This window comes from Nicotiana sylvestris, chromosome 8, assembly GCF_000393655.2.
Source record: "Nicotiana sylvestris chromosome 8, ASM39365v2, whole genome shotgun sequence".
Classification (NCBI taxonomy): domain Eukaryota; kingdom Viridiplantae; phylum Streptophyta; class Magnoliopsida; order Solanales; family Solanaceae; genus Nicotiana; species Nicotiana sylvestris.
The window spans coordinates 192,867,710-192,939,798 of NC_091064.1; the positions used below are offsets into that span (position 1 = coordinate 192,867,710).

At 38.6% G+C, this 72,089-nt stretch overlaps 1 protein-coding gene across 1 annotated transcript; it reads left to right on the forward strand.

The window, feature by feature from the left end:
• Window positions 1-18,205: 18,205 nt before the first annotated feature.
• LOC104227656 (agamous-like MADS-box protein AGL27) lies at window positions 18,206-48,798 on the forward strand. Its single transcript, XM_070155386.1, has 7 exons — window positions 18,206-18,687; window positions 45,836-45,914; window positions 46,467-46,522; window positions 46,592-46,691; window positions 47,131-47,172; window positions 48,145-48,186; window positions 48,302-48,798. The coding sequence occupies exons 1-7, from the start codon at window positions 18,503-18,505 to the stop codon at window positions 48,413-48,415; spliced, it is 618 nt and encodes a 205-aa protein (XP_070011487.1). The 5' UTR covers window positions 18,206-18,502; the 3' UTR covers window positions 48,416-48,798.
• The last annotated feature ends 23,291 nt before the right edge of the window (window positions 48,799-72,089 follow it).

Genomic DNA, 72,089 nt, shown 5'->3' on the forward strand with positions numbered 1-72,089 from the left:
CCAAAAAAAAGAAAGGAATACTTTTAAAACTTGTGATCTTAAACATGTCATAATATCTCTGTAGCTATACAATTATGTCATAAAGGAAAAATGAAATTTTATAGTTGAATTGCTTTATATAAAAATTCTTCTTTTTAGAATAGATTGAAAAGGAAAGAGTGTCACAAAAATAAAGCAAATAGAGTATAATGCTCTTGTAAAATGATGCGGTTAGGATTAAGGTGTCAAGTCTTAACATCGATACTTTTTCAACAAAGATGAGTTCATAGTTGTATGGAACATGCATAATAGCACGGATTAAGGTGGTTAGTTAACTGGTTCTCGAGCTGCAAGTCAAAGTTTTATCAGGTAAAAATACGATAAAGTATTGGCTTTACTCAATTAAAATGAAAATATCGATGCTAATGCATCTTTTAAGTTCACTTTAGTGCATGTAGTGTTAGATAGCTTATGTTTTGTGTCCCACTTTGAAGTAGTTGTATATGCATTGTATAGAGTATAGATAATTAGGGCTCATGTATTATAGTAGTGAATACATATCAATGATATATTTTTTTGGTGCTATTTCTCACATGATATCGGAGCAGTAGTGAGAAAAAGGTCGTTGTGCATTATTCTACTGACATCCGAGAATAAAACAGCCTCATTGTGCAATTTACCAGTCAGTTTTTGTGACGCAAACTCCAACATCACCACAAGGTTCCCGTATCACCTGCAATCAAACCCCAACAAGGTGTTAGGTAGAAGACCCAACATGCGCTGTTGGCGGTTACGGTTTTGACGAGAGTGACACATCAACGGCCACGCGTGAGATCTTCTTTCGACGTCTTTCAAGTTTGATTTTTCTTTTGCGTTGGTCGCCTATCTTTTCCGATCGGACCCATACGAATTTCTTGAGGCATCGGTCACCGAAACAATGTTTTCTGGCAAAAGCAGTGCCTTTCCAGCCTTTATTCACTATTTCAGTATTGCTTTTCGCAATATTTTGGATTAGTCACAATCATACGAGCTCGGTCCCAACCCACCGGCAGCCTTGAAAAAAGAATTCTTTCTCTCTGGAGGGCCTCATGTTATATGTACTATAACGTATTTCCAACATCATGATTTAATCAGAATTTTTGGGTTTTATACAAAATACAAAGTCAATCGTTTGTTTATTAACAAATAATTTTGCTTTGGTCCACAATTGAGAAGTTTAGGCGTCCCACTGAGATTGCTGGAGCTTCCCCGGACAGGGTTCCTTTGTTTTTGCTTCGTATCTAGCAAAACAAAGAACAAAAGAAAAGAGCAATATCATATAAGATATTATAAACAAAGAAATGAAAGAAAAACATAATTTAAAGAACAAGATATGTTTTGAAAAAGCCCGTAGTGCTTAGTGCTTCTATGACAACGGATCATGTTTTAGTTTATGCTATCTTCGTACGATAAACCGGGGGGGGGGGGATTTTTTTCATTGCGTTTGTGTCTTGCTGAGCTTTGTAAGTGATCATTTGCTTGCTCTTGCTTACCTTTTCATTTTCTCTTTCTCGTCTTTTCCTCTTTGGGGAGGCCCAAGAAGTATTGGGGCGAGGTGATCAGGCAGGACATGGCGCGACTTCAGATTTTCGAGGACATGGCTCTTGATATGAAGGTGTGACGGTCGAGCATTAGGGTTGTAGGGTAGGGGGTAGTCGAGCGTTTTTCCTCTTTGTACCGGCTAATCTGATAGGAGAGGCTGTCTTATAATACGTTGCTACAACCCAAATTTTGTTATTTGTAGTTCATATTTAGTGGTCTTGCATACCGGTAATAATATGTTTTCAGATTGGTCCTAGGACTTTGATTATAATGAAACATAACTATGCATCTTTTTAAATGAGAATACATTAGACTCAATGGCCTAATCATAATTATGACATATAAGCCTCATACATGGTATGAAAATTATGATGAAACTATAAAAAATATCATAAAGGACTCATGTATGTAGCTAAACATCCCGCGGGTATATCATGGAACTTCTATGAATGAACGAATGAAATACAATTTGCACAAGACATGACTCACTTATGCAAAAGAATAGACAAACACGGCTAGCACCCGCTGATAATAGTGGTAGCTCTCACAAAAAATAAACTAGAGAAGAGTCACGATATAACTATTCTCACCACCTTTGTGTGAAACATAGTGCCCTATAACAACGTGACTATAACTTGTTATACTTACTCAGTGTTATTGACTCCATACGATGAGGATGGGTCAGGGCTCTAGAAAAATTATGCATGGGACAAGACTTTAGAAAAACTATGCATGCATAATTAGCAAATCATCAAGAATAATTCACATAAATATTAACGAAAACCATGTACTATTTTGATAAGTATTTCATAATTTGAAACTGCATCAATAGGCTTTTATCGTGTAATAACATAAATTTACTTTATTGAGGAGTTTCACTGACATAAATCAGAGTTATCATGCGTACATCATGACGTTCAAACACTTGTCTCGACTAGTTGGGGTGTCTCATTTTTATTCAAAAGTGGACGACTATGATCCTTAACCTGCATATGTGGATTCTAGGTAAGCGTTAATTCCTCTTGGGAACGAGTATCCTCTCAGTTACTGAAGTTCTCCCAAAACATTTAAGTTTAAATATGTGATGTTTTTTGGTCCTTATGACCATTTTGAAATTTTGCACTCATTGACTCATGAATTATTCTTTAATATATATCAGGGTTGTAAATAGCGCTCCCCTTAAAGCTAATAGTGTGATGTGATGCGAGCCTCTAGTGCTATTTATCTCTATTGTGTTGCGATTTCAAAAAGGCGAGCGCCTCTGCCTGTGTCGCGAGAGGCGTCTGTAGCGTCGCTTTTTGGAAGAAAAAAAAACGTACTAGACCAGCGATTAGGGCTTTCAGCAATTTCTTCTTCTAGTCGACCCAACCATAATAGATCAACGATTCTTCTTTCTTCTTCATCAGGTATGTTTCTCTTCTTCTCCTTTATTCTTCTTCTTCTCACGCACTCCACGTCTCCTATGTGGTGTCTTTCGTAGGGCTTTCAACAATTTCTTCTTCTTTCTTCTTCAAGTCGACCCAGCCATACTAGATCAACGATTCTTCTTTCTTCTTCAAGCTTCTTCATCAGGTATGTTTCTCTTCTTCTCCTTTATTCTTCTTCTTCTCACGCACTCCCCGTCTCCAAGGTGGTGTCTTCCAGACACGATTGGGGAAATATTCTAGAAATGTCAAAAGGTATTTCGTTACAACTTTGGGGAGGGTGCCAAATATGTATTTAAGTCTAATACATTCATAGTTCTATTTTTAAATCTCAAGGCAAAAATCTTTCCAAAACAAAGAAAAAACACATACATGTAATTCATGTGATAGCTCAAAGTAAAGTTTCATAAAGTAGGGAGAGTATGCTCGCTCGCTTGTACGAACTCACATTTATATTCTAAACATTTTTTTAAAGCATTTAGACATGAATATTGAGGAAAGTGCCTCAAGGGAAGCTAAATCTCAACTTACCTTTACCTTGTCTTCCAAATTGTCAAAAACCACGCCCAATATATCCAACAACAAATCAATCTACATAAATATTCACACTCTATCAAATTTCGTTTATATGATTCTAATAACACCCATTTAAGGTTCGTACATTGGAGACGAGCCATCCAAATCTCATCCTTTGATTTATACTATAAATCATGCCATAAATCCAATACCATATTAAGCTATTAGAGTTATTAGAGTGATCATTCCGCTCAATCTTTAACCCCATTTTATTATTCATCATCTCCTTCACAAGACTCATTTTTGGGTTACTTCAATATCATGCTCAAAAGAAATTTTACCCACAAACATACTCAACAAACTTATCTAAACATCATAATCAATTGCAGAATTACCTTTTTTTTTTGCCTCAAACCCTAGCTTCCAAAGTTTTGGTGCTCTTTAAGATTTCTTCAAAATTTGTGGCATCCACGACTTTAGGATGTAATTACAAGCATTAGTAAAATATACTCCAAAACCACCCTCTTTAATAGCTCTCTATGATTTCTCTAAAATTCCCAATCCTTTTTTGGCTTACGAGAGCCCTAGAGCGATAGCCTCCTGATGCAAGACCCTTTATTTCCCCAAACCCCAGCTTTCTCGCGTTGAGCCTCTCATTGGACTTATCTTTTCGTAATGTGCTATGATCCAAAGAAAAACTGGAGCGACTTCAAAGGAATTTTCCTTGGGATGCGGCTGATGGAACTAGAAAGTTTCATCTAGTGAATTGGCAGACAGTCACTTTCCCAAAGAAGTGGGGTGGACTTGGAGTAAAAGATCTTAGGGTATTCAACAGAGCTTTGTTAGGGAAGTGACTATGGAGATTCGGGGTAGAAGAGCATGCTCTATGGAGGGAGGTCATAGTAGAAAAGTACGATTCCACAGGAGGGGGTTGGAGGACCAAGGCGATCACAACACCTTTTGGGTGTGGCATGTGGAGGAGCATCATGAAGAATTGGGAAGCCTTCAATGACAACATCACTTAAAGTGGGGTAGAAGGAAGGAGAATTAGTTTTTGGAATCATAGGTGGTGTGGAGAGGATACTCTGAGGGTCTCTTTTCCCCACGTCTTCAGAGTTTCAAACCAAAAGGAATTGATGGTTCAACAGATTCGCAAGGAGCATGAAGAGGTAGTATGGGACCTCTCATTTTGAAGGAACATGCAAGCTTGGGAGATTGCGGAGCTCCAAGATTTGTTGGCACTGCTATATGGGCAAGACAGGCCTAACCATCTTGTGATTCTTGGAGATGGGGTTGTGTGCCTTGATCTGGATTCCTAAGGCGCCCACGAAGGTGTGCTTTTTTGCATGGCTAGCGGCAAGGGGAGTGATCTTGACTGAAAATCTGCGAAAGAGAGGAATTACACTTGTTAGTTGGTGCTACATCTGTAAAAGCTCAGGGGAAGAAGTTGACCGTCTTTTGTTGCATTGCCTTGTGTCCTCAGGTTTGTGGAGGGCAATCCTGAATCTTTTTGGTATTCGATGGGTGATGCCAAGCACTGTAAAGGATATGTTATATAGCTGGGCCGGTTGCCGTAGAAAAAGAAAGCAAAAGGCGTGGAAGTTCGCCTCGTTGGCTCTCATGTGGATAGTTTGGGGGGAGAGAAATAGCAGAGCTTTTGAGGGGATTGAGTCTTCTTTTTCACATCTTAAGAATAGTCTTTTATCTTTGATCGCTTTTTGGTGCACTCATATAGCCCCTACTTGTATAGAAGATTGGGTGTCATTTGTAGAGAATCATGTTTTGATGTAAATTCTCTACTTTTTGGTATACTTCTTGTATATGAGAGTTTTCTCCCTTTTGATTAATACAATTTACCTTACCAAAAAAAAGTGCTATGATCCAACTTTTGGTTCCTCGTGCCTTACTTGCGGCCTAAGTTGCTCGAACTCTTTACTTTCAGTGCCGCACCCGTGTCGACACAACGTGTGTGTGTGTGGGGGGGGGGCTAGATTTGGTCAACCGATTTTGGGTACTTTGATCAAAATCGACAGAAAAAATTCAGGACAGATACTATGAATTCGGAAATCTAAACAAAAGTTAGAGTGAAATTGTTGCCTCGTAAATTTTTCACATAATGTCTCATAATTTAGACATTTTTTATACTCTATTTTTAGATATTTGAATTACTTATAGTCGAGTCCCAACACTCGTACCCGTACCTGGATCAATACTCCCGAATCTTAAAATTTAGATTATGAAGGATCCGATCTCTAGATTCGCACCCGTATCGGACACCCGCACCCGAGTCCGAGCAACTTACCTTGCGGTAACCTCACAAATAGAAAAGGTTGGACTTGCCATGTTTGAGCTATTGTGATGCACCTTGCGATGGAAAGGGTTTATTGCATCACGTTCTTGGTTGGAACACCCTAGGCAATCGCTCGAGGTTGCCTTGTAAGAACTTGATTTTCAATTCATTTTGATCTCTTTGGACTATTTTACCCATTATAAACCACTTCTAACTCATACCGCACAAATAAATTATATCTTACTTACCTCATGTGAAGGTCCGTGCATGCTTCGGGTAGCCTTAATCACATCATTAGTTGCTTTAACGCCTTGGTACTTTCATTATATTTCCCTATGGGCGATCTTTGTCATGATTTCATCTTTAGGAAATCACTAACGAAGTAAAGGTTGTATTCTTGGCCTTCTCTCATCATATCGCATAACTCGTGTTCGTAGGGCATGGTTTTCTAGAAGATATCGAACTTCTTTTTCTTTGATTTCTTGAGTTGGTGCAAGGGCAACGTATTCTTGGCCTTCTCTGATCATATCGCATAACTCGTGTTCGTAGGGCATGGTTTTCTAGAAGATATCGAACTTCTTTTTCTTTGATTTCTTGAGTTTGGTGCAAGGGAAACTTTCTTTTTCTTTGATCTCTTAAGTTGGTGTCAAGCTCTTGCTTTTGTTGTAGTTGGTAGTATATAATTGTTCTTGGTGAATTTGTTGTTATTATGAGGGCGTAGTTGTTGCGCCTGCAGTCCTATCTATTGTCTCCTCTGCAACGTTTTAGTAGATGATAACAATTGTTTCTTAATATAGTCTTCCAAAAGAGGTCCTATTGCACCTTTTTAATAAGGAATTTGGCTTTTAGACATTTCTTTCACAAGCTCAAGTACATAAAGAACGATGATACCGGTTGTTTCTTTAAAGAGGTCCTATTATGTCTTTTTAATAAGGAATTTGGCTTTTTGATAGAATTTTTTTTCACGAGATTAAGGACACGGAGGAATGATGGTTATTTTAACCATAAAAAGATTGAACTACACTGAGGAAACAACTTGGAAAGGTGTTGTGGTCTAATAGGGTACTCCTAAAGAGATTTAATTCAATAAGCTAATGAATAAAGGTGTGTTGAAAATGTGGAGAAGACAAATGTCATGGAGTCTCCATAGAAAGAACAACTTTTTGGTGGAGAAGACAAATGTCGTGGTATAGTTAGTAATGCGATGGTTCTATCAGTCTATCAATAAAGTTTCTATCTTCACTAAAAATATTTGTACCAAAAGTTCCTCGACCATATACAATTCGTGGAGTTATGTATTGCTATAGAGAGGTAGCTTGTTCATCAATCTCCTAAATCGTATTGAGAAATAGTCATGACAGGTGATCCTACGTATTGTTACATGACGAGCATGTGCAAAAATAAGTTATTAGAGATACAAAAACATTTGCAGAAGAAAATTAGTGTGTATTTACGGAGCATGGAAGATGTGTTGCCATGCTTTGCATGTCAATTATAAACGGTTTGAACATCGGGAACTCTTGAACTGAAATGGATGAGAAGAGATCGATGAACCGGTTCATCAATGTATATTCAGCAGGGCGTAATGACTCGATCATTCAGTCTTGTTCTTAAGTCAATTTACCCTTCCATTGTGGTGCAATATCCTGATTGGCAAGCTTTGGCCTCTGCTAGAGTGGAGCGGATTCGATGGGAACAAGCACCTTACCTCAGACTGGTGTAGTGGATCATTGCACAGTGCTAGCTGATGTTTCTATGCCAGTGTTTTTAAAAGTGAAAAGCAAAAAAATAAGAGGTTCCATGCGCTTGAAGCGAAAAATGAGAAGTGAGTGCATTTTTCTTTGAAGTGATGAAGCGTACAAGTTATTAAATTTGAAAAATACCAAATACATATTAAGCGCACATTTCTCTTGAAGCAAATGGCTTCACCCGTGAACCTCTTGTTTCGTATCGCTTCATTGCTTTAAGTGACTACGTAACTACTATTAATAACATTATTCTATAAGTAAAGCTAGTAAGCTTTTGTCCTAGGAAGTCATACCTTCTAGATGAGACATATTTCCATTCTGTTCATCTTAATACATCCATTATACCTTCGTTATGAAGTCATCCCACTTTGTCATTCTTGTCTTGTTATGTGGGAAATACGTGTTGATGAAGACCCCAAGGTTTCACTTCCAAGTTGGCCTTGCCATTTCTTTTAGATATGTGTAACTTTGGGTGTATGTTATTTGCTGAAGATATAGTTCTGATTGATGAGATGCGGGGTGGTGTTAACGAGAGGCTGGATTGGAGGCAGACCCTAGAGTCTAAAGGTTTCAAGTTGAGCAGGACCAAGATGGAATACTTGGAGCGCAAGTTCAACGACGTTACCCAAGAAGTGGGCATGAAGGTGAGGCTTCAAACACAAGTCATTCCAAATAGAGGAAGTTTCAGGAGACTGATGAGGATGTCACACATTGTATCGGAGTAGGATGGATGAAATGAAGGCTAGCTTCTAGTGTCTTGTGTGATAAGAATGTGCCACTACTTAAAGATATGTTCTATAAAGTGGTGGTTAGACTGACTATGTTGTATGGGGCAAAGTGTTGGTCAGTCAAGAACTCTCATTTCCAGAAGATAAAAGTAGTTGAAATGAAAATGTTGAGACGGATGTGCGGACATATTTGATAAGATTAGGAATGATTTTTTTCGCGAGAAGGTGGGGTGGCTCTCGTGGAGGATAAGCTACGGGAGGCGAGACTCAGATTTAAAGAGGAGAAGCACTGATGCCTAGTTAGGAGGTTTGAGAGGTTGGCCATATTGGGTAGTAAGAGGGGTAGAGGTAGGCCAAAGAAGTATTGGGGAGAGGTGATTAGATAGGACATGGCGCTGCTGAAGCTTACCGAGGACATGTCCCTTGATATGAGGGTGTGGAGGTCGAAAATTAGATTAGAAGGATAGTAGGTACCTTTCGCTTTGGTTTCTTTCTCAGATCGGTAGCATTAGTGTTAGTTTGGTGTTCCTTTTACTCGTAAATTGATATCTTTACCTACTGTTTTATTGATATCTTTCACTTTGGTCTCTTAATATTTTGTTGTTGTTACTATTTGTGGCCAATGCTTCTTTTCATCTACTCTCTAGTCGAGGGTCTATCGAAAACTAGGGTAGGGGTAGAGTCGGCATACAAATTACCCTCCCTAGATCCCACTTGTGGGAACTCACTGATTTTTTTTTTGTTTTTTGTTGTTGTTGTTGTTACTCGAAAGGGGTAGATATAACATCTTGAACCATATTACATCTAAGTTGGACATGCATGCAAGAATCAAGATGTTAGTATGAATTTGCAGCTATCGCTCAAATAGGATAGTAGTATAAATGCCTCTTTGGAATGAGTTTTTAGTTATTATCCGACTTTATTTAAGGACACACTATCTATTCCTTCTTCGATGTGGCTTGTTGATCCATGTCAAAGCGGTTCTCCTTAGTCCGAGGAATATTTGGCTTCTTAATGTTGAACATATTTTGTATCACTCATGGAGGCATAAAGTCTCTACGCCAAGCTTGTCACGCCCCAACCTCGGGGAGCATGACCGGCGCTCCACCAAGGTAACCCGGTCGAGCAAGCATGTACAATACCTCCTACCCGAACTCCCTCATGATCAAGGAGAAGATCTATTTCATTGAGGCATAAAGTCTCTGCACCAAGCTTGTCACGTCCCAACCTCGGGGAGCGTGACCGGTGCTCCACCAAGGTAACCCGGCCGAGCAAGCACGTACAATACCTCCTACCCGAACTCCCTCATGATCAAGGAGAAGATCTATTTCATTAGTTAGACAATGAGGAGGATCATGTGAACAACATCAATTCATTATCATTAGTTACATCATTTTAAGTCTCAAAACACATACACTTTCATAGTTCGAAGTGGTACATGTGGTACAAATATAACATTACTAGTTTGACCTTCCCAACACCAACATACTACCCATACTATGTCTACGGAGCCTCTAATATATACCAAGGATTACAATGATAGTGCCGACAACAAGGCTCCGGCTATACCTCAAAACTAAATGTATAAGGAGCAAAAGATATACGGCCCCGAAATGAAGTGGGCTCACCAAGACAGTTGGGAAGAGGGTGTGCTGCTATCACTGATCTAGCCACCTGTTGTGGAACCACCTGCATCCATTAAAGATGCAGCGCCCCCCGACAAAAGGGGCATTAATACATGTCGAATAGTACTAGTATGAAAACCAAACACCCCCTTTAAGGATTGGAAGTGCAACATGAATGTGACGAATCATGGAAGCAATAAAAGATCTTAAATAGCCATTAAAAACCATAGCCAATTTAATTTAAAACTCTCAATAACATTTATAAATTTCAAGTTGGGAATACTCTATATGACCTCTACCACAATGCCACAGTCTCTACACAAAGCGGCCCTGCCGCCTCACCCCAATGTGTGCGGGTGGAGGTGTAATCACAATCATAATCTCTACACAAAGCGGCCCCACCGGCTCACCTCAATGTGTGCGGGTAGGGGTGTATTCACAATCACAACCTCTACACAAAGCGGCCCCGTCGCCTCACCCCAATGTGTGCGGGTGGGGATGTATTCACAATCACAATCTCTACACAAAGCGACGCCGCCACCTCATCCCAATGTGTGCGGGTGGAGGTGTATTCACAATGCCACACTTCGGATTCCCAAAACGATAATAGTTTGTACAAAAGATTTCTTTTTGAATCAACCATTTGGCACCTTTGGCCTTAACAAGTATAAGTTCATAAGATTTCATTATATGTGAAATAAGAATTTGATCACATTGATTTCGTACTAAGCTTTCTTCCCCAAATGGGTATAACATAATTAAGTCAAAGAGGGAATCATTAACACATGAGGTTTCTGACACGTTATGCTATTTGAGAGTCAATTTACTAGCTTGAATATCCCACCTCAATAGTGTTTCAAGTTCGAACTACACGCGATGGAGTTTTGTAAGAATTCCTGGATTCCGATACTAGAAGAAGAGTTGAGCATTCATACCTCGAAAGAGCCTTCCATGGTGTAACAACGTCTCGACACTCCTAACGATGCCAATCTATAAAAGAGAGGAGAATAACAAGCACGATTAGAGGAATTCGTATGGCAAGAGCTGCTACAATGACAACCCAACCTTTCCTCAACCAATTCAACAACAAAACCACCCAAGGTTGTTCAACAATTTCCCCACAATCCCTATTAGCTCATGCATGTGATGTGTCTACTCTCGTCACTCATAACCAACCCAAAATTCGAAATTGGAGAACTGGGGGAAGAAATTCTTACCTTTTAGTAACCCTAGCAAGTTCCTTTTGATGAAATTCCAAGGCTTGATTTAAGTTGAGTAGTGAAATCCTTGAATCCTCCCTTCTCTCTCTAAAATAGCTTTCTCCTCTCTCTAAAATATCAGCTAACCCCTCAAAATGACCTCTATGGCTAATTAAAACGAAATGGGATCGGGTTATAAAATTAGAAAAATGAAGCCCGATGCAGATCTGTAGTCGCATAACACTTCTGCGGTTCGCAAAGTGGACCGCATAATGATCCTATGGGTCTGGGCACTTCTGTGCAGGTATGCGACAGGTCTGCGGTCTGCAGGCCAATTCTGCGGTTGCATAATGAACCGCAGAACCTCCCTCCGAAATTCCTCATGCTGGTTCTGCTACGGATGTGCGGCCCATGAAACGATTATGCGGTCGCATAATTGACAGCAAAACAACCTCCAAAATTGGCCCATTTCTCTGCTTCACTCTGCGGCGGATCTGCGGTCCGCAAATCAGTTCTGCGGTCGCATAATGGATCGCAAAAACGCCCTGTTCTGCAACAATTTTTCTTCACTCCCCAACTCTCTGTTCAACCCAAAAAAGTCTGTACCATCAGCCTACCTCGGCACCATTGCAATCGTCCCTTGCATCCTTCCGGGGTAATTCAGACACTTATTTTTCAATTTTTTTGTTTTTGATAATAAGGATAGCGATAAGGGTTGATGTTGGATGGTTTTGAGTTAGAAATTGGATAATGGAGTGGGAGTGTGGGTGAAAAGATGGTAAGGAATTGGGGTTTTCAAGAATTGGTTCAAAACAATCTCCAAGAGCATGGTTAGGAAGTGCAACAGATCATTCTGTTTTTTATCGGCATGATGGTCCAGATGAATGTATCTACCTGTTAGCCTATGTGGATGACATCGTCATAGCAGGTAATGACCAGGAAGGAATTCTTCAGCTAAAGCAACATCTATCCAACAACTTTCAAACCACAAATTTGGGAAAGCTAAAGTACTTTTTGGGGATTGATGTAGCACAATCCAAGACATGCATTGCAATCTTACAAAGGAAGTACGCTTTGGATATATTAGAGGAGACATGTATGACAAATTGTAAACCTGTTGATACTTCTATAGATCCGAATGTAAAACTTGTTCCGGGGGCGGGGGGGGGGGGAGGTTCCTAGATGACCCGGGCAAATATCGAAGACTAGTTGGGAAATTGAATTATCTCACGATTAAACGACCATATATTTCGTTCGCAGCGAGTGTAGGTAGCCAGTTTCTCCAAGCCCCGTGTAAAGGTTGGGATGTAGTCATCCCTATCCCCAGATACATAAAAAGAGCTCCAGGACAAGGATTGATATATGAAGTTAAGGGTCACCTCGATCTTGTTGGATATTCTGATGCATATTGGGCAAGTTCTCCATCAGACAGACGTTCTACTTTTGAATAATGTGTCATGCTTGGAAGGAACTTAAATTCTTGGAAGAGCAAAAAGCAAGACGTTGTCTTAGGATTAGATTAAATCATTGCAGTAATTAAAATAATATTACTACCAAAAATACTAATATCCTTTGAAAAAGATATGTAATGAGGTAAAAAAATAAAGTGAAACTATATTTTGTGTTTTCGAATTTTATGTTCTACTATTAGATTAAAAGTGAAAAATAGGCTAAATCCTATCAAAAATAAAAAAAAAAGTAAACATTTTAAAAATATTACTTTTAAAAGTTGCGCTGGTCAAAAATTACGTGCTTACACAATCTGAATGCATCTGCTCCATATCTCTCTCTAGTACAAGTTTCATCGATGAAACCTATTTTGTTCTTCACCAAAAGTGACATTTTCATAGAGTGACTCTACTGTTCTGATCAACAATTGAGGAACCAATGCAACTCTCGGCATGTCTGAAGGATGAACAAACAACGGCTCATCGCAATCAAGCAATTGAGTGCTTGCATGTGACGTTCCGACTCCAATTTTGGGGAGAATCACTCGTCATCCTAGTTGAATTCGTCATTGGTCAGAAATTTAGGGAAATGATGAAAATCGAAGAAAGAGACTGAATTTAGAGAAATCGAGAGTAGCTAGAAGCTTCAGATTCCCATCGAAGTGGACCTGCTCTGATACCATGTCAAAACTAACCTAGATCTGCCATGGAAATGGAGGCAAGGTCTAGTGAGAGAAAGAGAGAGAACACATAGTGGGAAATAATAAATCGTAAAGAGAGAAAAGTGTAATCTGTATTTCTTCAATTATGTTTCCAAAATACAATGTGTAACTAATATATACAAAGTCATTATTATGCTAACTAGCTAACTAACTAATAGATATATCTAGAAGTATACACATTAAATACACACCATGTACAAGATGCCTCAACTACAATTTATATCTCTACAATTTGATGTCGCAATTTTTTTTAATAACAGTGTTGTTCAGCTTTTGTGCACATCCACTATATCATGTGTCCTTAACTACCTTCTACCAAACTATATACATGGCAACTTAGTATACCAAAGCTTGATGTTGCGAGGATCTAAGCACATTTTCACCATACGAGCAATCTAGTTTCTTAATTGACATGGAGCAATACAGAGTCTCAGACAGAGGCAGATCCAGAATTTTATGGGTTCAAATTCGCAATTCTATTCCATCTCATCTAATTTAATAAGTTCAAATTTTATTATTTGTACATATTTAATAATTTTTTTTGGCCAAAATACAAAGTATAAGCGAAAGCTATGTGTTCAGTTGAAACCACAGCTTCATACACTGGATACACATTTCGAATCAGAGACAAAGTTTTATGTTCAGTTGTCATGGATTATTAGTTACAGCCTTAAATTATTCGTGGTCTTAATTACCCCCCTCAACTAGGCCTTTTGAGAGCCATTACCCCCTGGACGCTGATGTGGTAAATTGTGTGGGTGCACTCGCCTGCCACGTAGATTTTTCTGTATATGTGGCATTTTTTAAAAAATAAAATATATTTTTACCTTTTTAAGTATGTTACTTTTTTAGATATTTTTTTCGAATACAATTTATAATAAAACTTGGATAGAACTATATTATTTAGGCTGATTTTTTTTATTTGGATAAAAATAATAAAGTTTTAGTTAATCTTTTTTTGAATTTGACCTAAAAATAAAGATTTATACAATTGAAATAAATAGTCAATTCATTTAAAAAGTTATAAAAATACATAGTTTGAATTTAATTATTTTGGTTATAATTTTTTATATAGCTCTAAATTATGGTGCTCTAAATTTTTTTTTTTTTTTTATAGATTTTACCTGAAAAAGTAAAAATACACAGTTAAAATAAATAGTCATTGTATCAAAAGAAGAAACAAACAGTGTACAATTACAAAAAAATAATTTACTCTATGGATACATCTTTAGAGCAATAAAAAAGGGCAGCTCGGTGCACTAAACTCCTGCTATGCGCGGGGTCCGGAGAAGGGCCGGACCACAAGGGTCTATCGTACGCAGTCTTACCCTGCATTTCTGCATTCAGTTTTTTTAGAGCAATAAGTATGTTAGAAATAATAAGTTATTTCTTGCAATTGTTCACTCTCTTTATTTCTTCTTTTGATGCAATGACTATTTATTTCAACTGTGTATTTTTACTTTTTCAGTTAAAATATGTAAAAAGTATATTTTTAGAGCACCATAATTTGGAGCTATATAAAAAATTATAGCCAAAATAATTAATTTCAAACTATGTATTTTTACAACTGTTTAAATGCCTTGACTATTTATTTTAATTGTATAAATCTTTATTTTCAGGTCAAATTCAAAAAAAGATTAACTAAAACTTTATTATTTTTAGCCAAATAATTTTTTTAGCCTAAATAATGTAGTTCTATCCAAGTTTTATTATAAATTGTATTCGAAAAAAATTATATAAAAAGGTAACATACTTAAAAAGGTAAAAACATATTTTATTTTTCAAAAAAATTCCACATATATAGAAAAATCAAAGTGGCAGGCGAGTGCACCCACACAATTTGCCATATCAGTGTCCAAGGGGGTAATATCTCTCAAAAGGCGTAGTTGGGGGGGGGGTAATTAAGACCACAAATAGTTTAAGGTTGTAACTAATAATCCGTGACAAGGTTAGGGGGGGGGGGGGATAAGGCATTTCTCCAATAAAAGTTATCGTAGCATGGATGGATACAGATATGGGTGGGCATATTTCGGTCGAAACCGAATAAACCGACCGAACCGATTTTTTTTTTATTTCGGTTTAAAATTTTAAAATTTCGGTTTTTCGGTTCGGTTTTCGGTTATTAAGTTTTTTAGTTCGGTTAACCGAAAAACCGAATTATTAGCATATATGTTCTTTAAGTTATATATAGGCTAAGCCCATAGGTAATAAATTAATGGAATTTTTACCTCCTATAGCAAAGGTTAACACCTTATTTATTTTAAATAAATACCATTTAAAAAAGTTATATTCTATAGATACCTTTTAAGGTTTATATCAAAATATTTAATTTTGGTTACCTCCTAGCCCTAAGCCACTAAATACGCTAATCAGTTACACTATTTTCTTTCTCTCTCTACTTTGATATATCTCATTCTCTTCCCCCACCTCATTAAAATTTTCGATCTCCTCCTCTTTCCACCGGATGTGTTTCTGCATTAAAATGGCTTTTCCAATTTATCCAGGGAGAGACGTTCCTTATGCGAAGTCAAGGACCAGTTTCAATCGAGATTTACAAATGTCAAGAAGCCATAGTCACGAACATACTCGAACTGCTGCTGAGAATGGACCTCCCTTGCTTACTTGACGAAACAAGAGTGCTAGATGCAATGCTACCGAAGATTGTTTTTGTGACTGGAAAGATGTGAATATAGTTTTTATTGCCAAACAACTCAGAGTGAAATTTCCACGAAGGCGGCGCGTTTTCACTACCGGCTTCCGGTGAACGGCAGATTCGCCAGAAATTAGGGTTTGTTTTTGAACAAAGACGATAGAGTTTGGGGCTGAGCAACTTGATTTCCTGTTAATATATTTCAATGTATTTTCATGTATTTCATTGTCTTTTTTTTCATTGTAATTCAATGTATCTCGTTGTATTCCATGTATTTTATTTTATTCACTGTCTTTTTTTCTCATTGTATTTCAATGTATCCCCACGTATTCTATGTATTTCATTGTATTCACTGTCTCTCTATATGCCATGAATGTATTCATAAGTTTTTTTTAATTAATATAATTTATGTATTCAGATGTATTATATAATTTCTCTGAAGATTGCTATGTTTCTGGGGTATTTTTCGGTTGAGAATCTTTTTTATAACTGAAAATACAAAATTTGTGTGTTATAATTGAGTTTGTTGAGTTATATTAGGAGTCTATTGTGATAATTGATTCACTTTCCGTTTTAAAAACAGTGTAATCCCCTATTTCACGCCGTGAATACAGTCGAATACAATAATCTGTCCAACTATAATCACATGTTTCACTCCATGAATACAGTCGAATACAACAACTGATTAGCTGGACTTCCCTGATTCACGCCTATTTTTGCTACTGTATTCATGAATACAATAGCTTAAATACATCTTATAACCACATAAAAGGTATCTATAATCCGTAATATAGCAAATGGTATCTATAGATGACTAATTACTACTAAAAGATAATGCTTTATGAAAATTTCTCTAAATTAATACTATTAGGTCCAATCTATCAAAGACTCAACCCAATTGAGTAAGTCCATCAACTTTCCAATCTTAAAGACTTTCAGTCTATTAAAACTTCCATAGCATATATGATAGATACCGGGAGAATTTTACACAGAGTTGTAATTTACACTATGTTTGAATTTTATGATCCATAATAGTATGCAAAGTTTAGTCTATTTTTTTTCTTCTATAAACACAATATTTCCAACAATTTCGAAGTTTTGGGAAAAATCAACTAATTCACCGGTCGTATTATTACATAGAAGGAGTCCAATATGATAATGTTCAAATCGAAAATCGAACCGAAATTAGAAAAATCGAACTGAACCGAAGTTATTTCAGTTCGGTTTCGGTTACTACTTTTACAAAACCGAAAATCGAACCGAATTTCTTCAAACCGAATCGAACCGACCGAATGCCCACCCCTAGATATAGACTAAAACGGATAAAATAGTTTCATTCTCTACAAGTAGAGTAAAAATGATGCAAATAAAAAACTACGGAATGATAATACTTCTGCTGCCTGTTGGATTTATGGCAATTTTTAACGATCATATATACGGTGGATACCTATATTCCAACAAATTAAAATTTCATATCAAAACATATATGATACTAGGAGCGACGGGGAAGATGTTTTAGACGTTTATAATTTAGTGTATATCTAACACATATTTAAAAAGATAGATCCTTACCTAATAACTTATCACTAATGAAATGTTTTGTGAATTAAAATTTAAAATTTATTTAAAGTGGCAATTATTTTTTTGTATTAAGAGCATTGAATATACACTTACAAAATTTCTCTCTCTTTTTTATTCTAAGTTGGGCAAATAGATTTTTGAATTTTAATTGCTATTAATAAATTAATTATTGATATGAATAAATTATTTTTACATTTATTTCATTATTAAATATCTTAACTTATATATTTCATTTTTATTTTTTGCTCTTTTTTATTCCAAAAGTAGGTATTTATTTATTCTATAGATAGGTTCCTAATATAGATTTAAAAAATCATAATATTAAAAAATAAAAATAAAAAACTGATAATATACAGGATAAATAAAACATTTTAAAAAATAGGGAAATATCTATTGTACAAAATTGTAGGGGGTCTAATTTTTTAAAAAATTTAAAGCAAAGTTGAGTTATATACTTAAACGATTTTCAATAGAAAGTAAAAGAAGCGAGTCAAAGGAGCTATCACCCGGTAATTTAATGATTCCAAAGTTCAATTGTAAAATAGGGAAGTATTTCTACTTCTTCCAATTTTCCATTTCCAGCCAATCAGCTGAAAATACGGGACTACGCGGCCAACGCAGCAGTGTCAGTCAGTCCTGCAGCCACGAAATTCGCATAATTGGGCGGGTTTTTGGTGCCTTCCTATTAAGTCGAAAGTGTGAATACATCTCGACAGTTTAATAAATTTGCCATTTACTGCTCTAGCAGTGTTAAAACGTAAGCAGAAAAAGATGGTGGAAGTGAATACTGGAGAGAGTGGTTGGGCGGGGGAGAACAGTGAAACATCTTTTCTCTGTGAATAGTGAAAGATTAAGAGGAAAAAGAAGTTGTCAACGTTATAAAACCCCAAGATATGATGATAGTGATACGAAGCAATACATAGAAACGGAAATCTCCACAAAAAAAATTTCCAATTTGGGGCTTGGCTTGGTTGGTAGAGTAGTTCAGATTTTGAGGGGAATTAAATAAGAATGGGGCGGAAGAAGGTGGAAATAAAGCCAATCAAAGACAAGAACAGCAGACAAGTGACGTTTTCAAAACGGAGGAAAGGGCTTCTAAAGAAAGCCAAACATCTCTCCATTCTTTGCGACGTCGATGTTGCTGTTGTCGTCTTCTCCAACCGTCGCAGACTCTACGACTTCTCCAGCACTAACAGGTTCTTCCTTAAAACTCTTCATATCATTAGATCTTCCTTCTTAATTAACAGTCGTTCCTATTTTCGCTACTCTTTCTGTATTTTCTGTTTGTTTGTACTTATCCTGAAGCTGCACTCGATTATTAGATCATATATTAACTCTGCAACCCTAGAAATTCGAGAAGCATTACCGTGATACGTGCTAAATCTCTAGGATGACACCTAGCGATAAATGCTGACGCAGACACGCTTTGCATTAATTTACTCAGGGTTACGGACTTACGGTCAGTCTTTGGCTGTTAGTATCTGAGTGTTTTTTTTGCTTGTGATTATAGCGGCGGTAAGCAGTTTGCGCCTATCACGAGGCCTTTCTTTTTGCTAGTTCAAATAATTATGACATGAATATAAGGAACCGCCTTCTTGAACATTCATAAGCCTGCCGAATATTTGAGGATCTTAGCTACCTTTAATATTTCTCATGTTGAGGATATTCTGATAGTATTATTCTTCTGTATAAAGAATCATAAGAATCATGTATTGGTAAAAATCCGACCGCCACGGCCAAGCTGACCAACGTCCCGCCCAAACGATAAGGCAGCAAAAGACGACATGGCCTACTCTACATCCGGCACTCTCGATACCCGTCGAGTCAAAAGGAACAATGTCCAGAGGACGACCAAGGCATACTTGGTGTGAGAGAGCGTCATACCAAGTAAATTGCAAGTGTGCCTTGAGTTATAGCAGGGGAAAACCTTCGATGAGGGGGGCTCCTTTCCTCCTCTCTCCTAAATTCTCTCCTTGTAATCTTCGTGAGAAAGAATTAATCTCCAGGAAAACGTGTAAAATTGCCTCTCCCATTGATTAATGGGAGCCACAATGAAGAGTTTCAATAAGATCGATTATCTCTATTTTATTTCATATACTATTTTTCCAATTAGCTCATTGATCTGGAATTTATTATGTCTAACTAAGATTTATCCCTTCATTTTCTCTAATTGATTTGTTCAAGAAGGTCACAATATCTTTTGAGTCAAACATTTTGGCGCCGTCTGTGGGGATTTCTTAGTGAAGTTTCCTAGTCTCTTCCAGATCAAAGACAAGAAACACGATTACCCGCCAGAAAGAGCGCTAAGGCAAAACCCAACCCACGCAGGACAAAGTCGCAGCATGGAAGGGGAAAGAGAGTTGAATAGAGTCACCAAATTTAGAAATCCTCGCCCCATCAACCGTCGAAATACCAAACAAAACGAGCAACGTTACAAACCTGCTCTCATTCACCGTTCCATCGGATGGGGGTAAGGAAAATATCATTTTAACTCACCTTCTGCTCTTTGCTCAAGCAGGAACACAAATGCCGCGCGGGCAAACGAGCAAAGAAACATCTCAATCAAAGAATGAGAAACTACTACAAGACAACCGAAATATCGCCCGTTGATAACATCTTCAGGCCGGAATCAGACAAAGGAACTCCAGTATGGGCACAAAATAAAAGCGAAACAACAACGTTTCATACTCTTCGACATTAAGCCCTCCGATACAAACAATATCAAGCAAACCGGGACTCCCTCGGAGGATGCCTGACTCTCCAAAAGCTGGGACTGATGACGGGCTACTATTTCGATAAGTTCGAAATAACACCCTTTAAGGCCAAGGGCCTTCTCCCCCCCCAAAAAAAGAAGAGTTCGATCTCGATCGAACGACGACGGGCTACTATTTCGATAAGTTCGAAATAACACCCTTTAAGGCCAAGGGCCTTCGCCAAAAAGAAGAGTTCGACCTCGATCGAACGACGACAGACTACTATTTCGATAAGTTCGAAATAATACCCTTTAAGGCCAAGGGCCTCCCCCCCAACCCAAAAAAAAAGAAGAAGAGTTCGACCTCGATGGAACGACGACGGGTTACTATTTCTATAAGTTCGAAATAACACCCTTTAAGGCCAAGGGCCTTCGCCAAAAGAAGAGTTCGACCTCGATCGAACGACGACGGGCTACTATTTCGATAAGTTCGAAATAACACCCTTTAAGGCAAGGGCCTTCCCCCCAAAAAAAGAAGAGTTCGACCTCGATGTAATGACGACGAGCTACTATTTCGATAAGTTCGAAATAACACCCTTTAAGGCCAAGGGCCTTCGCCAAAAAAAGAAGAAGAGAGAGTTCGACCTTGATCGAACGACGACGGGTTACTATTTCGATAAGTTCGAAATAACATTCTTTAGGGCTGCGAGCCATCGCCAAATAGAAAAGTTCGAAATACATCTAAGGCCAAGTGCCGTCAGAAAACAAAAAGGGAAGGAAAGACCGTGACTCGCCATACAAGAATCTATCCCGTACCAAAATCACGAAAAGCGAAAGCAAAGATAAAGTATAAGGTAGATAGCAACGAAAAATTTCTTCTTTATACAAAGTCACCGCGCTAACGGTCGCAGATTACATACAACCCAAGCCAATAATTTAAAAAAAAAAGAAGAAAAAGAAAAGATAGGAACAACGACAACCTATGATGAATAAAAAAAAAGCAAACAGAAAACAAACTAAGACAACATTATTTCACTCGGCGTCATCACCGCCACCATCATCGCCATCATATCCAAGAAGCTCACCCTCATCATCCTCGGCCTCCGGAATCGCAGAGTCATAACCACAGTTGACACGAGCCTCTCGCACCTTTGCTCGTGCTTCTTCATATGCGGCCTCAGTAACATTGCCCGCCTCCCCCAGACTCTTGTATATATCTCGCTGAGCTTCAGCATGAACCCAACGCTCGTGTAAGCGGCGGGGAACAGTGGCAGAGGAAGACTCAATCTGAGCCAACAGTCGCTCCTTTTCAGCCTCAAGAGCCGCGACCCGATCACCTAAGGTCGAAGTTTCCCGGTCGATCTCATCAATGCGCTCCTCAAGCCTCGCCTCCATTAGCGTTGCCGTCGCTCTCTCCGACTCCTGCTCGGACTGGAGGACGCATATAGTGTTCTCTAAGGCCGCCGCCCTTGCTGAAGCCGCAGACCAGGCACTCTCGATACTCTCCAACCCGGCGACCTTTCTCTCCAACTCTGCCATCTTTCCCATCCACTCTGCACTCATCGCCTCGACCTTGATGAGATTCTGATCCATCTCGGCCAGCATTGACCTCAGTCTCCCCTGCAGATAGTCACACTCCCTTTTCCCACCTCGAGCTCTTCATCCTTCGCGCGAAGTTGCTCTTCGAGCACACTGTTCCTGCGTAGGGGTGTTCATTAAAACCTGAAAAACCGAACCAAACCGACCAAAAAAATCGATACTTTTTGGTTTGGAATTTTAAAAACCGTCCAAATTTGGTTTGGTTTTGGTTTTAATAAAAAAAATCGAACCGAGCCGACTATAGGAGTAGCTATATCAAATTTATTATTACACCTACATATATGCATATTTTTATACAAAGTTTCAAAAAATTTATGGTAAATGTTAATAGTTTGCACTTTTAATATAGTTCTTTACCTTTGCATTCTAGTTTGATTTGTAGTTTTCTTTTGTTTAGTGTAACAATCTATTTTGTGTTAAAAATAATATATTTTTAATTGAGTCCTTAAGTTATCCATCACTATTTGATTCAATTATCATCAATATATCTTGTTAAATAATAGATTTCTCAAAGGACAATTGATTTGATAGTGTTACATTGAAAATGTGGTCGCCAGAATATGTGTTTGGTAGTGTATGTCTTATATTTAAGAAAAAACCGGCAAATAACCGAAAAAACTGAAAAATCGACATAAACCGAATCGAGAAAACCGACTTAATTGGTTTGGTTCTAATATTTGAAAAACCGACTTACTTGGTTTGGTTTCTTTTTAGGGAAAAACCGATCCAAACCGAACCATGAACACTGGCCTCCATCAACTGTTGATCTCTTTTCTCCAATTCCTCGCCAAGGGATCGAGCACCAGGATTCTCCCTCAGTCGCTCGTGCATCTCACTGCACTTGTTGCGATAGCGCCGATACTTTTCCAACGTCTTCATGAAAATCTTGGCCCGAATGTCGGTCCTGCACATACTCTCCACTTCCACCATGTACGTCTGAAAGACGAGAAGACGAGTTAAAGCCATATCAACAAGAAAAATGAGAAAAGTATAAAAGAAAAGTGCAACATACTCTCAAGCCCATAGCGGCCACCTCATTCATCAAATCGATATTTGGAACGTTCCGGAGAGCCTCGTTCTCGGCAGCAGAACACAAAATGTCGAACTGTGGCACCAGATCCTCCGTGTCCCCCAGGAGATTAACATCCGAAGAAATCTCAAGAATACGGGCCGGTCCTCCCGCACGAACCACCGAATGGGTAATACCCTCCTCAAACATCCTAACATCGTTAGGATCGAGGTCTGACTCGGATTCATAGTCATCGACAACAACGCCCTTTCCTCTTTCAGCAGCTGATGAGGAGGCACGACGAGGTACGAAGGATGAGGGTACATCCGAAACCACAACGGCAGCCTCGAAAATCTGGCCCCCCGTCGTGGCAGGTTGCTGATCAACGACAATAGTGGGAATCTCCGTCGACGGGGCAGATACGACGGCTGTCTCCATCTCTACGGGCGGGGCAATGTCAACCCCCGCCGCAGATTCTGTTGAGGGTGAGTCGTCCAGGTGAATCACAGTCGGAGGGGCTGCCTCGAATTCCACTCGCCGCCTTTTAGACGGCCCTTCTTCTTCCTCAGCACGGGGAGACTCACCCGTCGGACGAGCAACACGAGTCCGAACCTCAGTTTGAAAAGTGGCCTCCGCAGGAATAACCATAGCTGCCGACTCGACTGAAGCAACCCTCGACGAAGGCCGAGCGGCCGGTGCTGCAACAGGGCGAGCAGACAATGCCGGCTGACGAAAAGCCAATGGAGGAGCCCTCGCTCTCCGCACTCTCCCTGGCATCGACAAACATCATATACGAAACTAAGTGAAAAGAGAGAAAAAAAATAGCAAACAGAAACGACATCTCACCTGTAAGGGGCCTGCGTCCAAATTTTTCATAAAAGGTCGATCAGGTGCGAACCCCCGCCGTATGGGGAAGGATGGCGCTCACCCACTCGCGGATACCTTCGACAGATGGAGGAGGCAATTTCTCGGCTGCAGAGACATAACATGGTTTAGTACTGTAACAGAAAATGGTCGGATATATCTCCGACTAAAAACATAAGAAACTTACGTGCAAAGTTCCACTTCTCAGGGAACCCCGTTGGATCTGCCACAATGTGCTCAGTCCGCACATAGAAATAATTCTCGTAGAAACGACGGTTAGCCCCATCGTCCATTTTCACCACCAGACTCTTCGACCCCCGAGGATGCATGTGAAGCATCGTGCCGCGGATAAGCTGAGGGGCGAAGATATTGAGCATGTGATCCAAAGTGATCTCACGACCGGCGAGTTCCGCAAACTTGAGCAACATAAGGAACAGCTTGTACAGGTATGGCGAAAGTTGGGCGGGGCATACCTCGTAAAAACGACAGAAATCTACCACCAGGAAAGGGAGAGGAAATGTGTATCCAATAAGAAAGGGGTAGGCGTAAAACACGTAGTACCCAGGACGGTCGAAATGAACTATGTCGTTCCCTATCGCCGGTCGCATGTCAACGTAACCAGGGATCCCCCACCTAACTTTCAACTCTACAATGTCTTCTTCTTTCATAATAGAAGGGACGGGTTCCGGCTCGGTCTAAGGAGTTGACTCTCACTTACCTAAAATTCATGTCATTGTGTATCCACTAAAAGTTTTAAAGTTATCTTTCTGCAGTATTAGTTTTTCACTAGTGTTATCAAAGGCGAAAAGCGGATAAAACCTCTAAGGTCCATTGGGGTTTTAAGTAAAAAGCGCAAATAAAGCGTGGTCTTTTATGAAGCAAGACGCAAAAGGAGAAAAAATATGATTATGTATGTGTAGTCCAAGATTAATAATTATCTATACTATATTAAAAGCACAAAGGCCCTTAGCGAAATGTCGTTCGCCTTTTTTACCCTTTTAAAATATAGTTCATAATGGACAAAATAGTCATTAGATTTTACTAATATTTAGGAATAGTCATTTAATTATTTTCCTAATATGTAGGAGTATTTATTTATTTATTTTCCTAATATTTAGAATTTTAATTTTTTAATTCTGGAATTTCTACACATTTCAATCCAAACTAGAAAAGTTTCGTTCGCTTTGTATTTGTATATATGATATAGGAGTAAACGTTATGTTTTCTTTTACTAAAAGTAATAATAGTAATAACGTATTAATAAATATGTATAGAATATATAAATAATGTATTTGATATTCTATATTATTTTCTAGAAGCATAATGTATAATTAGGTGAATGACAGATAAAACAAACAAATTATAAAGATTATAATTATGTAATTTCACAAAGCTGTTTGTTGACCAAGTTTTATTCCAAAAAGATCTAATAATGTACTGTAAATTAAAATAATTATTTATTTTTTAACATTTAAGACTTTAAGTACCTAAATTTTTTATTAAATTTTTCTATTTGAATTATGTAGGACTCCTAATATTAGAAATTTAAAATTGAATAAGATTTTGCTTATGTTGTAATATTTATCTATCTATCTATATATATTAAAGGCTTTCATTTAATTTTATTTTATAATTCAAGGCACATTAATATAATATTTATGTAATTTTTAAGAATTTTATATTCATTGACAGGACTACACGCACAATGCGCGTACCCTATTACTAGTAAGCATGAATAAACAACATATGGACAAAGAAATTGAAAAATTGCAATAAAGTAAAATTTCAATTGTTTAGTATCGCCTCCTCAGGATGACACTCATAGCAAGGAAAAGTATGTCCTAGAGCCTTGATGATGACATTGAACCACCCGCTAAGCGAGGCAAAGCGTTCAACACGTTTTGCGCCTTGCTTCAAGGCTTAAGCGCGCTTTAAGTGCGTCTTTGACAACACTGTTCTTCACCTCTTAATTTTTCAAATAGTTTAGATATTTTCAATTTTACAGTGAAGCAACAAGTTGATGCTCTAATTTAACTCCAAAAGTTTGGCAATGTATTGATTTCTAAACTCCAAAAGTCGCTTCGAGGCTTAAGCGCGCTTTGACAACATTAATTTTAGTTGCATAAGCAATCATAATTCTTTAGTTTGCTTCTCTCCTACTTAATTTGCGAACATTTGTATTCTTTAGGAAATGAATAGTTTCTTTAAGTCGTTATTTTTTCTTAATACTTTTTACCCTCAAGAAAGCATCTTTGGATCTTGTCCTGGTCGATATCACCTAATAACTTGAATATGCCGATGCCGAGGATAAGATTAAGGATCCAATTTTCATAAACTGGGATCTCGAACGGGGAGTATCATATGAGGATCTTTTCTAGAAGGCAAAGGATATTCATGATATTTAAAACCAATATAATCTATTTCAAAAGATTTGAGGCAATTGAGAATTTTCGCTCGAGGTTAAAGGAGTTGGTCCAGAATATCATGAGAGAGCCACTGAAAGAGATAAATGTCAAAGTCAAACTATATTTGACATAATTAAATATCTTACACTTAAAGTGCTTTCATGGATGTGATATGTAGTCGAGTCACAAGAACTCTTCTATTCTTTTCTAAGGAAATGGATGGACACAGCCCCTAACAAAGTATAACTGACATATGAAGACTTATCTTTTCTCTTGAAATGATCAAAGGTGAAGGACTTCTCGAGATTCAAGCAATTGTGGATTATACAACTAGTACATTTATATATTCCTTCCCATGTTCATATTTCCTTGTGTAGGGGGGATTATAAGTTTATAACTTGTTTTTTCAGTAACTTCATGCTCCATAACTTGTGCGTGCACCTGTCAATTCCATTGCGAAGATACCCAGAAAGTATATGAATGGCGTTGTTGTTGAATTGTTAGGTTTCTTGCTTTTGTTGGTACCACTTCGTGTTACTGTTTTCTTTTCGTGGTTTATCCATTATTATATTTCTTTTTAACAATATTGTGACTATGCTTTTCCTGAGCCACGGGTCTATCAGAAACAATATCTCTACCTTCATAAGGTGGTGGGGGTAAGGTTGTGTACAAACTACCCTCCCGTACCTCACTTGTGTGATTACTCTTGATTTTTTTTTTTGTTGTTGTATCGACTAAAGAATTAATAGCAGACAAAGAAGGAGCTTCTGCTATTACTTAGCATAACAATAATTGAGTATAATTAGTGTGGAAGGAAATATCAGGTTGTGTTGAAAAAGTAGCAATTGAAGTGTTAGGTATGTCTAAAGAGTTAGGTCAAGTACCTCAACGGCATAAATCCTGGTAGGGGAATGAGAAGATACAAAGAGTTATTAAATTAAAAGAGAGTGTTATAGAAAGTTGCCAAAAGCAAAAGATGGAGAAGCATTTGAAGAGTACAAGACAGCTAAGAAGGCTACTAGTAAATCTCGATAGAGAACTCTAGATGGAACGTATCAAAATCTAGGGACACAAGAAAGGGAGAAAGAAATGTTTAAACTAGAACTCCTAAGAGAGAAGAAGAGTTAGGATTTAAACCAGGTGAAGTGTATTAAAGACGATTCTCAACAAGTTTTGATAGAGACAACGAGGTCAAGAAGAGATGATAAACTATTAGCTCAAGTTGTTTTCAACTCGAACCAAGAGAATAACATTTTTGACCTCTACATATTGGTGTATGATAGAAATCTTAGCTACACTCGTTGAGTTTGACCAACACAAGTAAATGATGCCATGAAAATTAAGAAGACCAGAAAAGCTTTAGGTCTAGCTAATGTCCCTATAGACGTTAGGAAGTGTCTTGGAGAGGTTGAAGCAGAATGACTCACCAAGCTATTCAATACTATACTAAAAAGTGGTAGCTTGTGAGTGGAGGAAGATAACCCTGATTCTAATTTATAATAATAAAGAAGATATTCAAAGTTGTATGAACTATTATGGCATTAAACTCATAAATCATACGATAAAACTCTGGGAAAAAGTAATGTAGCGTAAATTTAGGAACACGGCAAGAGTGACAGAGAATATGTTTGGATTTCTACCCCCTAGATTTGCTATAGAGGCTATATTCTTACTAAGATAATTGATGCAAATTTATCTCAAAAGAGAGAAAGATCTATACATGGTGTTTATTAACTTAGAGAAAGTAAATAATATAGTACCATGAAAGATTGTTGATGTGTGACGGGAAGAAAGAAATTCATATTAAATATATAAATGCCATAGAGGACATGTATGAAGGAGTCATCACTAGCACGAGAATAGTAGCAGGAGATACAAAACTACAAAAGAATTTTCAAGAATGGGTCTGCACTAGGGATCGACATTGAGCCCCCTACTTGTTTACCCTAGTTATGTATGAGCTCGCCAAAACAATACAAGATGAGCTTTCATGGTGTATGCTATTTGCGAATAATATTATGTTAATCGACCAAACCAACCAAGGGTATTAACCAAAAGCTTGAACAATGGAGAAACACTCTAGAGAGTAAGGGGTTTAGAATAAATAGAAGACTGAATACAAATAAATGGAATGATGGATGAAGATGTTACTCATAGCATTAAAATTGGATAGTTGAAATGGAGAAGTGCCATTAGGATGTTTTGTGATCGATGAATGCCACTTGAAGTGAAAGATAAATTATAGAACAACTATAACACTGACAATGTTGTATGGTAGTAAATGATAGGCCGTTAAAGTCCAGCATATCTACAAGATGAGTGTTGCATAGATTAGATGCTATGATGGATGTGCGATCATACAAGAGTAACATAAGATTAAAAATATTACATTCGCTAAAAGATGCATGTAGCACACATTAAGAATAAAACGAGAGAAGGTCACTTTAGATGGTTTGGTCATATCCCGCGTCGACCTATGAATGCACCGGTACATGTGTGAAACTATGGTGAGAGAAAGTGCTAAAAGAGAATGGGATAGACTTAAAATGTCATGGAGAAAGTCATCTCGAAAGATTTACAAATTCTTGACATTAATTCAAACTTTACTAAAAATAAAGGAAAAAGATCTATATTGGTAATATCTACTTTTTGAGAATTGGTTTTAGTTTGTTAGAGAAGTTCTAACATTATTATTGTTATTGTTATTGTTATTATTATTACACATTATTTTTATATATTTAACTTAGTTTTCATTTTTATTTTAATTGGTATAATGATTGTTACATAAGTTGAGATTAAATGCAAAATGAGAATTTATATGGTAGACCCCAACTTGTTTGAGACTGAGGCGTAGTTGTTGTTGTTGTTGTTGTTATGTTAATTGCTTGTCACGCCTCAATCCCGCAGAGTCACGTGATCGACGCCCGAACTCTAAGTGGGGAATCTAAGTACGTATAGAGAAACCCTACCCATTATGTTGACATATTCCTTTTATAAGAATTATGGGGAACCGGGCGTCCCAATATTATCATACAACAAAATACATAAAAATGAAATCATGAAACCATAAAGTGGCTCACACGCCTCAAATTAAGCAAATTAAAATGTTGCCTAACAAGGAATATACATCATATTACTGCCCAAATATTATTTATACACTCCACATATTGTCTTTAAAGCCTCTAAGGATGTGCAAAAGAGTAGAAATGCTCCGGAAGCAATCCAGTTATGCAAAAGAATCAATTAAATCAATGCTTCTACCTAATGATGTAGTGGGGGTCACCAAAGCAAAGTGGGGTGGAGAGAAGTCTAGCTCACATCGCCGTCACAAATAGCACTTGCATATGTAAGTAATGAAAAATTTACAACGGAGAAATGTGAGTATGACAATGTTCTTAGTAAGAATAAGCGATCCCCTTCAAGAAGAAAGGGCAAGATTTATGAAAAAATGCATAACATATACAATTTGGGATATCATATCAAGTATAGCCTTAGTAAAATGTGTAGAACAACATATTAGATTTCCTAGTTTTTCTTAAAAAAATATTTTAAAATACCTCTAGTTAAAATATCTTGAACAACATCTAAGCTCTAATATGGTGTAAGGTCTTTCGATCTAACAATATCGGGCAATACTCTATTGATAGCTCTCCAAAAAAAAGAAAGGAATACTTTTAAAACTTGTGATCTTAAACATGTCATAATATCTCTGTAGCTATACAATTATGTCATAAAGGAAAAATGAAATTTTATAGTTGAATTGCTTTATATAAAAATTCTTCTTTTTAGAATAGATTGAAAAGGAAAGAGTGTCACAAAAATAAAGCAAATAGAGTATAATGCTCTTGTAAAATGATGCGGTTAGGATTAAGGTGTCAAGTCTTAACATCGATACTTTTTCAACAAAGATGAGTTCATAGTTGTATGGAACATGCATAATAGCACGGATTAAGGTGGTTAGTTAACTGGTTCTCGAGCTGCAAGTCAAAGTTTTATCAGGTAAAAATACGATAAAGTATTGGCTTTACTCAATTAAAATGAAAATATCGATGCTAATGCATCTTTTAAGTTCACTTTAGTGCATGTAGTGTTAGATAGCTTATGTTTTGTGTCCCACTTTGAAGTAGTTGTATATGCATTGTATAGAGTATAGATAATTAGGGCTCATGTATTATAGTAGTGAATACATATCAATGATATATTTTTTTGGTGCTATTTCTCACATGATATCGGAGCAGTAGTGAGAAAAAGGCCGTTGTGCATTATTCTACTGACATCCGAGAATAAAACAGCCTCATTGTGCAATTTACCAGTCAGTTTTTGTGACGCAAACTCCAACATCACCACAAGGTTCCCGTATCACCTGCAATCAAACCCCAACAAGGTGTTAGGTAGAAGACCCAACATGCGCTGTTGGCGGTTACGGTTTTGACGAGAGTGACACATCAACGGCCACGCGTGAGATCTTCTTTCGACGTCTTTCAAGTTTGATTTTTCTTTTGCGTTGGTCGCCTATCTTTTCCGATCGGACCCATACGAATTTCTTGAGGCATCGGTCACCGAAACAATGTTTTCTGGCAAAAGCAGTGCCTTTCCAGCCTTTATTCACTATTTCAGTATTGCTTTTCGCAATATTTTGGATTAGTCACAATCATACGAGCTCGGTCCCAACCCACCGGCAGCCTTGAAAAAAGAATTCTTTCTCTCTGGAGGGCCTCATGTTATATGTACTATAACGTATTTCCAACATCATGATTTAATCAGAATTTTTGGGTTTTATACAAAATACAAAGTCAATCGTTTGTTTATTAACAAATAATTTTGCTTTGGTCCACAATTGAGAAGTTTAGGCGTCCCACTGAGATTGCTGGAGCTTCCCCGGACAGGGTTCCTTTGTTTTTGCTTCGTATCTAGCAAAACAAAGAACAAAAGAAAAGAGCAATATCATATAAGATATTATAAACAAAGAAATGAAAGAAAAACATAATTTAAAGAACAAGATATGTTTTGAAAAAGCCCGTAGTGCTTAGTGCTTCTATGACAACGGATCATGTTTTAGTTTATGCTATCTTCGTACGATAAACCGGGGGGGGGGGGATTTTTTTCATTGCGTTTGTGTCTTGCTGAGCTTTGTAAGTGATCATTTGCTTGCTCTGGCTTACCTTTTCATTTTCTCTTTCTCGTCTTTTCCTCTTTGGGGAGGCCCAAGAAGTATTGGGGCGAGGTGATCAGGCAGGACATGGCGCGACTTCAGATTTTCGAGGACATGACTCTTGATATGAAGGTGTGACGGTCGAGCATTAGGGTTGTAGGGTAGGGGGTAGTCGAGCGTTTTTCCTCTTTGTACCGGCTAATCTGATAGGAGAGGCTGTCTTATAATACGTTGCTACAACCCAAATTTTGTTATTTGTAGTTCATATTTAGTGGTCTTGCATACCGGTAATAATATGTTTTCAGATTGGTCCTAGGACTTTGATTATAATGAAACATAACTATGCATCTTTTTAAATGAGAATACATTAGACTCAATGGCCTAATCATAATTATGACATATAAGCCTCATACATGGTATGAAAATTATGATGAAACTATAAAAAATATCATAAAGGACTCATGTATGTAGCTAAACATCCCGCGGGTATATCATGGAACTTCTATGAATGAACGAATGAAATACAATTTGCACAAGACATGACTCACTTATGCAAAAGAATAGACAAACACGGCTAGCACCCGCTGATAATAGTGGTAGCTCTCACAAAAAATAAACTAGAGAAGAGTCACGATATAACTATTCTCACCACCTTTGTGTGAAACATAGTGCCCTATAACAACGTGACTATAACTTGTTATACTTACTCAGTGTTATTGACTCCATACGATGAGGATGGGTCAGGGCTCTAGAAAAATTATGCATGGGACAAGACTTTAGAAAAACTATGCATGCATAATTAGCAAATCATCAAGAATAATTCACATAAATATTAACGAAAACCATGTACTATTTTGATAAGTATTTCATAATTTGAAACTGCATCAATAGGCTTTTATCGTGTAATAACATAAATTTACTTTATTGAGGAGTTTCACTGACATAAATCAGAGTTATCATGCGTACATCATGACGTTCAAACACTTGTCTCGACTAGTTGGGGTGTCTCATTTTTATTCAAAAGTGGACGACTATGATCCTTAACCTGCATATGTGGATTCTAGGTAAGCGTTAATTCCTCTTGGGAACGAGTATCCTCTCAGTTACTGAAGTTCTCCCAAAACATTTAAGTTTAAATATGTGATGTTTTTTGGTCCTTATGACCATTTTGAAATTTTGCACTCATTGACTCATGAATTATTCTTTAATATATATCAGGGTTGTAAATAGCGCTCCCCTTAAAGCTAATAGTGTGATGTGATGCGAGCCTCTAGTGCTATTTATCTCTATTGTGTTGCGATTTCAAAAAGGCGAGCGCCTCTGCCTGTGTCGCGAGAGGCGTCTGTAGCGTCGCTTTTTGGAAGAAAAAAAAACGTACTAGACCAGCGATTAGGGCTTTCAGCAATTTCTTCTTCTAGTCGACCCAACCATAATAGATCAACGATTCTTCTTTCTTCTTCATCAGGTATGTTTCTCTTCTTCTCCTTTATTCTTCTTCTTCTCACGCACTCCACGTCTCCTATGTGGTGTCTTTCGTAGGGCTTTCAACAATTTCTTCTTCTTTCTTCTTCAAGTCGACCCAGCCATACTAGATCAACGATTCTTCTTTCTTCTTCAAGCTTCTTCATCAGGTATGTTTCTCTTCTTCTCCTTTATTCTTCTTCTTCTCACGCACTCCCCGTCTCCAAGGTGGTGTCTTCCAGACACGATTGGGGAAATATTCTAGAAATGTCAAAAGGTATTTCGTTACAACTTTGGGGAGGGTGCCAAATATGTATTTAAGTCTAATACATTCATAGTTCTATTTTTAAATCTCAAGGCAAAAATCTTTCCAAAACAAAGAAAAAACACATACATGTAATTCATGTGATAGCTCAAAGTAAAGTTTCATAAAGTAGGGAGAGTATGCTCGCTCGCTTGTACGAACTCACATTTATATTCTAAACATTTTTTTAAAGCATTTAGACATGAATATTGAGGAAAGTGCCTCAAGGGAAGCTAAATCTCAACTTACCTTTACCTTGTCTTCCAAATTGTCAAAAACCACGCCCAATATATCCAACAACAAATCAATCTACATAAATATTCACACTCTATCAAATTTCGTTTATATGATTCTAATAACACCCATTTAAGGTTCGTACATTGGAGACGAGCCATCCAAATCTCATCCTTTGATTTATACTATAAATCATGCCATAAATCCAATACCATATTAAGCTATTAGAGTTATTAGAGTGATCATTCCGCTCAATCTTTAACCCCATTTTATTATTCATCATCTCCTTCACAAGACTCATTTTTGGGTTACTTCAATATCATGCTCAAAAGAAATTTTACCCACAAACATACTCAACAAACTTATCTAAACATCATAATCAATTGCAGAATTACCTTTTTTTTTTGCCTCAAACCCTAGCTTCCAAAGTTTTGGTGCTCTTTAAGATTTCTTCAAAATTTGTGGCATCCACGACTTTAGGATGTAATTACAAGCATTAGTAAAATATACTCCAAAACCACCCTCTTTAATAGCTCTCTATGATTTCTCTAAAATTCCCAATCCTTTTTTGGCTTACGAGAGCCCTAGAGCGATAGCCTCGTGATGCAAGACCCTTTATTTCCCCAAACCCCAGCTTTCTCGCGTTGAGCCTCTCATTGGACTTATCTTTTCGTAATGTGCTATGATCCAAAGAAAAACTGGAGCGACTTCAAAGGAATTTTCCTTGGGATGCGGCTGATGGAACTAGAAAGTTTCATCTAGTGAATTGGCAGACAGTCACTTTCCCAAAGAAGTGGGGTGGACTTGGAGTAAAAGATCTTAGGGTATTCAACAGAGCTTTGTTAGGGAAGTGACTATGGAGATTCGGGGTAGAAGAGCATGCTCTATGGAGGGAGGTCATAGTAGAAAAGTACGATTCCACAGGAGGGGGTTGGAGGACCAAGGCGATCACAACACCTTTTGGGTGTGGCATGTGGAGGAGCATCATGAAGAATTGGGAAGCCTTCAATGACAACATCACTTAAAGTGGGGTAGAAGGAAGGAGAATTAGTTTTTGGAATCATAGGTGGTGTGGAGAGGATACTCTGAGGGTCTCTTTTCCCCACGTCTTCAGAGTTTCAAACCAAAAGGAATTGATGGTTCAACAGATTCGCAAGGAGCATGAAGAGGTAGTATGGGACCTCTCATTTTGAAGGAACATGCAAGCTTGGGAGATTGCGGAGCTCCAAGATTTGTTGGCACTGCTATATGGGCAAGACAGGCCTAACCATCTTGTGATTCTTGGAGATGGGGTTGTGTGCCTTGATCTGGATTCCTAAGGCGCCCACGAAGGTGTGCTTTTTTGCATGGCTAGCGGCAAGGGGAGTGATCTTGACTGAAAATCTGCGAAAGAGAGGAATTACACTTGTTAGTTGGTGCTACATCTGTAAAAGCTCAGGGGAAGAAGTTGACCGTCTTTTGTTGCATTGCCTTGTGTCCTCAGGTTTGTGGAGGGCAATCCTGAATCTTTTTGGTATTCGATGGGTGATGCCAAGCACTGTAAAGGATATGTTATATAGCTGGGCCGGTTGCCGTAGAAAAAGAAAGCAAAAGGCGTGGAAGTTCGCCTCGTTGGCTCTCATGTGGATAGTTTGGGGGGAGAGAAATAGCAGAGCTTTTGAGGGGATTGAGTCTTCTTTTTCACATCTTAAGAATAGTCTTTTATCTTTGATCGCTTTTTGGTGCACTCATATAGCCCCTACTTGTATAGAAGATTGGGTGTCATTTGTAGAGAATCATGTTTTGATGTAAATTCTCTACTTTTTGGTATACTTCTTGTATATGAGAGTTTTCTCCCTTTTGATTAATACAATTTACCTTACCAAAAAAAAGTGCTATGATCCAACTTTTGGTCCCTCGTGCCTTACTTGCGGCCTAAGTTGCTCGAACTCTTTACTTTCAGTGCCGCACCCGTGTCGACACAACGTGTGTGTGTGGGGGGGGGGCTAGATTTGGTCAACCGATTTTGGGTACTTTGATCAAAATCGACAGAAAAAATTCAGGACAGATACTATGAATTCGGAAATCTAAACAAAAGTTAGAGTGAAATTGTTGCCTCGTAAATTTTTCACATAATGTCTCATAATTTAGACATTTTTTATACTCTATTTTTAGATATTTGAATTACTTATAGTCGAGTCCCAACACTCGTACCCGTACCTGGATCAATACTCCCGAATCTTAAAATTTAGATTATGAAGGATCCGACCTCTAGAACCCGTATCGGACACCCGCACCCGAGTCCGAGCAACTTACCTTGCGGTAACCTCACAAATAGAAAAGGTTGGACTTGCCATGTTTGAGCTATTGTGATGCACCTTGCGATGGAAAGGGTTTATTGCATCACGTTCTTGGTTGGAACACCCTAGGCAATCGCTCGAGGTTGCCTTGTAAGAACTTGATTTTCAATTCATTTTGATCTCTTTGGACTATTTTACCCATTATAAACCACTTCTAACTCATACCGCACAAATAAATTATATCTTACTTACCTCATGTGAAGGTCCGTGCATGCTTCGGGTAGCCTTAATCACATCATTAGTTGCTTTAACGCCTTGGTACTTTCATTATATTTCCCTATGGGCGATCTTTGTCATGATTTCATCTTTAGGAAATCACTAACGAAGTAAAGGTTGTATTCTTGGCCTTCTCTCATCATATCGCATAACTCGTGTTCGTAGGGCATGGTTTTCTAGAAGATATCGAACTTCTTTTTCTTTGATTTCTTGAGTTGGTGCAAGGGCAACGTATTCTTGGCCTTCTCTGATCATATCGCATAACTCGTGTTCGTAGGGCATGGTTTTCTAGAAGATATCGAACTTCTTTTTCTTTGATTTCTTGAGTTTGGTGCAAGGGAAACTTTCTTTTTCTTTGATCTCTTAAGTTGGTGTCAAGCTCTTGCTTTTGTTGTAGTTGGTAGTATATAATTGTTCTTGGTGAATTTGTTGTTATTATGAGGGCGTAGTTGTTGCGCCTGCAGTCCTATCTATTGTCTCCTCTGCAACGTTTTAGTAGATGATAACAATTGTTTCTTAATATAGTCTTCCAAAAGAGGTCCTATTGCACCTTTTTAATAAGGAATTTGGCTTTTAGACATTTCTTTCACAAGCTCAAGTACATAAAGAACGATGATACCGGTTGTTTCTTTAAAGAGGTCCTATTATGTCTTTTTAATAAGGAATTTGGCTTTTTGATAGAATTTTTTTTCACGAGATTAAGGACACGGAGGAATGATGGTTATTTTAACCATAAAAAGATTGAACTACACTGAGGAAACAACTTGGAAAGGTGTTGTGGTCTAATAGGGTACTCCTAAAGAGATTTAATTCAATAAGCTAATGAATAAAGGTGTGTTGAAAATGTGGAGAAGACAAATGTCATGGAGTCTCCATAGAAAGAACAACTTTTTGGTGGAGAAGACAAATGTCGTGGTATAGTTAGTAATGCGATGGTTCTATCAGTCTATCAATAAAGTTTCTATCTTCACTAAAAATATTTGTACCAAAAGTTCCTCGACCATATACAATTCGTGGAGTTATGTATTGCTATAGAGAGGTAGCTTGTTCATCAATCTCCTAAATCGTATTGAGAAATAGTCATGACAGGTGATCCTACGTATTGTTACATGACGAGCATGTGCAAAAATAAGTTATTAGAGATACAAAAACATTTGCAGAAGAAAATTAGTGTGTATTTACGGAGCATGGAAGATGTGTTGCCATGCTTTGCATGTCAATTATAAACGGTTTGAACATCGGGAACTCTTGAACTGAAATGGATGAGAAGAGATCGATGAACCGGTTCATCAATGTATATTCAGCAGGGCGTAATGACTCGATCATTCAGTCTTGTTCTTAAGTCAATTTACCCTTCCATTGTGGTGCAATATCCTGATTGGCAAGCTTTGGCCTCTGCTAGAGTGGAGCGGATTCGATGGGAACAAGCACCTTACCTCAGACTGGTGTAGTGGATCATTGCACAGTGCTAGCTGATGTTTCTATGCCAGTGTTTTTAAAAGTGAAAAGCAAAAAAATAAGAGGTTCCATGCGCTTGAAGCGAAAAATGAGAAGTGAGTGCATTTTTCTTTGAAGTGATGAAGCGTACAAGTTATTAAATTTGAAAAATACCAAATACATATTAAGCGCACATTTCTCTTGAAGCAAATGGCTTCACCCGTGAACCTCTTGTTTCGTATCGCTTCATTGCTTTAAGTGACTACGTAACTACTATTAATAACATTATTCTATAAGTAAAGCTAGTAAGCTTTTGTCCTAGGAAGTCATACCTTCTAGATGAGACATATTTCCATTCTGTTCATCTTAATACATCCATTATACCTTCGTTATGAAGTCATCCCACTTTGTCATTCTTGTCTTGTTATGTGGGAAATACGTGTTGATGAAGACCCCAAGGTTTCACTTCCAAGTTGGCCTTGCCATTTCTTTTAGATATGTGTAACTTTGGATGTATGTTATTTGCTGAAGATATAGTTCTGATTGATGAGATGCGGGGTGGTGTTAACGAGAGGCTGGATTGGAGGCAGACCCTAGAGTCTAAAGGTTTCAAGTTGAGCAGGACCAAGATGGAATACTTGGAGCGCAAGTTCAACGACGTTACCCAAGAAGTGGGCATGAAGGTGAGGCTTCAAACACAAGTCATTCCAAATAGAGGAAGTTTCAGGAGACTGATGAGGATGTCACACATTGTATCAGAGTAGGATGGATGAAATGAAGGCTAGCTTCTAGTGTCTTGTGTGATAAGAATGTGCCACTACTTAAAGATATGTTCTATAAAGTGGTGGTTAGACTGACTATGTTGTATGGGGCAAAGTGTTGGTCAGTCAAGAACTCTCATTTCCAGAAGATAAAAGTAGTTGAAATGAAAATGTTGAGACGGATGTGCGGACATATTTGATAAGATTAGGAATGATTTTTTTCGCGAGAAGGTGGGGTGGCTCTCGTGGAGGATAAGCTACGGGAGGCGAGACTCAGATTTAAAGAGGAGAAGCACTGATGCCTAGTTAGGAGGTTTGAGAGGTTGGCCATATTGGGTAGTAAGAGGGGTAGAGGTAGGCCAAAGAAGTATTGGGGAGAGGTGATTAGATAGGACATGGCGCTGCTGAAGCTTACCGAGGACATGTCCCTTGATATGAGGGTGTGGAGGTCGAAAATTAGATTAGAAGGATAGTAGGTACCTTTCGCTTTGGTTTCTTTCTCAGATCGGTAGCATTAGTGTTAGTTTGGTGTTCCTTTTACTCGTAAATTGATATCTTTACCTACTGTTTTATTGATATCTTTCACTTTGGTCTCTTAATATTTTGTTGTTGTTACTATTTGTGGCCAATGCTTCTTTTCATCTACTCTCTAGTCGAGGGTCTATCGAAAACTAGGGTAGGGGTAGAGTAGGCATACAAATTACCCTCCCTAGATCCCACTTGTGGGAACTCACTGATTTTTTTTTTGTTTTTTGTTGTTGTTGTTGTTACTCGAAAGGGGTAGATATAACATCTTGAACCATATTACATCTAAGTTGGACATGCATGCAAGAATCAAGATGTTAGTATGAATTTGCAGCTATCGCTCAAATAGGATAGTAGTATAAATGCCTCTTTGGAATGAGTTTTTAGCTATTATCCGACTTTATTTAAGGACACACTATCTATTCCTTCTTCGATGTGGCTTGTTGATCCATGTCAAAGCGGTTCTCCTTAGTCCGAGGAATATTTGGCTTCTTAATGTTGAACATATTTTGTATCACTCATGGAGGCATAAAGTCTCTACGCCAAGCTTGTCACGCCCCAACCTCGGGGAGCATGACCGGCGCTCCACCAAGGTAACCCGGTCGAGCAAGCATGTACAATACCTCCTACCCGAACTCCCTCATGATCAAGGAGAAGATCTATTTCATTGAGGCATAAAGTCTCTGCACCAAGCTTGTCACGTCCCAACCTCGGGGAGCGTGACCGGTGCTCCACCAAGGTAACCCGGCCGAGCAAGCACGTACAATACCTCCTACCCGAACTCCCTCATGATCAAGGAGAAGATCTATTTCATTAGTTAGACAATGAAGAGGATCATGTGAACAACATCAATTCATTATCATTAGTTACATCATTTTAAGTCTCAAAACACATACAATTTCATAGTTCGAAGTGGTACATGTGGTACAAATATAACATTACTAGTTTGACCTTCCCAACACCAACATACTACCCATACTATGTCTACGGAGCCTCTAATATATACCAAGGATTACAATGATAGTGCCGACAACAAGGCTCCGGCTATACCTCAAAACTAAATGTATAAGGAGCAAAAGATATACGGCCCCGAAATGAAGTGGGCTCACCAAGACAGTTGGGAAGAGGGTGTGCTGCTATCACTGATCTAGCCACCTGTTGTGGAACCACCTGCATCCATTAAAGATGCAGCGCCCCCCGACAAAAGGGGCATTAATACATGTCGAATAGTACTAGTATGAAAACCAAACACCCCCTTTAAGGATTGGAAGTGCAACATGAATGTGACGAATCATGGAAGCAATAAAAGATCTTAAATAGCCATTAAAAACCATAGCCAATTTAATTTAAAACTCTCAATAACATTTATAAATTTCAAGTTGGGAATACTCTATATGACCTCTACCACAATGCCACAGTCTCTACACAAAGCGGCCCTGCCGCCTCACCCCAATGTGTGCGGGTGGAGGTGTAATCACAATCATAATCTCTACACAAAGCGGCCCCACCGGCTCACCTCAATGTGTGCGGGTAGGGGTGTATTCACAATCACAACCTCTACACAAAGCGGCCCCGTCGCCTCACCCCAATGTGTGCGGGTGGGGATGTATTCACAATCACAATCTCTACACAAAGCGACGCCGCCACCTCATCCCAATGTGTGCGGGTGGAGGTGTATTCACAATGCCACACTTCGGATTCCCAAAACGATAATAGTTTGTACAAAAGATTTCTTTTTGAATCAACCATTTGGCACCTTTGGCCTTAACAAGTATAAGTTCATAAGATTTCATTATATGTGAAATAAGAATTTGATCACATTGATTTCGTACTAAGCTTTCTTCCCCAAATGGGTATAACATAATTAAGTCACAGAGGGAATCATTAACACATGAGGTTTCTGACACGTTATGCTATTTGAGAGTCAATTTACTAGCTTGAATATCCCACCTCAATAGTGTTTCAAGTTCGAACTACACGCGATGGAGTTTTGTAAGAATTCCTGGATTCCGATACTAGAAGAAGAGTTGAGCATTCATACCTCGAAAGAGCCTTCCATGGTGTAACAACGTCTCGACACTCCTAACGATGCCAATCTATAAAAGAGAGGAGAATAACAAGCACGATTAGAGGAATTCGTATGGCAAGAGCTGCTACAATGACAACCCAACCTTTCCTCAACCAATTCAACAACAAAACCACCCAAGGTTGTTCAACAATTTCCCCACAATCCCTATTAGCTCATGCATGTGATGTGTCTACTCTCGTCACTCATAACCAACCCAAAATTCGAAATTGGAGAACTGGGGGAAGAAATTCTTACCTTTTAGTAACCCTAGCAAGTTCCTTTTGATGAAATTCCAAGGCTTGATTTAAGTTGAGTAGTGAAATCCTTGAATCCTCCCTTCTCTCTCTAAAATAGCTTTCTCCTCTCTCTAAAATATCAGCTAACCCCTCAAAATGACCTCTATGGCTAATTAAAACGAAATGGGATCGGGTTATAAAATTAGAAAAATGAAGCCCGATGCAGATCTGTAGTCGCATAACACTTCTGCGGTCCGCAAAGTGGACCGCATAATGATCCTATGGGTCTGGGCACTTCTGTGCAGGTATGCGACAGGTCTGCGGTCTGCAGGCCAATTCTGCGGTTGCATAATGAACCGCAGAACCTCCCTCCGAAATTCCTCATGCTGGTTCTGCTACGGATGTGCGGCCCATGAAACGATTATGCGGTCGCATAATTGACAGCAAAACAACCTCCAAAATTGGCCCATTTCTCTGCTTCACTCTGCGGCGGATCTGCGGTCCGCAAATCAGTTCTGCGGTCGCATAATGGATCGCAAAAACGCCCTGTTCTGCAACAATTTTTCTTCACTCCCCAACTCTCTGTTCAACCCAAAAAAGTCTGTACCATCAGCCTACCTCGGCACCATTGCAATCGTCCCTTGCATCCTTCCGGGGTAATTCAGACACTTATTTTTCAATTTTTTTGTTTTTGATAATAAGGATAGCGATAAGGGTTGATGTTGGATGGTTTTGAGTTAGAAATTGGAGAATGGAGTGGGAGTGTGGGTGAAAAGATGGTAAGGAATTGGGGTTTTCAAGAATTGGTTCAAAACAATCTCCAAGAGCATGGTTAGGAAGTGCAACAGATCATTCTGTTTTTTATCGGCATGATGGTCCAGATGAATGTATCTACCTGTTAGCCTATGTGGATGACATCGTCATAGCAGGTAATGACCAGGAAGGAATTCTTCAGCTAAAGCAACATCTATCCAACAACTTTCAAACCACAAATTTGGGAAAGCTAAAGTACTTTTTGGGGATTGAGGTAGCACAATCCAAGACATGCATTGCAATCTTACAAAGGAAGTACGCTTTGGATATATTAGAGGAGACATGTATGACAAATTGTAAACCTGTTGATACTTCTATAGATCCGAATGTAAAACTTGTTCCGGGGGCCGGGGGGGGGGGGAGGTTCCTAGATGACCCGGGCAAATATCGAAGACTAGTTGGGAAATTGAATTATCTCACGATTAAACGACCATATATTTCGTTCGCAGCGAGTGTAGGTAGCCAGTTTCTCCAAGCCCCGTGTAAAGGTTGGGATGTAGTCATCCCTATCCCCAGATACATAAAAAGAGCTCCAGGACAAGGATTGATATATGAAGTTAAGGGTCACCTCGATCTTGTTGGATATTCTGATGCATATTGGGCAAGTTCTCCATCAGACAGACGTTCTACTTTTGAATAATGTGTCATGCTTGGAAGGAACTTAAATTCTTGGAAGAGCAAAAAGCAAGACGTTGTCACTAGATCTAGTACTATGACTCTTGCCACTTGTGAGCTTATATGGTTGAAACAACTTCTTCAAGTATTAATGTGTGTAGACGTCAACCAGATGAATCTAATATGCGATAATCAAGATGCTCTTCACATTGCCTTAAATCTTGTTTTTCATGAGAGGACAAAACATATAAAAGTGGATTGTCATTTCATTAGACAAAAGATTGAGTCACAATGTATAACCACCAGTTTTGTTAGCTCGGATGATCAGTTAGCAGATGTTCTTGCTAAATCACTGAGACGTCCTCGAATTAAATACATTTGTAACAAGCTTGGAGTATGATATATACGCTCCAGCTTGAGGGTGAGTGTTGAGATATTATGTGATTTGCATAAAACCATGATGATTTGATTAGGAGATATTATGTGATTGACATAGAATCATCATGATTTGATTAGGATTTTATTATGTATTATACACTTACCATATATGTACACTTTGTAATAGCTATAAATCCCCAACCAAGCTTGAGGGAATAGTCAAGCTTTTTGCCTAATAGCCTGTTTGGCCAAGTTTCTCCAAGAACAAAAGCACTTCTTCTTATTTTTTTTTAAATTTTTTTTCAAAGTTGAAGTGTTTGGCAAAACTTTTAGAAGAAAAAGAAGTGTTTTTGAGTAGAAGCAAAAGCAGTTTTGTAGAAGTAAAAAAAAATAGTTTCTCCCCAAAAGTACTTTTTTTAAAAGCACTTTTGAGAAAAATATATTTAGAAGTACTTTTTAAAAGTTTGACCAAACACTAATTGCTGCTTAGAAGTACTTTTGAAATTAATTGGCCAAACACAAATTGTTTTATCACCAAAAGTACTTTTGAGAAAAACACTTATATCAAAATAAGCTGATTTTAAAAGCTTGGACAAACAGGCTATAAGTCTCAATCTCTACATAAATATTTAGCTAAATCATAAGTGTGAAGAAGAGATGCACGGATGCCCCAGTGAGGAGGTATGAGAGGTTGACAATGATGAATCTAAGGAAAGGCAGAGGTAGGCCAAAATTGGGGAGAGGTGATTAGGCAGGACATGACACATCTTCAGTTTACTAAGGACCTGACCCTTGATAGGAGGATGTGGAGGCCGAGAATTAAGGTAGTGGGTTAGTAGGTAGTCACACATTTTTCTTCTTCATACCAGTGGTATTAGTAACTCCCCTATTTTCTTACTCTTAGTTTTTATTACTGCATGCTATTTTTTGCTTCAGTTATCTTATTTTTCTTGTCGTTATTACTGCTTCTTTTTCCGCCGTTTCTTCACTGTCGTATTTATTTTTCATGACTGCTGAGATTATGCTTTCTTTGAGCCGAGAATCTATCAGAATCAGTGGCTAAAGTTTACGTACACACTATCCTCCCCAGACCCTACCTGTGGGATTTCACTAGGTAAGTTGTTGTTGTTGTTGTATAAAAACACTTATAATAGAACTAACAATTGTATTAATCAAAACTAGAATCAGCCTTTAGATGAAGTTCTTTCAGTTTAATGCGCTGGAAAATCTGATGGTCGACATTTTCTTGCGGTTAGGTGAATTTTAGGGCTTCGAACTTGTTTTTGTACTTTACAAAAATATTTCTCCAAGTTTATTGAAACTTCAAAGTAAATTTAAGTATTGTAGTTACAAGATTAATCACACAAAACAAAATTATAACCCAACCAACAAGAAAAATATGAATTTTCTTCTTTCCTAATAATCATATTTTGTAGTTTCTATGGATATTGTATTCTTGGAAAAGTCAAAGCATGCATTTGAGAGAGTAGATGAAAACGGAAGTTAATACAAATCAATTTTGTTGGAAGCAACCAAAAAAAGAAAGAAAAATCAAATAGAAAGAGAGAAGAGAATTGTTGGAGACGAGAGAGGCGAGTGTGGAGCGGGGCATGGGGCTGACGGAGAGCAATGGATACGACTAGAAGGTTTCTTGTCGTTTAAAATAGGGCAATGAAGCAAAAACGTCGGAAGTGAGAATCAAAATGACCACCGTGAAGCCAATTTGAACACTCTTTACTGCTGGGCTACTTTTCTTGGTTGTGTGAAAGGTGTTCAAGGTTTAATATATATCAGTATAAACTAATATTTCACCCATATACACAGTATAGTTTTCTTTCTGGTGAAGGGTGTCCAGTGATCAGCCTTAACACACTGTAGCTTCGCCACTGATTTTCACATTCTATAAGTTGAGGAAACACTTATCATTGTATGGCCAGACTGGTAATTTGGTCTCACTTTCTACTATTTGACCCAATCCGAATCAACCATTTAGAGCCCTCTTGGTACCATTCCCTTCCCTTAGCCAATTTAGTTGTGTCATCCCAGAGATTGGTCTAATGCAAGTTCTTGTAAAGACCATCGGCAAAATCCAATGTATGTTTTAGATTCCTTATAAACCAGTGTCTCACTGGTTCAGTTATCTCATCATATAGAGTATTCCTACTAGTGATCCTATGGCCTTTTCTTTTTATCTTCGCACTGTTCAGCATCTTTATCCTTAGCAAGGTCACGTACTTGTAACCAGTCCGAACAGAACTAGTAATAGGAAAGAATTAGAGACATAATTAGTTTAGGCCTGGACTTGTGCAAGCTGCTTGTGATTTTACTTGTCATTCCGGCACATTAGTTAGTAGCGAGGGACTGAAATTACTAGACAGAATGTTCATATAGACCGATATGCTCTAGGAGATTCTCTCGGTAATGTATCTCATATCAATAAAAGCTAGAGCTGGGGTCCATATCATCCCCTTTTGCTGTTGTCAAGTGAGGGTTGCAATTTTTCGTAGTTTTCCTTCTTTCCAGTGGATGAGACAGGAAATCTTCAAAAAAAAAAAAAAAGGGCATTAATGGGATTGTTGAGACAGATACCAAATCACAGCATTGGCTTTAAGAGAGGCTTAGTTAATATAATGGAACTTGCTCCAGAGGAAAAAAAAATGAAGCAATAGAAGAGCTGAAAGTTCCTTCCTTGACTAAAATGTGAGTTCTATTTAGGCTCTAGCTGGACTCTTCAATAAGATCAAATGCCTGTACAACCAACAAATCGTAGCACCGATTTGACAAAGTTCACATATTCAAAGACCAAAAACCTGATTTTGGGAATCATGGCATCCCAAGTAATTTCCCATTTGCTTACCTTGTCTGCTTTTGTTTCCAATAAAACTGCTAAATGCACTCCTAGTTACTGAATTCGAGAGTACTGACTAACTATTGTTGCAGTTTTACAGATTTTGTGGTTGCCTGACTAATTTATTTCACGTCTTGTGTGTATGATTGACTAGTAAGCAAGCATTATAGTGCATGTTCACTGAGATTGAAAACCATAAATTTTGTTCAGAATCTTCTGAAGCATCCCCCCCACCCCCACCCACCCCACCCCAAAGAAAAAAAGAAATTAAAAAATAAATCTGATCCCTAAAATTATCGCCCTTGTACGTAACCATCAATAAGCGTATGCTACAACTTTGTGTACTTACCCCATCAATAATCATATCTCACAATATTGTATGTTTCAGTCTAGTAGAGATCGTTCGGCGATATCACAACCATGTGGAAGCAGAGAAAGAGATCTCTGCAGATGTTTCTGACACAGAGGTATTTGTGTAGTTTGTCTTGATTAATTAGCTCTCTTTTTATTGGATGTCCCTAATGGGACAAATTATAATTCTCTCCGGATACTTGAAATACGTCAACAGTAATAACTCTATGTACAGCTTCAAGCAACTCGTTAGACACAGTCGCCCCCCCCCCCCCCCCAAACCCAAAAAAAAAACCACATATCCCCCCATCCCGAAGAAAAATTGCACTGTAGCATCTGAGTACAACTTCCTGCATTCTGAGTAGGTCTATAGACACTAACATATATGTCCGGTTGGTGTGCCACCTGACTTGAAGGTCCAACCTATTATGTAGTGATTATGATAGTAACTTGTCATCATAGTCTATCAAGTATCTCGCTCTTCAGCTAAAACGACTCATGCTAGACACTATAAGTATTTTATTGGACCAAAAAGAGGACCTCTGAAGTTATTCATTCATATATGGAATAACTTATTATCAGTTAATTGTGTGTTATTCAATGTTTCTCTGGTAATCATATTACAGTCCAAGTACTGAAAGTTACCTATCCTTGTGAGGTGGAAATAGCACTCTAAATATGCAAGTTTCATGACAGTGGGAGAACTGTTACAAACAGTAGAAAGGTACTAACCTTCATGCTTCTCTTTCATTTCTTGAAAGGTATAGTACTGATGCTCTGTCCCAATTTGAAGGCAACTCGAGGAGCCTGATGTTGATGGTCTCAGTGTGACTGACCTTGTCCATTTGGAAAACCAACTACAATCTGCTCTGATGCAAGCCAGATCTCAGAAGGTCATAGCGGATTCCTCTGTATCTTTTTACTTCCATATTTAAAGTTGCATCATTAGGACTCTGGTGTTGAACTGTGCAGAAAAGCTCCAGCTACCTTTCTTATTGCCTCAAGCTTACTAGCTACCACCTGAAGCCAGGGCAGTGTTGATATCACTACATCATGTTTTTTAGGCGCTACAACCCCTAGTTAGTGTAGTTCAGCGTTCTCATTCTTTATCTCTCTTGTAATCTTATACCAGCTAGTGATTTGTTAGTTTGTCTTGATTCACTTTCTAGTCTAAATGCCAAGGGGCCTCAAATTTTTCATGATTTCACCAGCTACACCTTTTACTTCCATTTACCTCAGTTTGTCTTTTTACAAGTATTTCCATGTCTTTTTAAGTGTTTTTAACATCTGTTTCTCCTTGGAAGCGAATTTAACTTGTTTTGTTTTATGCAGACACATTTGATGGTTGAATATATCAAGTCTCTTCAAGAGAAGGTAAGTCTCGGCTGTTACTCTCACAAATGTGAGTTGGTATATGACGGAAAACATTTCTTGGAAAATGTCTCTGAAAAATCACTTTTTTCTGAAAAATATTTTGTGGAAAACGATTCCATTGTTTGGTTGGAAAATGGAAGAATGGAAATATTTATCTCCAAAAACATTAACTAAATCTTTATAATGACATTAGCGAACATGACAATGTTTTGATAATCAAGTGTTGGATAGTTGTGCATGAAGTTAAAGAGTTGTGATAGTTGTGAAGAAAAGGACTTTGGGCTGAAAGTAAGGAAGCTCATCGTCCCGCATTCGGTGAAAAATATTTTCTAATAAAACACCAGAAAATGACTTATTCTCCGAAAAAATCCTTCAGTTCGTCCACCGCATTTCAGCACTTCATGTGAGCTCAAGAGTTTGGTCTGTCATTTGCACTTTCATTTCCTGTGAAGTTGCTCTATCATAGCCATGTTACCCCTTTGTCTTTGGCTCCCCGGATACTGACTCATATTATGCTATATTTGCATGGATTAGTTTCATGTGACCACCTAGAACTTGCATGCCATCTTAATTCAAATTCATAAGCATAGATGATTTCAAGCAAATCTAGACTTCTCATCTTCCCGAATTAAGTGCCCCTTGGAGCCACAGCATTGTGGCGGAGGATAAAACAGCTTGTGATCTTGAATACCTGAGCCTAAGATCATATTTTATCTGCCATGGCGTAAGATAAAGTTTAAATTATATTTGTATAACTGATAGACTAGTTTTTGTTCCTTTAAGTCGCTGTTCTTGTTTACAGCTCTACATAGTTCTGTTAAACTTCTGGGGCTACTAAATAAGTCAAATGAATTCTCCTGGAATTTCTACTCTGTGACCAGAATTCATTATTATTTGAGGGAGAATTAATATGATGTTAAGTTGCCATTACACTGTGTGACAGAAGGTATGACCTTAGACTCTTCTCTGCAGGAAAAACTGCTGAAGGAAGAAAACAAACTTCTGGAAGACAGGGTAAATCTTATATGATAGATCTTCTCTTTTGCTAGCACAAATTAGGTGTTGTCTGTATAGATATATCTTCCATGGTTTTCTAAATGACAAAATAAATGTGCATATGCACCTACAGATAGCTGTGATCAAGAAAAACAGAGAAGTTAATGGTATGGCTTCGAATTTCACTAACCTTGCACCAGTCCCCATGATTCGTGGACAGCAGAGAGCGACCCTGAATTTCCTCTAGTTATCGTTGTATATGTCAAGTATCTTGTAGAGGCTCAACCGGAACAATTTGCCAAGGTTATCTGGTGCTTCTAACTTGGCACCTCTACTTTGTCATTCCCATTTATTTGAAGGATTATGATGCACCTGAAACACTGCAAATTCGGTATGTCCAAAATCAACAGTAAAAGATATTGGTGTAATATTTATAAAACAATATTTGATTGTTCATCTGTAAGACCAACTATGATGAGCTCTTTTTTCCTTTTCAAATGTGTATGGATTCTGTAATGTCTTAATCATGTCTTTAATTTCGTTTGTTGGTGATTTTTGTTTATTTATGTATCTGTGTATCCTCTCCTAAACATTTTTATTCTGAATGTTACAGTACCATTCTGGGGAAAATAGGAACAGCTTCTGTCTTTGACATATTCATTCTAAGAAATATTACCGTTTATTCTTTGGGAAAGTTGCTCTTTCATTCGTGCCGTTGCAGTATTCATTCTTAGTGTAGAAGCTAAGGAATGAGGATCTTGTTATTGGAACATGTAATACCCCAGATTTTAGACAGAGTCTGACATCGGCAAAACACAAGAGGGATGCTGGGTATATAAGTTAACAAGCCTTAGACCTAGTGACGCGTTTTAAACCTGTGAGGGCCTAGGCAATATCACTTGCGGGCTGCTCTGTTACAGAGCAGTAGCACGTTTAAAAGGTTAGGTTAAAAGGAATGAATTTCTGACTAAATCTATGGGAATAGGTCTATTTTTATCCTTTAAATATAATCCTGAGCATTTTTAGTCCCTTAACTTTCTTAAAGTGGTTCTATATTTTGGTTTTGCTTTTGCCTTTGCTATATTAAGCAAGTGGAGATGACAGAACCTATGAAGTTTTTCTCTTTAAGTTAGTAGGGGTCGACTTAATTAATCCCTTCATATGTAATTCTTAATTTCTTTTTTCTATTTATGTGCTGTGAAGTTTTAGTTTAATGTATGGACTAGATTATTCAATCAGTAATGTTTCCATAGTTTAAAGGTATACGATGGTAAATTATTTTCGGGAGAAATTTAAAAATAGCCAGATTTACAACTGGTCATTCAAAAATAGCCCAGTTTCAAAAGTAATTGAAATTTAGTCACTTTTCATGTAAAGATAAATCTGAGCGAAAATACTGTTCAAACCCCGGAAAATACGCTCGTATATTATACTGGAGTTCCAGCATAAGTATGCTTGAATTCTAGCATATTATACGGGAGTTCCAGGATAACTATGCTGGAACTCCAGCATAATATGTTGGAGTTCCAGCATAAGTATACTAGAACTCCAGCATAATATACTGGAGTTCCAGCAAGTATAAATATCCAGTATAATATACTGGAGTTTGGAGCACCGGTGCTCCAGTCTCCCGTATATTATACAGGAATCAGCAAAGTATACCGGTCCAGCATAATATGCTGGAGTTCGTACACATATGCACCGAACTCCCGTATATTATGCGGGACCGGTCTCTATTGCAGCAAAATAGTGACTATTTTTCATTGACTTCGTAAACGGTGACTATTTTTGAATGACCAGTTCGAAAACTGGCTATACCGTGCTATTTTAACTTCATTTTCTCTTTTGTATGTTTGTCTTCTCTAGTAATAGTTATTCTGGAACTACTTGGATTTGTTGTGGAACTGTCGAAGTTAGGTTACGTGAATGCACTGAAATTAAAGGAATAACAGTACAACTGTTGAAATCAATTCTTTTTAAAACTGAAAACCAGTATAACCAAATAAGTTTTGTGAGTTTTAGTTAAGGGATTCTAAACACAATAACACATTCAAATGAATACTCTGTTTTCTATGAAATGTGCATTAGTCAAGAAAAATAACAGTACTATCAGTTGAAATTTTCACACATGATAGCTAATTTTAAAAGAGATGTTTCCTGCATTAATTATTCACTAGTCACTATCTTACAGAACCTAGAGGGGATCATCATTTGAGAAGCTTCAAGGGATAGCACCGTTAGGGCACATTTGATACGAAGAATAATGGATAATTAATTCTGAAATTTTAAATTTGAGATGAGTTTATCCCCCATTTGGTTGGGATAAAATTGCGATATAATTAATCCTGAGATTAGTAGTGGGATTTTAGTGTTATTTTTATCCTTATGGGAGAGCGGAATAACAATTTCGGGACAATTAATCCTGGGATAACTTGTTTTCCAAGCAAGCGACCCCTTAATTTTTAACATAATTATGTAAGGGAGACCAAGTGTGCTCTATTTTAACAAAGTTAAGGGATTTATCCATATATAAGGGACAAACTTAACCAAAAACTAAAAGGAACTATGGCTTATCCATGAAATAAACTGTGTGTTGTCCTCTGCTCCACTTTTGTCGTCCTGGTTAATGTACTTAAATAATCTAAAGGCTTGGCCACGTGGGGCTGCATATGTACTCCTAAAGGTGGTAGTACCTTCTATCACAAAATCTGTACAAGGAACCAACATCCTTGATGCGGCCGAAACAATTAAGACCGACTTGGAGGCACTAGAAAAGATAAGATTCAACATCATTTCACTCCTCGTATTTGATAATGACAAAAATATTTTCTTTAATTTATATTCTAAAAAATGATAATTTTAAAAGAAAAAGAATTTCTGATTTTGTTGAAGAGTGGAAAACATATGTTGATAATTGATGAGTAACAAAGATTAAAAAAAGTAGTCTTTTTGATGAATTTTTTAGTATTAAATTGGTATTCCCTAACACTATATTCTTCTTAATTTGTTCAAGAAAAATAACATTTTCATATTTAAAATAATTTAAATTTAAATTTCTCATATTACCGTTAATAACATAATTTTATTTTTTGATTTCTCACCCTGTGTTTGATACTCACGTTGGGGCTCGACTAAGGATTCGAGCTTGGATAAGCTCTCACTAACAAGGCGAGGTCATACCCGGGGCTTAAAGATGAAGGAGTACTTACCACTCCACTACAACCTTTTGTTGGTATTAATGCCTAAAGTTAAAAGTTAAAAATAGTTGCCAAGTAAAATGAATTACATCCAAAAGTGGAAGAAGTCATTTTTTGCATTTTGGTGAACTCTCATTCTAAATTTTTAGTTTTTTTTTTTTTGGTAGAATGTAGGAATGTATTTACACCTAAAAATGACTTAATATCCAAGAAATATTTTCAGGAAATACGAAGTAACAATATGAAATAAACGACAATCGAGAGGCTTCACAGTTAGCATGAGGCGGAGGAAGAGGCCAAGCTAAAGTGTTGAGTTTGAAACAACAGAAAACGATTCTCAAAAAGGAAATGCCATTACTATCTAGCTACTAATCCAACTTACAAATTCTGGGAAGGAATGCAGTTGCTCCGCTGAGATTGTGGATGTCCTCTTGAGGATAAATATAATCTGAAATATACTCTCTCTCTCTCTCTCTCTCTCTTCAGTGGGTTTTCTTTTGGTAGCGCTTTAGGGTAAACATGATAAATTTCATACAAGTCTGTCGAGATACTATATATGTAGTATCATATACTGCTAGTATGTAGAAGTAAGAATATATGATTGGCTAATACATACAACTTGTTTCTAACTTAGTTAAACTTTACCAGCAATTAATACAAAGTAGAGTAAATTATTGCTCCCCGATCCACAATAACGATCAAGTTGCTTTTTTATTTTGGTCCAAAATAAGTATTCATTTATATAATCAAGAAAAAATTCGATTTGTTTTTCCAAAATTACACTTATGTACGTATTCCTAAAAAGTCATTTACTCCTCACATTTGAGAAGAGAAAGAAGTACTACTATAACTATGGTGCACCATTTAATGAAGGGTAGTTTAATCACATTAATTATTTTCGTCTAGAATTTAATATTTTCTTAATGAATGTGCCCAAAGCAAATTGAGTTTATATACACGGTGCGTGCTGCTAGTCACTTACGTATAACCTTGACTTTTGCTACTCATTTTTCATCTTTTTCTCTCTCTACTTTTATCTTCCCCAGTATAACTAGAAGTTAAGAACGAATCTTTTCATCTCTATTGTCTATTGAAATAAATATACGTATTGTAAGCATATGCCTGCTTCTTGTCTTGCACTCTCTTAATAGTATTGGTCAAAATCTGATCATCACGATCAAGCTGACCGACACCTCGTCTTAGTAATTGGGCAGTGAAGATCAACAGAGTCCACTCCATTTCTCTTCTATGATATCCGATAAATTAGTAAGAGTGACGCCTAAAATCATGATCAAGACACATCAGTGGCAAGAAAATGTCGAGTCAAGTAAAGGGCAAGGATACCCTAACAATATATAGCCAGGGAAAGCTCTCAACTTTGGGGGCTTCTCCAGTTTCTCTAAAGGAAGACAAAAAGCTCCCTTCTTGTATTCTAGAAAAAAAGGAAATGACCTCGAAGAAAATGTGTAAATCTGCTTCTTCATCGATTGATGAGAAAGACAATGTCGAATCTTAATAAGATCAATAATATCTCTTTCATCCCATATACGATTATTGTTGTTAACTTTTCGATCTGGATTAATTATGTTTTAACTAAGATTTACCTTTTAATGTTTGATTGATTTTTTTAAAAAGGTTTTAATATCATTTGAGTCAAACAATTTGGCGCCGCCTGTGGGGATTTCTTAGTGAAATTTCCTAGTTTCTCCCAGATCAAAGCCAAGAAACACAATCACCCACCAAAAGAAGCATGAAGAGAGAATCCAACTCACGCGAGATATGGGAGCAACACAGTAAGGGAAGGAGAGCCAAGCAGGATTACCAAGCCTAGAAATCCTCGCCCATCAACCGCAGATATATTAAACAAGGCAAGCGGTGTTACCAACCTGTTCTCCCCCACCGGACCACCTGGCAGAAGCAAAGGAAATCTCATCCTCACCTCCCACTCTTTGTCCAGGAAAGCATAAGACCCGCATGGACGAACGTACACAGGAACATCTCGATTGAAGGACAAAAATTGCTTCAACACAGCTGAAATACCTCCTGCCGGCAACATCTCCGAGCTGGACAAGAAAACTATACTGCATACACAGCACGAACCTAAGCGAAACATCAACACCTCGTATTCACCAGCGTTGCACCGTCTGGTACAAGCAATACCAAACAAATTGGGACTCCCACGGAAGAATTCCAACTCTCCAGAAATTGGGACTAACGACGGGCTGTTATTTTGATAAGTTCGAAATAACACCATTTAAGGCCAAGGGCCTTCGCCAAAAAAGAAAAGGGTTCGACCTCGATCGAACAATGACGGGCTGTTATTTCGATATGTTCGAAATAACACCTTTTAAGGTCAGGGGCCTTCGCCAAAAAAGAGAAGAGTTCGACCTCAATCAAACGATGACGGGTTGTTATTTTGATAAATTCGAAATAACACCCTTTAAGGCCAACGGCCTTCGCCAAAAAAGAGAAGGGTTCGACCTCAATCAAACAACGACGAGCTGTTATTTCGATAAGTTCGAAATAACACCCTTTAAGGCCAGGAGCCTTCGCCAAAAAAGAGAAGGGTTCGACCTCGATCGAACGACGACGGGCTGTTATTTCGATAAGTTCGAAATAACACCCTTTAAGGCCAGGGGCCTTCGCCAAAAAAGAGAAGGGTTCGACCTCGATCGAACGATGACGGGTTGTTATTTCGATAAGTTCGAAATAATACCTTTTAAGGCCAAGGGCCTTCGCCAAAAAAGAGAAGGGTTCGACCTCGATCGAACGACGACGGGCTGTTATTTTGATAAGTTCGAAATAACACTCATTAAAGCCAAGGGCCTTCTCCAAAAAAGAGTAGGATTAGACCTCTATCGAACGACGACGGGCTGTTATTTCGATAAGTTCGAAATAACACCGTTTACGGCCAAGGGCCTTCGCCAAAAAAAAGAGAAGGGTTCGACCTCGATCGAACGACGACGGGCTATTATTTCGATAAGTTTGAAATAACACCCTTTAAGGCTAAGGGCCTTCGCCAAAAAAGAGAAGGGTTCGACCTCGATCGAACGATGACGAACTGTTATTTCGATAAGTTCGAAATAATACCCTTTAAGGCCAAGGGCCTTCGCCAAAAAAGAGAAGGGTTCGACCTCGATCGAACGACGACGGGCTATTATTTCGGTAAGTTCGAAATAACACCCTTTAATGCCAAGGGCTCTCGTCAAAAAAAGAGAAGGGTTCGACCTCGATCGAACGACGACGAGCTGTTATTTCGATAAGTTCGAAATAACACCCTTTAAGGCCAAGGGCCTTCGCCAAAAAAAGAGAAGGGTTAGACCCCGATCGAACGATGACAGGCTGTTATTTCGATAAGTTCTAAATAACACCCTTTAAGGCCAAGGGCCTTCGCCAAAAAATAGAAGGGTTCAACCTCGATCGAACGACGACGGACTGTTATTTTGATAAGTTTGAAATAACACCCTTTAAGGTCAAAGGCCTTCGCCAAAAAAAAGAAAAAAAAGAAGGGTTCGACCTCGATCGAACGACGATGGGTTGTTATTTCGATAAGTTTGAAATAACACCCTTTAAGGCCAAGGGCCTTCGCCAAAAAAGAGAAGGGTTCGACCCCGATCGAAACGATGAAGGGCTGTTATTTCGATAAGTTCAAAATAACACCCTTTAAGGCCAAAGGCCTTCGCCAAAAAAGAGAAGGGTTCGACCTCGATCGAATGACGACATGCTGTTATTTCGATAAGTTTGAAATAACACCCTTTAAGGCCAAGGGCCTTCGCCAAAAAAAGAAGAAGAAGAGTTCAACCTCGATCGAACGATGACGGGATATTATTTTGATAAGTTCGAAATAACATCCTTTAAGGCCAAGGGCATTCACCAAAAAAGAGAAAGGTTCGACCCCGATCGAACGATGACGGGCTGTTATTTCGAATTTATCGAAATAACATCCTTTAAGGCCAAGGTCCTTCGCCAAAAAATAGAAGGGTTCGACCTCGATCGAATAATGACGGGCTGTTATTTCGATAAGTTCGAAATAATACCCTTTAAGGCCAAGGGCCTTCGCCAATAAAGAGATGGGTTCGACCTCGATCGAACAACGACGAGCTGTTATTTCGATAAGTTCGAAATAACACCCTTTAAGGCCAAGGGCCTTCGCCAAAAAAGAGAAGGATTCGACCTCAATCGAATGACGACGGGCCGTCATTTTGATAAGTTTGAAACAACACCCGTTAAGGCCGAAAACCACCGTAAGGAAAGAAAAACCTATACTCGCCATACGGGCATCTATCTTGCACCAAAGACATAAACAGTTTAAATTAAAGTGAAGTACAAGACAAATAGTGAAGAAAAGAACTATCATTTATACAAAGTCACAGTGCGGGCTATCGCCGCTTACATATGGCCCAAGCCAACCAAAAAAAAATAACAACATAAACGAACGACAATCGACAAACAATTGAAAATAAAAACAAAGGACAACATTCTTCATTCGACGTCATCACCGCCGTCACCATCACTATCACCACCATCATCACCGTCTCTAAAAGGTTCTCCATTACCATCATCCGCATCCCCATTATATTTGGGCGTCGCTGTGTCATACCCACAATTGATGCGATCCTCCCATGCTTTCGCTCGTGCTTCTTCATAAGCAGCCTCAGCCACAGTGCGTGCCTCCCATAAACTCCTATATATATATATCCCGCTGGGCTTCAGCATAAACCCAGAGCTCATGCATTTGGCGGGGAACGACAGCGGAAGATGACTCAACTTGAGCTAATAATCGCTCATTTTCTGCCTCCAGAGCCGATGCCTCCTAATCAATCACGTTGATGTGCTCCTCGAGCCTCGCCTCCCTGAGGGTAGCTGTCGCTCTCTCCGACTCCTGTTTGTATTGGAGGACGCAGATGGTGTTCTCCAGGGCCGTCGCCCTCGCTAAAGCCTCAGACCAGGCACTCTCAATGCTCTCCAACCTAGAGACTTTGCTCTCCAGCGCAGTCAATTTTCTCATCCACTCCACGCTCATAGCCTCGACCTTGACCAAGTTCTGGTCCATCTCCGACTGCATCGACCTCAACCTTCCTTGCAGATGCTCGCATTCCGCTGCAACCCCTTACCCAACTAGAGCTCCTCGGTGCGCTCCTGCTGCAGATGGTTTGCATCAATTCCTGGTCCCTTTTCTCCAACTCCTTACCAAGAGCCCGATTACGGGGGTCCGTCCTCAGCCACTCATGCATCTCGCGACACCTGTCACGGTAGCGACGATATTTCTCCAACATCTTCAAGAAAATCCTTGCCTGGATGTTGGCCCTGCGAATGCTTTCCACTTCCACCATATATGTCTGGAAAACATAAAGACAAGGTTAAATAGTACTTTCGAGAAGGGCGGAAACATAAAGCGAAAATAAAATGTAACATACCCTTAAGCCCATGACGGTCACCTCGTCCATTAACTCAACATCGGGAACAGACCAAAGGGACTCATTCTTAGCTTCAGAGCATAACAGGCTGAATTGCGGTACCAGATCCTCCCCTTCCACTAAGAGATTAACGCTGGAAGGGATTTGAAGAATACTGGTCGAGCCTTCCGCATTAACCACCGAATGAGTAAGACCCTCCTCAAACATCCTACATCATCGGGGTCCAGGTCTGACTCAGATTCATAGTCGTCAACCACCACGCCTTTTCCCATTTCTGTTGCTGAAGAGGAAGCACGATCCACTGCAGAAGATGAGGGCACGTCTGAAATCATGACGGCAGCCCCAGAAGTCTGGTTCTCCACCGCTATAGGTTGTTGGTCACCAACAACGGCAGAGATTTCTGATTGAGCCAAGACGGCGATGGGAGTTTCTGATTGCTGATCGCGGACACCGACCATTCCAACGGTTTGCTCCGTCCCTATAGGTGGAGCCGCAATAACACCCTCTCCAGAGCCCGTCGGGGGAGAGTCGTCCAGATGAATTACTGTTGGGGGCGTCGTCTCAAACTCTACTCTCCGTCTCTTCGACGACCCATCTTCCTCTCCAGTAGATGGTGACTCACCCGTTGGGTGAACGACATCGGTCGGAACCTCGTCATGAGAAGTGGCCCTCGCCGGAGTAACCAAGGCTGCAGACTCAACAGAAGCAGCCCTCGATGAAGGTCGGGCAGTGGGTACTGCGATAGGATGAACGAATGCGGCCGACTGGAGAAAAGCTAACGGAGGAGCCCTTGCTCTCCGCACCCTCCCTAACAACGATGAACAACGCATAAGAAGCTAAACAAAAAGAGGAAGAACAGTAGATAGAGATGTCGTCTCACCTGTAAGGGGCATGCGTCTGAACCTCTCATGAAAGGTCAACCATGTGCAAATCCCCACTGTATGGGGAAGTATGGCCTCCACCCATTCACGGATACCTTCGACAGGCGGAGGGGGCAATCTCTCAGCTGCAAAGACGAGATAAAGTTTAGTGCTCGCAAAAAACGGTCGAGTATTTCACTAACTAATAATACAAACTTACGTGCGAAGTTCCATCTCTCAGGGAATCCCGTTGCGTCCGCGACAATATGTTCAGTCCGCACATAAAAGTAATTCTCGTAGAAACGACGGTTGGTCCTATCGTCCATCTTTACCACCATACCCCTCGACCCCCAAGGGCGCATGTGAATCATCGAACCACGAATAAGTTGAGGAGTAAAGATGCTGAGCATATGGTCCAAAGTAACCTCATGGCCGACGAGTTCCGCATACTTGAGCAGCATAAGAAATATCTTGTACAAATATGGCAAAAGTTGGGCAGGACATACTTTGTAGAAGCGGCAAAAATCCACTACCAACATGGGAAGAGGAAGTGTGTACCCTACGATGAAGGGGTAGGTGTAGAACACACAGTACCCGGGCCGGTCGAAATGAACTATGTCTTTTCCCACTGCCGGCCGCATATCCACGTAACCGGGAATCCCCCACCTTTCCTTCAACTCTGCAATGTCCCTTTCCCTTATGACAGAGTGAACAGGTTCTGGTTCAACCCCGTGGGAGTATTGAAGTCAGTCGGCTCTCTCCCAAGGCGGGGCAAGATCTCAATCATTGAGGGGACTCCTCATCCTCCATCACGTCTGCCCCTCCGATGATCTGGGCAACATTTTTCGGTGCCGGATTAGCAGCAGGGAGATTGTTACGAGAAGAATCACCAGTCATTCTTGTCAGAAAGTACGCCAAAGAAATAACAGAAAGAAGAGATGAAAGTTTTCAGCAAACAAGGGGGTCACGAAGAAATTTGAGGTATCGGAAAGAAAGTATATCAGCAGAATTCTCCCAAGTGAAAGATGAAGTGTGTCAATCGAATGACAAGTTTCCTCTATTTATAAGAGACATAAATCCCCCGAGCACGAAACTCAAGAGTCGCCATTCGAATATGATAGGGCACGAAACGTTTCAGTCTCCCAGAAACTTGTGTCATAATGATGATAACCACGAACCAACACTTTAATACCAAACGACGTTTTGGTTCCGAAACCGCCGCAACGGTCCAAGAGGATCGAAAGAACGCCGTCACTCCGTTAAAAACCTACAAATGTTACTAAGGAACGGAAAGTCATAGGTCAGATTTCTCTTGAGGTCGTAACGAACATGATCCGCCTGCTGAGTCCGACATAGGACGACCTCGACAGACGGAGGAACTAACTGTATTGGTCAAAATCTGACCACCACGACCAAGCTGACCGACACCCCGTCTCAGTAACTGGGCAGTGAAGGTCAACAGAGCCCACTCCATTTCTCTTCTATGACATCCGACGAATCGGTAAGAGTGCCGCCTAAAATTATGACCAAGACACATCAGTGGCAAGAAAATGTCGAGTCAAACAAAGGGCAAGGATACCCTGACTATATATAGCCAGGGAAAGCTCTCAACTTTGGAGGCTTCTCCGATTTCTCAAAAGGAAGACAAAAAGCTCCCTTCTTGGATTCTCGAAAAAGAGGAAATGACCTCGAAGAAAATGCGTAAATCTGCTTCCTCATCGATTGATGAGAAAGACAATGTCGAATCTTAATAAGATCAATCATATCTCTTTCATCCCATATATGATTATTGTTGTTAACTTTTCGATCTGGAATTAATTATGTTTGACTAAGATTTACCCCTTCATCTTTAATTAATCTGTTCAAAAAGGTTTTAATATCTTTTGAGTCAAACATTAATTAAGTCATATTATTTCCACTAAATTTTGCTTGTTATAGTATTGAATCAGATTGATCAAAACTGCATACTATACAAGCTAAGTCTCAGGGAAATTTAATTATGTGTTAACCCTATATATAATATATTTCAAAATTGTATATGGACAATGTAAAGATTTTCTTTACATGCAATATATGAGGAGAGTTTAACCTAGATAACATGTTAAGTAGTAGCTATTTTCATATCAGCTTATCAATTTATCAAAGAGATTTACATGTAATTACTTTATATCTTAGATGATTTGGTTGAGTAATTTCACCTCTTTAGTGCACCTAAAGGTGTAGCCTAGCGATTAATAATGTGATCTGAGAATCATGCGATTTCACGTTCAAATTTTAACGAAAACAAACACGGTAAGTGATTTTTTCTCATTTCACCAAGCTTTAATGAACTGAATTATCATGTGCTTGTATTAGTTAGGTAATAAATACTATATAAATTTAATTGAGGTACACACGAGTTGATCCGGAGATCGAGTTATCATGAATCATCGCAGCAACGGGCAAAGCCCGCGTCGACCTTTTATCTAATAAATGCATCCCTTCCAGAAGTCGGGGTTTGTTGCACGTATTAGCTCTAGAATTACTACGGTTATCCGAGTAGTAGATACCATCAAACAAACTATAACTGATTTAATGAGCCATTCGCAGTTTCACAGTCTGAATTTGTTCATACTTACTGTCATGGGCTGCTTTCCAGACATGCCCCATGACCCCTTGGCCGCGCCCCATGGCGGCCTAGCAAGCCTCACAATGCCTAGCGCCATGGTCGGCCCCGTGGTCTTGGCTGCGCCAAGCGACAAGCGCGCATGTGCCTCTGTCGCCCCACCGATGCCTCTCGCCAGCGCCCAAGGGCTGGCCAATGACAACAGCGCCGCGCGCCCTGACAATGCCGCGCGCGCAGATCCTGATGCCTCGCCAGCGCCCAGCTGCAGGCCCATTCCAGCAGCGCCTCGCGCACAGACCCTGATGCCAAGCACCAGTGCCCAGCCTCAGGCCAGCACATCAAGTGTCGCGCGCGCCCACAGCAACGCGCGCGCAGACCCGCAAGACAAAGATGCTGCCATCGGACTTAGTTTTTCCTTGTAATAATCTAAGTCCTTTTCATTGTAATCATAGACTAGTTTTCATCATTTTCATTTCAGTGTGCTTCTACAGCTTTATTAGGACTAGTCTTGTAATGTTGGTTTATTTTTTTTAAGCATTATTAAGGGGGACCAAACAATCAAACATTTTCAAGCAAGCATTTTCTGGTGTCTCTCCCCCTCGACACCGCATCATTGTAATCAGCATTTTCATTCATCAATAAAATCATCATCATCATTCAAAACCCAATTCTCTCTCAAGCTTCCGCAATTGCCCACGACATTGGTTTTCCCGCACGGCACTGACAATCTAGTCTAGCGTGCGGCGAGGACCTCATTGGCGGACAGCAACCGCACTGACATCGGTTGCTTAGCCTTACGTTGCCCTTCCAAAGATCATCAGGAAGGCGTTGCGTAACAGTTGGTATCAGAGCCTAGGCTCGACATCGGACGAGGGAAAACATTTGCCATCATCACCATTTCTGACCATGGTGAATCATGGGGAGCGTCTAGCATCCCTAGAAGAGACGGTTGACCGATTACGACCCATCGTAGAAACGGTGCCTGATCAAAGCAACAACCTAGTGCAAAGGTTGGACGACCTGGACCGCCGAATGCGGCAGGCCGAAAATGACATTGCAAACATCAGTCGTGACTCCGACGAGGACCGACAAACGGCAGCCATCGAAACTGCCAATATTCATGGCAAATTTGAGGACCTCCAACAGGAGCGTGCCGACGATTTAGCCCATCAGCAACATGAGGCAGACAGACTAACTGCCATGCAGCAAACCATAAACGACTTGACAGACAAGCTCAACGTTGTCAATGCTGCCTTACAGAGCCTACTTCGAGAAGGCAACCATCACATCAGGGGTGCAGCAGACCTCACCCCCATTCCACAAAAGCTTAAGATACCGGAGCCAAAGCCATACGACGGATCCCGGGATGCTAAAGAAGTGGAAAACTTCATCTTCGACATCGAACAATACTTCGATGCCGTGGGCCATTTGGAGGAATCCAAAAAGGTAGCGACTGCTGCCATGTATCTTCAGGGCGATGCCAAACTTTGGTGGCGGGTCAAACACGAAGCCATCAAGGCCGGTAAAGATACTCTTCAGACATGGGACGAATTGAAGGTAGCCATACGCCTGCAGTTCTTTCCCGAAAATGTGGAATACAATGCAAGGAGAAAGCTACGGGACCTCCGCCACACCAGATCAGTGAGGGAGTACGTGCGCGAATTCTCCGCACTCATGCTAAACATACGCGACATGGGGGACAAAGACAAACTCTTCGCATTCATAGAAGGTTTGAAACCTCATGCCCGTATGGAACTACAGCGACAACGGGTAGACACCCTGCCCAAGGCCATTCAAGCTGCAGAATGCCTTGGCGACTATCATTTGGGAACTCAGAACGACAGGCCCCAGCCGTCTGTCCGAGGGGGATTCAACGGGCACCATCCCAGCAATGGTGGCCCAAGCAAAAGTGGGGGAGATCGGAGTGCATCCAAAACTAAGACTCCTCCCTCCAACAGCAACAGTGCTGCATCCATCAACAACAATCAGGGGAGAAAGCCTCCCTCAGAATGCCGTCATTGCGGCGGGGCACATTGGAACAATGAATGCCCAAACATCAAGGTCAATGCTCATCAGACGGTCGAGGGTGAGTTAGACACATCAGACTCATCAGACGACGACCAGGTAGGCGCCTTCAATGCAATTGTTGGCTCTATCCCTCATGCCTTAGCGGGGACCAGTGCATCTCCTCCTAAGAAAACATCAGTCCCGATCACCAGGAAAGGGAAAGAAAAGATGGACGAAGGACCTCCTAAACAAGCGAGGACCCTAATGTTCGTCGAATTGAAAGTGAACGGCAAGCCCCTTCACGCCTTGATAGACACGGGTGCCACCCACAACTACTTGTCATCAACGCAAGTAGAGCGCCTAGGTCTTGTGGTACAAAAGAGCAAAGGCCGCGTCAAGGCTATCAACTCACCACCCCAGACATTGGGTGGAACAGCTACAAATGTCCCAGTGAAACTTGGCCCATACAAAGGAAGCATCGACCTGCGCATCGCAATCATAGATGACTTCGACATCATAGTGGGTTTGGATTTCATGAGGCAAACCAACACCATACCAGTACCATATGCCAACATGCTCCTGATGATGGGAGAAAAAGGGGCCAAGCCCTGCACCATACCATGCTTTCCCATAAAGATGGCCGCTGAAAACATCTCGGCCATGCAGTTGGAGAAGGTAGTCAACAGACATGAACCTCAGGTTCAGGCTACCCTTCGCAGCAACAATCAGTCATCATGTCATCGGCCTCAAAAGACTGGTGACGCTCATCATCGTGTGAAGACTTGTCAGCCATGCCACAAGGACAAGTCGGATCACTCATCACAGCCGGGACCCTCGCAGCCATTACATGTCCCTCAGAGACCATGGGAAAGTGTTTCCCTCAGATTCATCACGGGATTGCCCCAAGTCAGCAATCTTGCATCCATCATGGTTGTCATAGATCAGTTCTCAGACTATGCAACTTTCATAGCAGCCCCGCAAAACATCTCAGCAGAAGATACAGCTCGACTCTTCTTCTCGCACATTGTCAAACATTGGGGCCTGCCCAAAAACATTGTTAGTAGGCGCGACTCACGCTTCACTAGCAACTTCTGGACCCATCTCTTCAGGTGCTTTGGGTCAACATTGAGTCACAACACAGACATCCATCCACCATCGGATGGCCAGACAGACCGGTTCGATGACATGCTGGAGGAATATCTCCGCAACTTCGCAACCGGATCACAGAAGCATTGGGTGAAGCTCCTGGATGCTGCTCAACTGTGTTTCAATTCTCAAAAGAGCCATCATACAAACAAGAGCCCTTTTGAAATTGTTACCGGACAGCAACCGCTTCTCCCGCAAACGGTGAATGCATCAACCATGCCGAAATCTCCTCGAGCTGCCAACTTCTCGAGCGAATGGGAGCGCAACATGGAGATAGTGCGGAGCTATCTCATCAGGGCCCAAGAGCGGGCAAAAAGGTTCACCGAACAAAATCTTTGCTTTGCCCAACATCAACCAGGGGACAAAGTAATGCTATGCATCCCAAAGCGGTACTTGTTTGCAGAAAGGACCCATGACCCTCGCCTGCAACAAAAATACATTGGGCCCCTGCCCATTGCAAAACGCATTGGGAAGTCCACATACCAGGTCAAAACTCCATCCTGGTGGAAGATCCATCCAGTCTTCCATGTCAGCCGCATGCAATCATTGCTTCGCTACAACAGCAAGCTCAAAGAACAGAGGGGCGCAGACCTCCCATCCAACAACCATCAGAATCATCATCATCATCATCATCATCATAAGGCTCCGAGGACGGCGCCAACTCAGGTGGGGGAGAATGTCATGGGCTGCTTTCCAGACATGCCCCATGACCCCTTGGCCGCGCCCCATGGCGGCCTAGCAAGCCTCACAATGCCTAGCGCCATGGTCGGCCCCGTGGTCTTGGCTGCGCCAAGCGACAAGCGCGCATGTGCCTCTGTCGCCCCACCGATGCCTCTCGCCAGCGCCCAAGGGCTGGCCAATGACAACAGCGCCGCGCGCCCTGACAATGCCGCGCGCGCAGATCCTGATGCCTCGCCAGCGCCCAGCTGCAGGCCCATTCCAGCAGCGCCTCGCGCACAGACCCTGATGCCAAGCACCAGTGCCCAGCCTCAGGCCAGCACATCAAGTGTCGCGCGCGCCCACAGCAACGCGCGCGCAGACCCGCAAGACAAAGATGCTGCCATCGGACTTAGTTTTTCCTTGTAATAATCTAAGTCCTTTTCATTGTAATCATAGACTAGTTTTCATCATTTTCATTTCAGTGTGCTTCTACAGCTTTATTAGGACTAGTCTTGTAATGTTGGTTTATTTTTTTTAAGCATTATTAAGGGGGACCAAACAATCAAACATTTTCAAGCAAGCATTTTCTGGTGTCTCTCCCCCTCGACACCGCATCATTGTAATCAGCATTTTCATTCATCAATAAAATCATCATCATCATTCAAAACCCAATTCTCTCTCAAGCTTCCGCAATTGCCCACGACATTGGTTTTCCCGCACGGCACTGACAATCTAGTCTAGCGTGCGGCGAGGACCTCATTGGCGGACAGCAACCGCACTGACATCGGTTACTTAGCCTTACGTTGCCCTTCCAAAGATCATCAGGAAGGCGTTGCGTAACATTCCACATGTTGCCCATTTGAAAAACACGTGCTTCTCCTACCAAAACCTCGCGCTATCACCCAATTGACACTTTATACGTAGGGGTTTGTCGATCAGTACTACAGTATGATATTTTGATCCGGTATTTTTATATTTGATTTTTTAAAATATTATACCAATATCATACTTAATTAAATTTGTTATGATTCGATTTTTCTCTTTTCGATTTTGGTTTATATAATTTTAGTTTGTTTGGCTTGAATACTAACTAATATATAGAATTATACATTGTAATATTTTCATTAGTTAAAATACTCACAAATTATTAAAAATATCTTATTACTTGCTTATAGTTAGTTGCTTGGAGAATACAATAAAGACTGTCAATCTCAATATGAATGCCAACAAAAAGTATTATGTAACTTAGTATGTTATAATCAATAATACAGTTAAGCCTCTCTATATCAGCCTCGTTTGTTCCGAACATTTTTGGATGTTATAACGAAGTGCTATTATATAGAACATTTATTATAACATAACATGAAATTTGGTTTCGAAAAAGCTTGACTTTTATAGTAAAGTATTTTTATATAAGAACGTTGTTATAAAGAGGCCAGACTTTATGTGCATTATCCTTACTTAGTATATATATTTAGGTTTGTATCGCTATTTCAGTATATTATAATTTTTTAAATAATTCCCGACTTCCGAGATCTTTAACCTCTGCCTGCCTTCACTTTAATTTCGGGAACGAATAGCAAAACCAGAGAAGAAATGATGTACGACCAACGTAGCTACTACGTCAACGAATTTGACCAAATCAACCAGCCACGCAGCAGCTGCGTCCATGATTGCGCTACTCCAACTCCAACCTGTAAGAGCATGTTTGGAAAATCACATTGTATTTGAATTTGAATTTATGGGTATAATTATATTGGTTAAAATCTGACCGTGGCGGTCAACCTGGCCAATATCTTGTCCAAGCGGCGAGGCAGCGAAAGGCGACATGGTCTATTCCATATTCCGCACTCACGATACCCGTCAAGTCAGAAGAAACAACATTCAGAGGACGATCAAGGTAGACATAGTGTGAAAGAGCGTCAGACCAAGTACATAGCAAAAGTCCCATGACTATATATAATGGGGGAAAACCTTCGGTAAGGGAGGCGGTTTTTCACTTCTTTCTCTCTCCCCAGTTCTCTTTTGTAATCTTCGTAATGAAAAGAAGAGCGAAGCATTCTCCAAGAAAATATGTAAAATGATATCCTCCATTGATTATTGGGAGCCACAACTGAAAGTTTCAATAAGATTGGTTACCTCTATCTCATCTTATGTATTATTTTTCCAATTAGTTTATTGATCTGAAGTTTATTATGGTTGACTAAGATTTACCTCTTCATTTTCTTTAATTAATTTATTCAAAAAAGTTCCAATATCTTTTGAGTCAAACAATAATCACAGTTTAACACGTTTGTGTGTGGCGGCGGCAACGAATCTCGTGGCCTAAAGTGAAATCATATTGAGGAACCATTATATTTATTTTATAAAATATTTATATTAACAATAAAATTTAATTTTTAAATAATAAATTAATCATTTAAGATAACAAAGCGAATTTAAAAAAAAATAGGAAGAAGAGAACAAAAAAAAGTGGTGGACTACCGGATGTTGAGGTCCAGAATTCAAAATGAAACTTTTGAATCGGCTAACATCACAAACAAGAAAATGAGATAAACGTACATAACGTAATTACTTAAGTTTTGAGCATTGACGGTGTCAAAAACATTTACTTCTTCTGCTCAATTTAAACAATAATTGTAGTTCATCCTACTAAGTAGCACTTATTGGTGAATATTTAATAATTATAAATAACATAATATAATATGCCGAATTACACCAAAAAAATCAGTACATGAATGTTTTTGTGTTCATGCAGTTTCAGAGAACATTATAAAAGAAATTTATTATTTTGTCGATATATACAAGTTAATTCCTATATAAAAAGGATAAAATTAAAATTGAAGAGTAAGAAAATATACTAATTAATGAGGGGAAAAATATTATAATTTATAAATTTATTGGTATAAAATAACTTCAATCAAGTAACAGAAAAATATATTGTAACACTTTTTTTATACTAATTATTTATATAATTATATAATATATAGTAACAATAATAATAAGATTTTAACATAAATACGGGGCTTCAAATTTTTGGGGGCCTAAGGCAATGGCTCACTCCCTAAAGCCTTAGAGCCGCCCCAGTTTGTGTGACCTTGTAATTATTTGATTATGAAATTTGATATAACTAAGGGGGAGCAATTACATTTTTTTATTCTCAAGGGAAGTAATAATTTCACAGATTACTAGTATTAGACTCTTAACTCTAAGCTTATAATTAATTAGGTGAATGATTAAATTGCATAAAAAATATAAAAATTATACAAATACTATAAAACTCCAATATCAATATACTATAAACTTAGACGTAGGGGTGTCAAAGGATATTTAAAACCCGACTGAACCGTACTGAACTGATTTTTAAATTTCTTTTGACAAAACCGTAGGTTTTTATATAGATATATAATCGTACCATTAATTAGGGTAGGTTTTTTATTTTATGAAAATAAACCAAAAAAATACCGAGCCGTACCGAATAAAATTACATAGAAAAATATATTTGTATATTAAGTTTAAAAATAATAAAGCATTAAACTTTTCATTAGGCCTTGGAATTTGAAAACGGTTATAAGGCAACAAGTAATTAAACTCAAAATCCTAATTCTCAAACCTATTATACTACTCCGATTGAAACTAAACTATTTCCAGCATATTCACTAGCAAGACACACGGTATTCTAGCTATTATGAGTAAAAACTACAATGTATTGAATATGTTTCCTTTCGTATGATTTAAATTCATATTTTTAAATATTTAATCTTTTATAAACTTTATTCTTGAGTCCCAACTTGCTTAATATCTGTTGGAAAAATAATTTGATAACTCAAAAAGAAATATTCAAATAATTATGTCTAGGTTCATTCTCTTAATATAATATTAATGATATTTATTGTACTAATCAATTTGATTTATTCTCTTCATATTTATTTAGTGCAAATATGATTTTGAAAAAGTGTTCAAAACGGCTAAGACAATTAGATAGCCTTAATGGCATTTACTAATATTCAATATTAAGATGTCTTCTTTTGTAACAGAATGTTAGCCTTATATCCATTATTTTCATCATTTAAGATTATTTGAATAGCAATCATAAAGTGACAATAACTTTGGTTGACTATCAAGAGTTAGCCATCCTACTCTATTATATATATATATCTAGTCCTTTCATTAGAAGACAGATTTGAAGACAAATTTTTCTTCTCTTTTCTTGTAGTCTGTTGGGTTATCTTTGTTAATCTTTATTGTTTCTGCTCCTAGTTTATACTAGAAGAGCTTGTTGAATCCTGGGGGATACGCCTAATTTTATTCATCATGATGTGGGCGAAATATCCTTAATGATAGTGTCTTTGACACGCCTCAAACTAAACCTTATTCTCCATAATAATCATCCAATTTTTTCAACAATCTTAAGGATATTTACCACTTTATTCTTATGGAGAATACCGATTAAGTATATTATTCACGTTGACCTTTTCTGCATCGTTGTTGCTGTATTCGTACTTTTGAACCTCAAAATTGGATTCTAGTGGACTTTAAACACGGTAGCTTGTTCCACTTTACATGTTTTTGTGTGACTTAATATTTAACTATCAGGTACGCGTAATTAGACTAATACTAAATTTATGTCATTTCATGCTTATTCTCGAGAATATAACAGGCTGATAAACTTTGACCTCAAGATGATACATATAATGTCATTTCAATTTTAGATGTGTTTATAGTTGTACATTATTTGCTGATGTGAATTTGTATTTGTAATTTTGTATGTATATTTTGCATAGTGAAAGATGTTGCACTAATTTTGTAGGTCTCTTGATCTAGAGTGTTATAAATATTCTCTTTTAACATTTTGAAGAGGCAATATGATATTAGTTATTTCGGTAATTGTGGAATTTCCTAACATGTCAAAAGGACAATTTGTTATGTTGCTTGAGATCATGAGAATAAATGGTATTTACATTTATATATTATTTAAAGGTTAGTGACCTTTTGCCATGAATTTGATATCTCTGGTCATACATATTTTTTAATTTGGAGATAAAATATTTTGGGTGAAGCTATATTATTAACTTGTTATTTATAAAGCAGAACTCTTTATGAGTTGTGAAAAGGTTATCTCCTTAACCTGAAATTTTCGAAAATGCGAGGGACCATGGTGTCCAGAGTTATATAGCCTGATCCGAAGAAGGAAAAATATGAGAAAAAATATTTATTAATGTTATAATAAAGCATTACAAAATTAAAAAATTTTACGGCAAAAAATTTGTATTAGAAGATAAAAAAATATGTTGTTTCTGACTTTAAAAAGTTATGTTGCTTTGGGTGAAGAAATCGTTGAATTATGACCTATTTCCTACTGTTTTGAGATATTTCTGTAGAAGTTAAAATTGCTTCTATATTTAGAAAATTTTACTTTGGTACTTGACAATGGAAGATACAAAAAGAAAATAAATTCTTATGTGTTGAAAAATATTTCAAAAGGCACTTGAAAGGAAATCAAGTTTCATTTCAATTGAGATGATTTTATGCCTTATTTGAGAAATACTATGAGTTAGTATTTTGTGTGTGGAGTTTCCACTGTATTAGAAGGATACATTGATGATATTGAATCTCTGATTCAGACAAGAAAAGCTCAATAGTTATTGTGTGATCACCTTTTGGTGGGGTGTTATGGTATTAAAATTGCCTGGAAGAGAGGTTGATTAAGCAACATCTTGATGAGTTAAACCGACAATAATTATGTGGATGAATTGTGATTGCCAAGACGCAATAACCATTGTAATCTTTCAATGGGAAGAGTAGACACATTTACTTAAGATATAATGTCATAAAGCAATTGCTGAGAGATGAGAATTTTTATACATATTATATGTAGTCAAAAGAGGATTTGGCCGATCCTTTGAATTATCAGTAAAACATCGAGGGGTTGAGACTTTTGCCAATTTGAGATGTATCAACAATGATGGTAACTCAACCTATGTGATTGGAGATCCCATGAAGTAGGTTCATATGGGTAATAACAAGTCATTAGTTGATCAAACGTGCACTATTAAATTATGTCTCTTCCTATGGTATGTGTGTATATAGTGCAAGACTGCAAGGAATGTGAGGCTGAGTTATTATACTCTTAATCCAATAATCCATAGCCTATTGTAGGTGGTGTATTGTGCTGCAGAATACACTTGATGGATGAACCTATATGAGTGTGGAGTGGGGTCGCTCCTATGAAATTTGTGGCGAAATTTCTAGAGCACTCATGAAAACCAGGCGTGTGCATGGCCTATTAGCGCAAAACCGCGATAAACAACAAAGTGTGTGTGGATATAATGTGATAGATAAGACACTAAACTTACAAAAGAATTATTGATTCATAGAAGTTTTAAACTTCATCAATTTTTCTGTAAGTTTAATCTTATTTTATCTAGGTCTGGTTCATAGTCCAAGAGACTCTAGATTCGACGCATTATGCTCATTTGTGAAAACCCAGCGAAATTTTTTATTTTACTCTATTACTTAATATTCTTTTTGAGTTATGTGGGGGATTGTTGGAAAAATAATTTGATAACTCAAAAAGAAATATTCAAATAATTATGTCTAGGTTCATTCTCTTAATATAATATTAATGATATTTATTGCACTAATCAATTTGATTTATTCTCTTCATATTTATTTAGTGCAAATATGATTTTGAAAAATTGTTCAAAACGGCTAAGACAATTAGATAGCCTTAATGGCATTTACTAATATTAAATATTGAGATGTCTTCTTTTGTAACGGAATGTTAGCCTTATATCCATTATTTTCATCATTTAAGATTATTTGAATAGCAATCATAAAGTGACAATAACTTTGGTTGACTATCAAGAGTTAGCCATATATATATATATATATATATATATATATATATATATATATATATATATATATATATATATAATCCTTTCATTAGAAGACAGATTTGAAGACAAATTTTTCTTCTCTTTTCTTGTAGTCTGTTGGGTTATCTTTGTTAATCTTTGTTGTTTTTGCTCCTAGTTTATACTAGAAGAGTTTGTTGAATCCTGGAGAATACGCCTAATTTTATTCATCATGGTGTGGGTGACTTAAGGACAGTATCTTTGACACGCCTCAAGCTAAACCTTATTCTCCATAATAATCATCCAATTTTTTCAATAATATCTTTGTACTCGTGTGATTTATATTTTCTTTGTATTTGCTTAGTTTCTTTTACGTTTGATAGATCATACTATGGTCATCTTTCATATTTTTTTAATCCATCACCCTATAAATAGTAAAAAGGTCTAGAGAATTTTTTTAAGTCCTATAAAAATATGTATGTTATTGCATTCTGCTTCTACTAATGACTTTTAAAAAAATATCAAAAAGTAACCGAACCGTATCGATACCAAAGAGAAACCGACATACCGAAAAATTGGTATGATACAAATTTTATAAAATAATTGGCAAAACCGAACTATTAACACCCCTGCTTAGACGTTATGTTTATTTTTATTTTCTTAATTGTTTCGTTGAATGAGACAGCAGGGATGTACCGACTAGAGACTGACTAGAGCACAGTAAACAAATTAGGAAAATCTTCTTTTTCCAAAGTGGGATTTTAAAAACTTACTACTAACATTTTACATGCCTTCTTTTGATTTAACTTAGTCATAAATTGGTTTTGCAGAGTTAATTAAACAGAAGAAATTCAAAAAAACCCAGATTTACAAGTGGTCATTTAAAAATAGCCACAGTTTCAAAAGTAATCGAAATTTAGCCGTTTTTTATGTAAAGATAAATCGGAACGAAAACACTGTTCAAAATCTAGAAAACACTCCAGTATATTATACTTGACTTCTAGCATAATATACTGGAGTTCCAGTATTATATACTGGTCCAGCATAATATGCTGGAAGTTCATACACAGGTGCTCCAATCTCCAGTATATTATGCTGGAACTTTCCGCGTGTTGGAGTTCTAGCATAATATGCTGGAAGTTCATACACAGGTGCACCAATCTCCAGTA

Bases quoted from the DNA above. Each gene is read 5' to 3' on its own strand.
- LOC104227656 (XM_070155386.1), top strand. From the start codon at position 18,503: ATGGGGCGGAAGAAGGTGGAAATAAAGCCAATCAAAGACAAGAACAGC. The intron at 45,915-46,466 runs GTATTTGTGTAG...AGGTGGAAATAG, and splicing joins CAGATGTTTCTGACACAGAG to CACTCTAAATATGCAAGTTT. The intron at 46,523-46,591 runs GTACTAACCTTC...CCCAATTTGAAG, and splicing joins CTGTTACAAACAGTAGAAAG to GCAACTCGAGGAGCCTGATG.